Genomic DNA, 59,539 nt, shown 5'->3' with positions numbered 1-59,539 from the left:
TCAAAGCACGTTTTTTCTCCTGTGATGATGATGCACCATGTGATCAGGGCTCATAGAGAGTCTGCTCAGACCTGCTCAGGTAGACTATTGATACACAGATGTAAGACGTAGAGCAGTGCAACAGGACCCTACTGGACCTGATAAGACTGAAGAGAATTTGGATCTTGGGTGTCAGTTACCTGTAAAGACTACCGATGTAATTGGCATTCCACATGAGTTTTAGCATGGCTGGTGCTCATGGCCTCACTAGGCCTTTTATACAGCCTGTTCAAGATGGAACGTTGAGCTGTTTTTCCATCTCGTCATTCTGTACAAAAGGTAGGGACATGGAATGGCAGTGTATTGCAGTACTGCTCTTAAGCCAGCAGTGGTGGTGGTCAGCGTTGAATCCTCGTCTCTCAGACACAGTAAGGGATGGTGTGTGTGTGTATGTGTGTGTGTGGCAGAGAGGGGATGATTATCTGATGTGTAGATTAATCCTCTGATCTGTCCTTTGATTCCTTTGATCTTTCCTTCACCTTGCCAATATTCAACTTGCAGGCTGGTTCCTGTGAATATATAATATAATAATCCATATATTTAGGTCTTTTTAGTGACAGCTGGCTTCAGACTTTAGACATTTTCCCTTCAGCATTTCAAATGTTCAGTTGCTCTTGCAGCTGTTGTCAGATTTCTGTCTGATCACTGCCACTGAGCTGAGGCTCCTGTAATCATCATGTACAGTGGGGTCCAAAAGTCTGAGACCACTTTACTATTCAAGCACCCCCACCCCACCCCCAGACATGTGTGGTGTGTTTGTTTTCACTGTCATGGAAGCGGAGGAAATGAACACTAGGGCCACGGTGGGAACGTTGCAGCTATCTCAGTGTTAACATGTACACGCAGGGGACCAATGATTTTAACATCAACTACCCATAATTACCTTCAGCACCATCATAACACACTGTGTAATTAGACTCTGTGTGTGTGTGCGTGCATAAGAGAGAGAGAGGAGGGAGAATGAGTGTAAAATATTAATGTCTGTTTTGCCATTTTCTTTCCACAAAAACAGGAAAGCTGGTCAGCATGTACGTAACTACACACAAACACACACACTACACACACACACAGAGGGAGAGAGAGAGAGAATGTTCCATTCCAAAACAGCTGAGTTGGACAGCACCTTCATCACATGTAGCTTCACCGCTCTCAGTTGTGATGAGTTCCACAGCAGTCCTGTTGGTTTTTCCAGTCAATGTGAACTGTGGAATAAAATACACAGAGAGCTGACTGCATTATAAGTGAAGTCAAATTGGTGCCTTTAGCAGATGTTGGATATGATAGAACCTCTGACACTCTGCCAGCATGGTTCAGAGCACATTTCAGCATGCCTGGGCACTGCACTAGAGATTGTCATCATAAAAGGAAAGGACAAGAGGATTGTGAAATACACATTTTAGAGAAGATTAGGCATAAAGAGATGAAAACTCTCTTTATGCCTAATCTTCTCTGCAGGATTCAGGGAGCCAAATTTAAGAGGTTTTAAGAGCTAATTTAAGGGTACACTGGGTAGCCTTCTGCAGCTTGAGGCTTATAAAGTTCACCAACACACAAAACGCATGGTCCTGAACACAACTTCATCAGACATCCTCAACCTCTGGCAGAAAATTAGGAGGGCAGAACTCAAGTTTGCCTTATTACAATACTCAGTACAATGCTGTCACATTCAGTCATTCATTATCTAAAGTGCTTATCTGTTAAGGGTCGCGGGGGGGCTGGGGCCTATCCCAGCTGACATTGGGCGAGAGCAGGAGAACACTGTGTACAGATCACCAGTTCATCTCAGGGCTGACATATATAGACAAACAACCATTCACTCACATTCACACCTATGGGTAATTCAGAGTCACCAGTTAACCTGCATGTGTTTGGACTGTGGGAGGAAGCTGGAGAACCCACACAGGTACAGGGAGAACATACAAACTCCACTGGGGTTTGAACCCAGAACCTTTTTGTTATGAAGCCACAGTGCTAACCACTGCATCACCAGCCACTACGCTCTCATATGTACATTGGAATAATTAATGGTTACTGCAGTTACTTTTAGTTTTACTTACTTCCCCATCTGGTTTATTACATTATTAGCTTAGACTGTGGATTTTATCGCCTGTCATCATGCTAGGGAGCTATTTTTTCTCTGCCAGTATAGAGAAGGGGGAGAAGGGATGATTACTGCAACTGATAACTCTTTCATTGTACATCATACATGCATCTGAATCTATCCTTTAACTGTGATCCTGTTGATGTTCACCTGTGTCAGAAGTTACAAATAGTGGCACTGTGGAGCCACTGCAGGCTCGAATGTCAAATATCAACTCAAGACAGGATGAACATTAAGAAATACTAATACAACCACAAGAAGGAGGAGGTATGATCTCTGGTTGAATAACCCTGGAACAGCATAAAACACATCACCACACAGTCAGACAGAATGGGAGAGAAGGATGTGACTGCTTGTGCTCTGATTACAGACTGAGAGAACAGAGGAGGAACTGAGGCTTTCACATCAACCACTAACCTGCTCTCTCCTCACACACACACACACACACACACACACACAGTCTCTGTAAAGCTTAAATATACTGTAGCTGTTCATGCATGCATTCCAGTGAGGACAGTGGAATGAAAGTTTTTAGTTCTAGCAGCTGTAGAGACGATTCTGTCAGCTAGTCACAAAATAACAGTAAATGTTACTAGACTGTACCAATGTACAGAACAATTTCTCACACCATGAGCTTGAATACAGCATGACCTTTTGATCTAAGCCATGCCTGGTTACATCTTTACATGCTTGTTGGGCTGGACTGCACTCACTGATTTTCCATAATGTTGTTGGATGGTACCAAAACTACTAATTGACAAAGCCTGTCTCAATAGTCGGAAGGGACAGCCTGTGGTGCATTTACTGTTATGTTTCCACAAAAAAGACAAAGCCGTCCTGCAGCTCTGGTAATTATGACTCTTGTCTGTCAGGAACAAAGGACAAAGTGGGCAGGTGGTTCAAAATTTCAGACTTTAACACAGAGATTATTTCCAACCCGCAGTCAACACTGCTTTCTTTTAACCACAATCTTTCCCTAACCTTAACCATGTGGTTATTATTGTATATTTTTTCATTTCCAACAGTTATTTGTAACAGATCTTTGCCATTGTCCTGCTGATATGACCAACAATATATTAGGAAAAAAACATATTCAATAATGGAGTGGATTTAACACATTTTAGTCTGCACAATCTGAACCTTGAAATATTTCTGCCTTTTTCTCAATAGAGTGTAATCACTGTGTGAAGCTTTCATTTTGAGGTTTTACAACCTTATTTCGTGTCCCAGTTTTTCAGGTTATTATCATAGATTCATCAGTCTATAGATCAATCCACTGATATGCAGAATAGACTGTCTAAACCTGAAAAGTCATCATTTAGATGCTGCTATCTCACACTGACTGACTGGATTCAGAGTCATGTTAAATAATAACTCTGTCTGAGTTACTTCACTTTTCTGATGCTGCTGGAAGTTTATTTCCATAAAGTAAAATGTGATTAAAACATTACAGTAAACTAATCATGTTTCAGAAATTATTACTTGACATTTATGTTGTCTATTGCAAACATTTCCAAGCTGTTATGATTTAGATAATGCTGCACAATACTTTTCAGTGTTTAGCTGTTAATTAGCATGTGAATTCTAGGGTTCTGGACAAACACGTGTTTTGTACAGTCACAGTGACTGATCAGTTCATCTGTGAGTCCCAGTTAACATCTGTGCCAAATTTGAAGGGATTTCTCAAGCTTTTAATGAGATATCACATTCATAAGAATGGGACGGACGAATAGACAGAATGAAGCTGAGTTCCTCTGTCAGATACTCCCCCTGCTTGGATCTGTTATCTTGTTCAGATGCTGGCCGACTGTTTGGGAGGAGTATTGTTCCAGCTGTGTATTCTTACCAATGTGGGTGTGTGTTGGTGTAAGAGAGAGAGGGAGAGAGAGTGTTAATTGTATTAAAGGAAAATTTGGCTTCCTATCAATCAGTAACTAAATGTAACACACACATATTGTGATAAGGTGTCTGCTAAGAGTGCGGTTGACATCTGTTACAGTCTCAGGCTCTGATCAGACCTGATGTCTGTATTCAGTGAAATCTACCTAACACCTGCTGAAGTTAAAAAACATCAGTGATTAAATGGAAATGCTTCGGAACTGAAAAATCTCTAACTATCAAGTCAAAAAAGTGATAATTGATGAAGTGAATTGAATCGACCATGTCCTGATATGCAAATATGATTTAAGCAAAGCCAGTTTCATCATCTGTCACTACTTGATACACTGATATTATGTATTGTGACACTTGGTGGGGAGACCCAGGTATTTAACCTCGGTGGTGTTATTATCAGTGGAACTGATTTCACTTGGTTTATCAGTTGTTGTAATCGACAGTTGTTAATAGTTGTTGGAGTCACATGAGACTGTGGTTGTTGAATCTCCTGGGAGGGGATAAAAAGACAGCCTTGTATGTGGGGATAAGTGGTGTTGTACAGCTCTTCCTCTGCTGATGGATGGTTTCCCTACTTTAACATAATAACTCTTTCTTGCTATATTGGCATTAAGAAGATGCCTTATTACGGTGCCTTTGCTTGTTCACACTGAACAAAACAAAGGCAGCATATTGCTGCTTTTGTGCGTGGTTTTAAATAGCATGTTGATGTGGTGAAATCAGATGGGACATGTTCCCATCTTACATATGGACATTGTTGTCCTCAAAGGACATGTCCTCTCTTGACCTGAGGAGTTGGCCCTCCTGTGTTGACCATTTGTTTGTTTAATGGCTGTTTAATTTCATTGTTAAGTCTGTGACTTTTGGACCCACTGTACACCATCTGTTGTGCAGCATCACTAATAGTTCTGCAGGCACTACAAGAGTTTTATGCAAGAGACTCACTTTTGCAAGAGTGTGTGCCCTACAATGCCACAACTTAAGCTTATGTATTATATATAGCAGTATCTGATGAGATAAAAGAATTCCTTGTTCTGTTTGCCACCGTGGGCCCAAAGAGTACTGTACATCAGCCTGATGTACAGCCCTGAAGCTCAAACAGCAAACTTTATTTTGTCAGTAATAGTCTGGGAAACGTTAGCATTACCATGCTAACTGAGGATGCAGAATGCCATGAGACTCTCAATAAATAAACAGAGCAGTCAGAGTCAAAAGGAGCCCAGCTTTTGCAAGAAATACAGCCATTATTTTTAAAAACAAAACATTAAAGTCAGTATGACACCTCCACTTCAATTTGTTGTCACTGTAAATCCCAAGATATTTGTTTTCTCCAACAGCCTGAATTTGCTGACCATTCACAATTGTTATTTGTAATGGTGTTTTTTTCTAACATCATTCATTTCATTTCTTTTCAGTTGCAGCCTATTGAACAGAAGGATTTTTGATCCTCCCTGCCAACATTCCTTTGTCAGTTTTCTGTCCTGACAAGACTTCTCCTCTAACTGTTTATTCTTCCTAGAAACTAAATAGAAGCAAACATGTCATCAGACAGTGATGTTAGCATCACCTTGTATGACTCTGCTGTCCATGTGTTAGAACTAAGAGGAAACTTGTTTCATGTGTAACAGGGAGGAATAGAGGCCTAACTCACCAAGAAAATCAGCAGAGGAGAGTGAGCCACATTTATGTCATAGGTATTACAATCTGTGCAATAAAGGCTCACTGCTCTATGTCACACTAATGATCAGACTAATGTATGTTTTTCTTTTGGGTTTTTATTGGTGACAGTTTCTGTCATTGAGTATGATTTTATTCCTGGGATTTGGTGAGTGCAGCCTGTAAATTTCATCTAGATATGAGGTGTCCCTGAACAGTTTGCATGTTGGGTCGCTCTGATGTAACAGACCTACTTGTAATCATGTTGTACTGGTATTTGTCCTTTAGTGGTTGGGATTTGAACCTGACCTCCCAGTTGCTAAGCTGTAAATTCACCTTCCAGTTCATGTGCAGCTGAACCTCCCTGCAGATTCTTTTTGTGGTGAGAGAGCGTAGCTTTGCATTCCTTACCTCTCTACCAGCAGCAACAACAACAGGAAGTCCGCAAGTTGATGCCAACTTCACTATCATCATCCAGGAACCATTGGACTATCTTGCTACATCCTCAGCTGGTTACTGAACAAATTAGTGTTTGTAGGAAGTGCAAACTCTCGGCTGCTGGGAGGCCAACGTTCCTGTATGACTCTGACTTGATAGAAGAGGCAAAGATCATTTCAATTTACAGCAGTGAAAAATGCAGTGAGCTCTGAAAGTGTTCTGGCCTGGCTAGCAAGTCATGCAAGTTGATAAGGTCAGAGGCCTTAAAAAACTTTTTAAAAAAGTTGTCTACAGATGCTACTTTTAGTAATTTAGCTTTTATCTGGAAATCAAGAATAATTGTGCATTGAAATTTGCAGAAAAATGTCATGTTCAGGTCTGTTCAGAGCATGATGAGAGCTCAGGAGATTGAATCAAACACTTCCTGATTTGAGCATTTCAAGATTCAAGATTCAAGATTCAAGATTCAAGAAACTTTATTTTTCCCGAGGGAAATTTGCTGTGCACCAGTTGCAATACAGAGGTGGAAAAGCAATACAGTGTGAAGAGAGAGTAGGAATAAAGCTATTATAAGGAATTATAAATAGAATTTATAAATAGAATTTAAATAGAATTTGAGTTGCTCAGAATGACCCAGTGAAGAGAAATGTGAAGAAACAAACCAAACCCTAACAGCTGTTGCATCAAACTCTGAACAAAAATAAACACTAAGCACCTGAATATTACACATGCAGAGGAAACATGACAGGCCAGAGTGCAGAGTGCTGTAGAGAGATAGATGCTGTGAACAGTGTTATCATGTCTGTCCATAGACATAATTTTGGGTGTGTTTGATGATTAACTGAGCAGTAGGGTGGAGCTCCTGAAGACTCAGCTTGTTCTGTATGTGGGGACTGACACTGTAGTGAAGGACAATATTGTGCTGCTCTGCCCAGTACCAAAATGTTGAAACCATTTTTAACTCAACATAAGTTGAGTGGCAGTGTGCATCAGTGTGTGATATGAGTAGAACTACACTGATGTATTTATTGCATTTCATTTTTTTTTTCAAACATTTGCTTTTTTTTCCAAATAAAACTCATTTAACGCTCATGGCCACACTAAAACCACAATGTGTGATCAGGATGGAAACCACTGCTTTCTAGTGTTGTCATGTGCTGGAAAATTTATCTGCCTCCAAAATCCAATATCAGCCTGACTCTGCACTGAACAGCATTATACATTACATTTACAATATCTGTGCTCTTTAGAGAATCCCTAATCATTTTGTTGGGTAGAAAGAAAGGCTTGAAATCTTCAGGGAATTACTTGACACAAACAGCCTCCAATATTTACTCCCAATATAGCATACTGCAACAACCCTATACTGTGTGAGCAGAACAGAACTCTGTCTTTGTTTTAGTAAATTTAGTCATTTGTGAAGGCACTGAGAGCTGAGGGATGACGTCACTATACAGCAATCTGTTATAGTCTCAGCAATAGTCTGGAATAGTGAATCACTCCCCACCTGTTGGAGAACAATGGGCTGTGTGAGTTTCTTAACTGTGACTGGTCATGAAGGAGCTCACAGGCTACAACATATACACACACACAGCATACATAGCCAACGTGACTTGGCATTTTACCACCATGTCAGATTACCAACCACATGAGTCATATATGGATGACAGGAAGTGCTTTCTTCCTCTCAAGGCCAACACTGTTCACTGTTACAACTGAAAGGGTTTATAGGAGTTTACAGGGTTTCCCTGAATTATCTAATGACTAATAAAGCCTCTGTGTGCAGCACCAGAATGAGAAACTGAGAAATAAACCTGAAAAACAAAACAAACAACAAGAGACAAGTCAGTTTTTAATAATTAATATAGCACCAAATCACAACAGCACTTTTCATATAGAGTAGGTCTAGACCATACTCCTCTTATTATAATATTTACAAAGAGAGACCCAACAATTCCAAAGCCCCGTTTTCTCTCCTCTCACTAGCGGTATCACCACATACAGTTTGCTATGCAGGTTTTATTTGTCCTGGTTAAGGAAACATCTGTCTCTGAGACTTCTATTTCCACCCCAATTGAGTGTCCCTAACCCTAATCCTCTCTGTACTCTAAAGCTGAATTAAAGATGTAATTGAAAACTGCTTTAATACTGTATTAAACTCCTCCAAAGTTGTCGACTTGTGCCAGTGATAGATCACTCCAGCGGAATGCTCCCTGGAAGATCTGTTTTGTAAGCACATAAAGCACTACCTGCGACTAACATTGGATCTCCTACAAAATAACGACCCCTCAGCTTGAATTTCATTTGGGGAAGAGGAAGAAGTTGCATGAAGCCAAATTTGGTGATTAGGGCATGTTGGGAATGATAATTGTGTTGCTGTACTCCTGACCTGACATGCCTTCTTCAGTTTTGGAGACGGTGGGGCTCTTACAACTGTGAAGGCTGCTGTTTGGTCTCTGGGTCATAGCTGTAGACCCAACTCTCATAGTTGACCTGAATGTTGGCTGATCCTGAGCCGATTGTCTGAGATCCTCATGGACTTCAACACAGTGCTGCTTCTGCTCCATGCTGAAATTTGAATGAGCACTTGGAATGGTCACAAAAGCATGGGTAACACAGGTCCCAATGTTGACCATGTGATGGAATAGTAATTCAAAAAGGTTATTGCTCTCACCCGCTGCATGTGCATTATCCTGTCGCGCAATGTTCGCAATAGGAACAGTCCTGTGACTTTTTGATTGCGCCTCATAGATTATGGCTTAAAGATCCACTCCACTGAACATATGAAGATCATTTCACTTGTCATGTAGAGTCCTACTCAGCCTGTAAAAATAGCTGTATGTCTTTAACAGCTCAGGAAGAGCTTTGCCAAGTAAAAAAATTCAATTACAGATAAGATCAATTCCATTCTCCAGTGACATTTCATCAAGTTTGGGCTTGGAGAAATTTATAACAGAAAGCCCAGCTTACAAACTGGATATGTTATTTGTAATAGATTTCTGTAATTTTAGAAATGAATAAACTTGCTGCATTAAGAAAATCAAATAAAAAAGAGCTTTAATTTGGTAGGTAAATGTGAGCAGTCTTGATTTACTGACTCCACACTCCACAGTCTGAAGCTGCTGTGTATATACCACAGATTTCTCAGGGAGCTGGCAGAATAAATCAGATGTTACGTTTTAGGGGAAGTTTAGGCTGAGAGGAAGAAATGTTGAGGGAAAGCAGTTGGAGAGAAAGGCCCTCAGCCTATGAGTAGATTTGACAGGAATCTGGGTGTTGAAGTCAGGATTGGTTGAATTGTTGAATGTGTGTGATTTGTTGCATTTGCATTAAATCTTGGCTTGAAAGAACCAGGAAACACAGGCAAAGAGAAATTGATGTGTCAGTGACATCAGTCCCAGACAGCCACAGTGGATTTGAGTCAAGCTGCAGTAGTTGGAGGTTTGGCTGTGGTTTTTATGCCTCTGTGACCGGCATGGCGGGAGGACTTCAAGTTGTCCCTCTGTCTGTCTATATGTCCGTCCCATTCTTGTGAATGTGATATCTCTTAGGTATACCCAATCCACAATCACAATCATTCACTTGGACTCAATGATGACCGGATTAGAATTTGGTGGTCAGAAAGAATAAAATGATTGAATGATGAAGTGATGACATTTTTATATCAAAACGGTAAAAGATCAACTTTACTGTGACATCATAATGTTCTGCAACAGCACTTTTCTGGCCATTATTCAATGTCATAAGTGAGGAACAGACGGGAAGACTGTGACCATATTTCCTGCAACTTGACTGGTTGGTGGAGGCATACAACCACAAGGCAGCAATTATAGTTCAGGGCTGGGTTTGTTTAGTCAGGGTTGTTTTACAGATTACTCCCAATCAACCTTTGGCCTTGATTAAGGACTTCATAAAAAGACAGTTAGGTGGATACTCAACAATACTCCCTTTGTGTCTTTTGTGTTTGAATGTTCCTGATCATTTTATTGTTCTCAGCACTTAACAAAACATGCCTTTTCCTTAACCTTTGTCATTTTGTGTTTTTGGTGAAAAAAAAAGAGAGACAAAGCTAAAGAGGTGTAGACCACACTAAGAAGACTGCCAGGTAGGGTGTTTATAGACTGCCTCTGGTTTGAATTCCTGTGGACAGGCAGGAAGACAGTGTGTTTTATGCTTTAACAACTGGAGGAAATAACAAAGTGCTTATGTGTTTGATTCTTTGTCTGTGCCTCAGTTATTGTGCAAGTCATATAATGGCTCTATTATAAAGAGAGTCAGAGAAAGACGGAGAGAGAGGGAGATTAAAAAGAAGAGAGAACAAGCTTGTAATTGATGTTTTTTTTTTAAAACCTGAGCTGAATGATTCAATAGAATAAGTGAAACAAATGTAAAAGTAGAAAGATTACAGCCCTGCTACAGCTGCTATAACCTGCAATGCCCACAAACCCACAGTGCTGGCTTTTGCAGTAATGGAGCTACAGATATAACATTTGTCCTGAGGAAAGATTCAGCATGGAAATAATTTAACCTCTGAGGAACATAAATGGGTTCAATAGATTTTTTGTGTGGTGTTAGATTTTGATATTTTTTGTGTTCAAATGAAAATAATGTTAACATCAGGTGGGATCCAGGAAAAAATCTAAATCTCAAAAAATCCTGAAATGTTGCTGTGGGCCAAAGTGCTAGTGAAAGTATGTCAGAAGGTCAGGGAGATCACCCAGATCAGCATGAATCACTGTTAAAGGTCATCTCTAAAATGTTTAAAGTGCTTACCATACATTGTTACTCTAGGCCCTGTAATGTCAAACAATCTAGTAATTTTACTGCTGCAACTGTCCCAGACTGTATAAATGACATAAATAGGACTTCACTATACAATAATAAAACAACAGTGATACTGATCAATTTGAGGATGTTTGTTGTGGGACACATAAAACAACTGTTTCACACCACATATGCAGTATTTTATCACCCCAAATTCATCTGCATCACCTACTAGAAATACTTGGAGAATGGTGTATTACTGTAAACACTTCCTGGCCTGCTCTGTGTTAAGGACACTTGTTCTTCTTCTTTCTTTTCTTTTTTTTCCTTTTCACTTAAGTTCCCACTATTAGACCCACAGCTATAAAATGATGATGTGATTCATATAGTAAATTAAAGGAAATAATGTATACATATACATACATACATACATGACTAAAACAACCCATTCAGTTTCAGACTCATCAGATGACTATTGATATGTCTGCACTATTTTGTACAAATTCTGATCATAGTTTAGGCAAATGATGAGAACCTAACTTTTCCCCCTGTGCTGTGCCTCCTCCTAATTTACCAGACTGGGCAACTGATTCTACTGTGATGCATGTATTTGTACATATGAAATCTCCTAGGTGTGTGTCCAGTATTACATTTTAACCTGTAAGGTGTATAGAGACTCTTTGTGTGATGTGAACTTTCCACTAAACTGAAGCTGAAGTTGAATGAAGGAGCTCACAGCAGCCTGTGTAATAAACCTCTCACCTCCATGCTCAAACTGAGATCTCAGCAGGCTGAGACTAATCTAGACCTTAACCCTACGTGAGCTAATAATTATCACTGTATGTGTTTAAGGGGAGGAAATAAGCCGTCACATTTTCTTTATTTCCAGGTCTTAATGTTTTCAGATCGTCTTAATTCCTTCAAGCCAGCAGCACCTCATAAAATCCCTCTTGCTGTATTGTGTGTACAGGAGAAAGACAGCTGTGGAACTTTCTCTTCTTGGAGGAGAACTCTGCATAAGTTAGTCGAAATTAGTCAGTTGCATCTGTATAACTAAACTGCAACAGCAAATACTTTTTGTAGGAAATATAGCAACTATATTGATACTTAGTCTGTAAAATAAGTTCACAGACAACTAGGATGATTATTTCATGAATTTATTTGCTGATAGACAGAAAATTAATTATGAGGATCAATTACTTGTATATGAAGGAATATCTGAAAGGATAATAAATGACAGTTTTTGACACTGTCTGCATGGCATGTTAGTTTGTTGAAAACATAAATACAAGTGGAAAGATGGGGAGAACATAAATGGGGATGTGTAATTTTAAGGAAGTTTATATGTGTGTGATTTCACCAAATAAAACAACCAAAATACTATGGAACAGAAGTGCACTGAGCAGTTGACCTGATCCAGCAGGTGGGAGACTGCACAAAATGAGCTTGGCACCAAGACTGTAGTGTACAGTCACTACCTCCACACCCTCTATCATGACTTTCCTCCCACTGGGGCCAGGGCAAGTCAATGTATGACATTAAGTATGCGTATATAGGGAAAGCCCGTCAGCCGACACATCATACATGCCAGAATCTCTGAATGTATATCTCTAATTAATTACTGTTGATTTGATTGTTTCTGTCTTTACAGCTTGTCTGTTTCGCTACAACATCCTGTCACTGGTTTATTTCCTCTACCTGCTGCTGCTGCCATGTTTCCTGTGTCCAAACAAACACACAATCAGAGGTAAGACAATTACCACCTTTGCATATTAGATCTCTCTTACTCAGACTGGATGTTTGTCAAATAAAGACCAGGAAGCAGTTTTTTGTTATCTGCCCTGTAATCAACCCAACACATATAAGGTGATATGATTTTTGAGAAGGTTGTAGGGAGAAGTTGCTGCCTGATTGATTTTACCTTGGGCAGGAAGTGCTTGCTGCTGGAGTAGGAAATGGAACAATCCAAGCAGTGTTTTGGTCTCTGGTCTAGGTGGATATGTGGCACTCTGCAATTAATTTACTACATACATTGAAATATTTGTTGTACACAGCCTCAGAGAGGTATAGTATGTGGTCAGATGGTCCTCTGCTGCTGATAGACAGATGGTGGGATCCTTGGCTTTGACGCTAATGAGAGGCACTGACCTGAATCTACATTTAAGGAGAGATTAATGATGCTCTTACATTAGACTGGATCTTTTTTGACTCGATCTTCCTTGTTTGATTAACTTAGAGTATAAAGAAAAGACAAAATAAACAAAGAGAGAAAAGTTCTTTGGTTCAGTGAGATAAGTTAGTATGTAGTTATAAGAGGAAAAGTGTCATGTTGTAACTGATAAGTTGACTGTGTAATAACAGTAATACTTCTCATGATATGACAAGATTAAATGTACGTTGTCATAAATGTATTAATTAAAGTAAAAATATGTTGTCATTAAGAGAAAGCCTGGTGATCAGTCCCCATACCAAAAGATGTAAAAACTGAATCATAAAGGTGTTTAGGGGACACTGTTGTGTGCACACCTCTCACTTATGTTGATATGAATTCAGGTTCACCCCACACAATTAGCCCATTAACAAATCCAGATGCTGTCTCTCAAGGAATGTTGGACGTTAACTATTATGAAATACAAAAATCAGCATGTATATAAAACTCACTCAGCAGTCAGTATATCTAAAGGCTAGCAGGGCCTTTCTGCAGGGGAGCTGTTAGGGGCTGTGACTGTAGGACCTACAGCCATGTCATTAGACATTATGCTCCCACAAGTCAGACAACAATGGCTGCTTTGTTCCTCCCTTACAGTGAAGTGAAAGTAACTTCAAACACAGAGAGCAAGATATATTTTGAAGTACTGACATGAGTCTAAGTTTATATTGAAGCTGTATGCTGGAGCTGAGTGCTCCGTCTCATACTGCTTATAGTATATTTTGTCTGTTAGCTACACAAATTGGAATGTTTTTAGTCTGTGTCTTTTGACCACAAACAGCTAGTGAAAGGCTTCCTCAGCTGTGTGTGTGTGTGTGTGTACTAAGTGGACTACAATAATTCAAAACTTTGCAGACAGACACTCTTATTCATACTTTTGCCTCTGTATGTTAATGGAGTAAAACAATACAGGATCATTTCCAGGCTAATTTATGGGATCACTTTCACAGCTGAAACATTCTCTGTTAATACAGACACATTAGTTTGTCCCAACTAGAGAAGAAGCTGTGTGTTCACACTGCTTTTTCTGCTTTACTTTACTCTGTATCACAATATGTTGTGTAATCATTAATTGTCTCAATCTGTGTTTAATAAATTATAAATAGTTTAACCTAAAAATAGCTAATCAATTTCAAAAATAGGCAATTGTTATATAATATTTATATTTTTTGTTGTACTGGTATACTGAACTCATGCATGATACCCATTGAAAGCACAAGCTGTTCTTGTGTCTGTATGGGTTTAAGTAGTTTCCACTGATATTTTCCACACCAACTGAAGTTAAAATTGCCACATGGCCAAATGAAATTGCGATCCTCAGTCCCATTTGCTAGTAGGACAAAAGTAATTGATTTCATGGTGTTTTTTCCAGTCCTGCCTTCTTTCTCTGTCACTGACACTGTCTCTGATCTGGTAATCAAAATGTGCAGAGAGGCTGTTATTTTGGTGGGAGACCAGTTAAAATGAGAGAGAGGGGGAAACAGAGAGCAGGGGGAAGTTCCCCTTATGGAAAACCCACTGGCCTGCCAAGATAGACACGTGCACACACACATGATCTTACACACACACACACACACACACACACACACACACACAGCAGAGGGCTGTGTAAGCCAAGCAGGGAAAACACTTAGGTGACTAAAAGGAAGCAGCATTATTGGGCTCTGAGGAGAATTAAGAGACAGTTTAAGTCAGAGCTGGAGATTACTCATCAACTGGCATGTTTTCAAATATTCAATTATACGTGTATACATCATGTACAAGACTCCTATACTCCTTTTTTAGTCTGAGGATGACGATGTCTCTCCATCACTTTGGTCCAGAGAAACATATCTCTCCAGCAACTGGTCAGATTGTTCTGAGAGTCTGGATTTTTTATGAACCCCAGAGGATTTTGTATAAAGTGATGCAGTTTAAAAAGGTGTCCAATATTCTAATGACAACATTTCTAATATTTTATATTTTTGTAGACCCCCTGACGCTTTCTTTCCCTCCTCTGATACCATATAGATATGAGGCTATTTAAAAAGCAGCAGCGCTGATTAAAAAAAACACCTGAAAATTAGGAGCTCATGCTGATGTTCACAGGCAAGCTACTCCAAAATTCTGACTCCACTGCCAAAGCCTGCAGTACTGCCTGCACAGATTTGTATACATACTTATTAATTTATTCTTATAACACAGTATTATATAGTGGACATCAAACTGAGTTTGAAGTTTACTGTGTGTGCAGTCAGCTAGAAGTCAGTCCAAACAGGTCAGCAGAGCAGAGGGGCAAGGCCAGCAACTAACGGCATCCAAAAATCTACATGTCCCTACCCTCTGATACAACCCAGAGGAGTGTTTCCTGAATTATGAAGGCAGGAGATATTCCACAGAGAAATGTTTTCATGGGCAGACAGGCAAATTGTCTCAACAGATGCATATACATATACTGAAGTAGGCCATATAGTAGGAAGGTGAGGTGCAGGTGTGTAGGCAGATGAAGATCAGATGACTGGGAAATGGCAGGAAGAGCTGAGGACAACTGCTGATAGAATCACAGAGTCTGGAAGGACCTGGCAGTTTGACATGAAGTGGTGTCATGATATCATGACATATCTCTGGCTGCTGGGAGGTCTTGGAGCAAGGAGCAAAGAGCGAAGAGCAAGCAACATGTCGGTGCCATGTCTGAATGAGTCACTTTTATTAGTCACAAAGGCAATCTGACCAGGTCAGACCAGATTTCTGTAATGGCTCAAGTCTGAACTAAATGCACTCAAATGAATACAAGGTTTGCAGCAGCACAAGGTTCAGGATACACCAAAATCAAATGCATAGTTTCTTCTGCCTTATCAAGATCAAACCCTCTCTCCTCTACCCTCTACTGTCACAGCTCAGACACACTCACAGGTTTGTACTGGCCTGAAAATATCTCTATGTAACTGTGAGGTTGGTCAAGCAGTGAAGGTAAAAGTAAGGGGCCTTTAATCCAGGTTCCCCCTTTAGAGCAGCATATACAGTGCAGATCAGCTTGGCCACCCCCCCACCCCCCCCAAAAAAAAAAAAAAAAAACCTGTGGAAAAATGTAAACTCTCCTATTGAAAATGAAAAAAGAATGAAAGGAAACCAGGTTATACCCCATTCTCCATCTCCAACTATTCATATTGTCAGTTGCTCCTCCTACTTCAGGAAATAACTAGACCATTAATTCACTTAACCCCCCCCCCCCACCCCACATACACACACACACACACACACCAATCTCTACCACACATTCCTGCTGGCTTTGATCATAAAAAGGGGACATCAACATTTTGTCAGGTTCGCTTCAAGCTCATATGTATCTGTGTGATTTTAGCACCAATGCTCATCAACCTAATACAACTACAGTTAACAGGTTTTTATTATTGCCAATGCTGCTCTGAAAGCTATTGGAAGATATTATGAGTGTCATGGCCAAACAGTATAAGACTATAACTATACTATAATCTCAAAATTTGTTATTTAAGTCTCTGCAGACGCTGAGATAAATGACAACATCAGACATAAAACACACAGTGCTGAGATGAAGGGGGGTCTGCCAGGGTGGGGAATAAATTAAACATGAACTCAGTTTGTATTTCATATGTTAACAAGTCTAAATAAGATTCAATGCCAGCTGGAACACAACTACGTAAGAGCTTCAAGGCTCAGTCATTTTTATACAAGATCACAGTGCAGAGGGGTCTGCTCTGTGTCTGCTGGGTGTTGAAGGCATTCAATTGCCAACACATTATTTATGAGCATTTTATATGTTGATATAAAAGGCTATTGCTGTTTGTTTCTGAGAACATTCATTGAGGTGTTTGTACGAATGAAGAGTCAGTCAACAATAGAATCAGTTTTGTGATCTCATTACTGAGGATTAAGGGAGTATGTGTGAATATGCAAAGTCTTTGGTCACACAGATGCTGCCCTCTCCTTTATGAAAGGAAAAAAGACAGCTGTATGGCCAGTTTGCAAATGTAGAGACATTTTTAGATTGAGATTGACATTTTTAGAGGCCATAGGCCTACAATATATGTCACCTCCGCCTTCTTTTAGTGGACACACACACACACACACACACATACTGGTTTTCATCTTGTATGGGGACCACATTTCTGATCATCACTTGTGGGGACCACCATTTCTAGAGGTTGTAGAGGGCTGAAAAAAATCAGGTAAACCAATCACAGCCTTGTTAGCTCATACACGCGTTAAAACACCTGAAATGATGAAATAATGGTTGGATCATGTTCAATGGGGACCTCTGAAAAATCCAGTGAACATTATTGATGGGGACCTCATTAACATATTATTTGCATAATTCACACAAATTCCCATGTGTTTAGTGGGGACCTCATAATAACAATATGCCTATTACTAATGACAAAATGACACATGATGTGCATCTCTTATTAAATAATAAATAATTAATAATATTGCATTTGTTGAAAGAAAAGTTTAATCTACAAATATGTAGAATTAAAAGATACAGTAGTAGTAAATCAATATCAAATTTTGAAATTTAGCTCAGCTTACTTCATCATAGTTTATGTAAAGACATAGAGTGAGGCCAGAAAATGGTGCTACTGATACAAAGCATAGTGCTGTGTGCTGTGCATGTAGTCAAATGCACAACACAGAAGAAATGGGATAACACATATTAAAAAAATTAAAATGGAAGAGCACTTATACATATGCCTGTAAGCGGTGGTTATAAATGAAGAATTTCAGTTTCTGCTGCTCCCAGTTCAGCCCACAAATACTTCTCACAGTCAGTTCATGCTGGTACAATACAAGATGTGATGAATCAATTCACACGGCTTTCCATCGTCTGCACATCTGTTTGCTGCCAGGCCTAACCTTAAAGATAAAAAATAAAAACTCAACATTTTCATGAAGATATATAATTTACATTTACTACAGAATGTTGACAATACAGATTCTATGTATCATTTGTTGAATTAATGGCTCTTAATTTTAATTGCTTCAAAACAATATTTTAAACCAATAGTATAGAATTGCATTTAGCCTTGTAAGTATATTTGAACTACATCATTTAACTAACAAATTATTTTCACTAGTGAATTAGCATTTTTTGGACTTTTTTTTTTTTTTACTGTTGACTACTGATACTCCATGTTATTGACAAAAATCTGTCATGAAGTTAGAGCAGATTTGATTTAAGTACACTGTGAATTATGTTCTATTTATCTATATCAATGTATCTTAATTGTACTTAATATGACACTTTTAGTCTGTCTCAGTGGGATGACACGCTATGTTTTGCTTTGAAATTCTGTCACAATCTGTTCACATGAGCAACAGTATAAACAACATTTTACATTATTATAGTTTGCTATTTAGAAATAAGATGAAAAGCTCAAAGATGTGATAGATACCATCTTAAATAAAGCAGATTTTATGGGGACATTTCACGCAGTTTTCCAAGAAAAAAAATCTTTGACAAGGTAAAATTCTGCCCTAAATATGCCACTACCACTAACCTTCTATATGCAGTTCATTAAACTGTTAAATGTAATTGAAAAAAACAGGCTTTGCGGGGACCTTTCACACACAGTGTTACAGTTACTTGTGGGGACCAGTTTTAGCTATGTTTCTACTTGGACACTGACTGAATGTGTGTTGTGGGGACACTGTAAGTGTCCAAAACAAAGTAATAATTAGCCAAAAAAAAAAATTCCTGTGAAGGTAAAATTCTGCCCTAAACATGCCACTACCACTAAGCTTCTATAAACTGTTTGGTATATTGATTCACGCTAGATTATCATCACAATATACTTAATTCCCTGAATATACCTGTTGAGGAGAGTTATTTGGACCTGTAGCATCATCCATCTGAGTCTTGGCAGTAGTGAAGGATGGGAATCAACCACTGCCATGGAATCAGCTGCAATGCTGGTTTTCTGTAAATACATATTTTATGACTTTATTTTAGAATATGAAAACATAAAGCATAAATGGTCACTTCAATGTACATACTGCAGATGTGACCCAAAAGGAAAACAATATGGGAATACAATATGGGAAACAAATTGTTTGTGGTCTACTAACATAAAAAGGGTTTTGTGTAACTCTTAGGATGGAAACATAGGAAACTCTCTCTGTTTTTCTGCACTTTATGACCTTTCCTGTCTGTATAGTCCAGCTCCTGCCATACTTTTTTGTTTTTACAATATAGTGAAATAAAGGACACCAATAAACTGGGAAGACAAGTAGAATCAACTTGATAGCTATAGTAAATGGGGACAAAAACAAAACAAACAAACAAAAAAAGAACTCTGAGGTATCCGACCAAATGCCTTGAGACTTTGAAACTTAATGGGCTTTAATGTCAGAGAAATAGCATTTAATATTTTTGTGTAAAAGCGCTTTGGTCAAAGTTTGTTGTTTTTCTAGCTACCTTATAAATTCACTTTTACCTAACATCAGTACAAATATTGATCCTAAATTCATAGGGAAACAAAAATCACATTTGCATTTTTAAAAGCTAGAACATTATGAACAGAGTTGATTTCACTATATAAGCCTATCATCCGAGAGTAAACAATTTAGCTAAAGATTTAGCTGTATCTTTTTAGTGTGCATTAATTTATTCACACTAAAATGGATGCAACTAATTGGAAAAACATAGTAAAACATTTCAGAATCACAATCACAATCAGATAAAGTAACATTTAAAGTCTACACACAGCCTCTGCTAACCAATGAAAGCTAATCAACTTAATTTGATAGTTGAATAGTGGTCATTCTGGTTTGTCATACAAATGTGCTTACCTTGTGTTTCACTTTTGCTCCTTTGCAAAAATTCCTAGGTCATTAGCTGGTATATCTTCTGCAAATAATCCTCCTCTTCATCCACCGTATGGATTGCAGCCTGTAACATGCTGCTAAAATCCATCATTATAGGGACGAGGAAGTGGGCAGTGCCCAACCATATTTGGAATAAGTGTGTGTGTGGAAAGATGTCATGATACCACAGTGTAACCCAGTCACATCCATGTTTTTGAAATATTTTAGCCAGTCAACCATCCATCATCAGCTAAATAATATTCAGTCACCTGTCACCTAGTGCCACTAAAATAAAACTACTACTAACTACTAATTGAGCTCCAAGACATTAAACTCACATTTAAATTGCAGAATTTAACTTTTAATGAGTTCAACTGCACAAATGAACTCAAACGATGAAGTCAGATGGACTTTCTAACAATTAAACTCCTGATAAATGAGTTTTAAAAGGGCATTCCTCATACAAAAAAATAAAATAAAATAAAAATAATAAAAAATGAAAGAAGTTTCACATATGCTCCCTTTCAAAAAATATTTCTGGCTATTATTGGCATACCATACCACTCTATTAATGGAACCTCAGAACAAAACAATATATATATATATATATATATATATATATATGTAACATTTTCAAAAGCTTTTTAAATGTAGCAATTGAGTTTAACATGTTTAGTAAAACTTAGCTTATACAGTGTGTTTTGCTAAATGTGAATGTAAACAAAAACTGCCCTACCAGAGAGTGGGTAATTTTCACATTATTTACGTTGCAATTTCCTTTTGTAGGCTGTGATGCGGTTATAAACATAGAATTTCAGATTTTGCCAGTCACGGTTCTTAAGAGCTTCTGGTTCAGCCCGTAAACACTTATCGCAGTCGCTCTTTGCAGGTACAATACATGATTTTATGAAGTGACTCATGTGTCTCTCCACCGCCTGCACTTCGGTCTGCTGCCAGGGCATTTTCTTCTTTTGGGTAGCTTTACCTTAAAGTGGTCAGAAAAACATCAACAACAACATCACTATACTGTATGTGCCAACATCTACAGTACAAGTAAAATTATTTGCACTTTACTTATGAATAGAATTACATTATCAATCAATAGCATTCTGCCACTTGGATTGCAGTGATCACTAGGGAAAAGGCAAGGATGATTAGGATATATTTTCTCCTATAAGCCAAAAGCATTGTATTCTTTTAAAGATACTTCTAAATATGATCACTTTTGTAGTCTCACTTTTTAAACATTCATTAAAATAATATTTATCGAGAATTTTTAAACCAAATTTTCAGGAAGAAACAACATTAATTATGTTTGTATCAACATTTTGGTTCCATTGGATAAATCCATCTAGTTACTAAATACTACTACTGGTGATTATAGCTTTACCAACTTATGCATTGTTAACTATTATTTTGATTTATCTTAACTTTGGACAGGCTATATGTTATTACTAATCTGATCCAACCTTTGTAAACATTTAGGATAGGTTGTCGATATGGGGCTAGTCACTCTTAATGTTTCAATTACATGTTTCAGTTGACAACTGTCAACTGTTGAGGTCAGCAACAGTAATTTCATAAAATATTGAAATTACAAGTTATTGGTAGTAAAATTTCAAAAGGTTAACAACAAAAACAAAACTAGCATTTAGTGATCTGGTCCACAACCTGGATTTTAACTAGATGGATGCTTTTGCCCAGAAAGTGGTGTGCCAAGAAATATTTGGTTTAAGAGTTCACTCTTAGGTTTGACAGGGGAGGGTAACTTATAGCATTGAGAGGGGAAAAAAAGCACAAATTCATAATTTTGCAAAAAATGACAATGAGTGGTAAGGTGGTCAGTGATTCCTAAGTGTGCTTCTTATATTCCCAAGTGGCTGCTGTTATTGTTATGACAATATTTGGCCATTTTTAGCCCAATTTGTAAAACTGAAAGTACATCTCCAAAAAGGAGCAGATAAGTTCATTACATATATTCAAGACATAATTGTGTTAAGAGTTCACCTTTGGAGGAAGGCCTCAAAGCACTGACTCCTGAAGGTATCTCATCATCTGATGATGAGAGTCTCCTGGGTGGTGGTGGTAGCATTTCATTTCTCTCAGGTAGAGGAAGTGACTTCTCTGTTGAGGGTTCTATAGAAAATAATCAAAATTCAACATTTAAACAAGATATATACTTTACACGTACTACAGGATGTTGACTGCACACAATTGATGTGTCATGGTTTTTAATTATAATTAGTGAATAAAAATGTATTAAATCATTGCAGTGTGTTTGAATCGCTATTTAACTGATAAATTAAGAATTTTTGGTGTACATTTTCTATTGACTCCTGATACTAATATTGATTAATCATTGTACAACAGGAAGTGTCATCACAAAGAACCAAGTGAACAACCAACTCATTAGGCTTATTTTACCTGAGAAGGTACACAAATTAAAGTGATTTTACTTGACGAGAAACAGTCCAACTTTGAAAGCAAGACTGTTACGGAGTTAAGAGTATGTTTAAGTACACCATGAATTATGTTAGATTTTTAACATCACTGTAGCTTTCAAGTCCCAATCAGTAGGTCCATATGCTTCCCTAATGATATGCACATTCTACTAAAATACACTGCAATGACATAAATTCATGCCCCCACCTGTCCATTACAGTCTGTTAAAAACCTAGGCATCAGTTAGCTTACTAACTAACCAACCAGAGTGCTGAGACCCTTTTATGCATTTGAACTTAAACAGAAGTGAGAAAGTAAGTCTATTACAGTAGAGACAAACTATTATATTTCAACAATAACTTACTGACAGTACATACCATCAACAGTAGATGAACAATGTTCCTCCTGTGTGTCCTCATCACTCTCGAGAACTTTTTCTGTGAAAGTCATACAAAGTACAGTTTACAAATGTGATCAAACACAAATGAATAACAAGTAAATACAGAAAAAGTAAAATAAAATAACAAACCATCTGGATCTATCCCAATTTCATCCAAGTTCTTCCCATGAAACTCAGCTAGTCTTCCTTGTTCAAGTGCAATTAAGACTTTGCTGATTTTAGCGAGTTGCAGGGTTTTCTCTGGAAGTCGATAGAACTCACGATGGATCCTAATGTCATGTCCGAGAAAGTTAGCCAGCTGGTCCATTTCTGTTTCTGTCATATTCAAGACTGTCGAAAGGGTTGCAGCATGCTTTCGCAGTCTGGTAGATGTCAGTGCTTTGGGGCACTTGGCTCCACACACTTTTGCAATACCACGGATGCAATCTGAGCCTCGAAAATGTGTCATAGCTTCTGGTCTTGCAAACATGTAACCATTGTCCTTTAGAATTCCACAAGCCTCTCTCTGCTTTACAAGTAGTTCTAATGCATGCAGCATTTTTTCAGTCAGAAGGATTGGGACTGGGCGACCACGTTTTCCTCTGATGACAATCCTTGTAAAGTGTCTGCAGAGCTTTTTTTCCAGTTCAGAGAGTGCCCAGTCCACATCTTCATGTGGATCAGAAGTATCTCTTGATGAAAATGCAGAGAGGGGCATGCTTGCAACCTCTCCTTCCCTGCGCCGGTTGAACAGAATGATTTGGACCAGACACACTTTTGCCAGCTCCATCCAGCTTTTTGTTGAGGGACTTTCAGTTAGTGACTTGCACCACTCATTTTGCATTTGACTCAGATATGCATGCATTTTTTGGACATCTTCGGTAAAGGGCATGAGAGTGGGCACATTCCACTTTGCTTCCCTGATGTTTCTCAAAGCTGTGGCTGAAATCATTTCGTTCCACTTTTCCTGATGTACAGCTTGGAACTCTGTAGCATTCTTTACAAGCTCTTCGTTGTTTGAGATTAAACCCTGAGCTTTTAGGAGCCTGCTTACTTTTACCAGGGTATTCCCAAGTTTGATTGCTAGTGATGGAATCAGGAACTTGTCTGTTTCACTGTCATATCCACAGGTAATCCTTACAGATTTGACAGTCTCCATGTACTTTTTTGGATTTATGAGATCCTCCATTTTTTTTAAGGTGGTGACTCTCCTGGCACTTTGAATCAACCGTCCCATTTCTCGCATCTTCTCTCGAACACACTGCTGATTCTTGGCAGATATCCCACCTTTGTGTAACAAGTGCTGCGCAACATCAATAATGACTTGGTCATTTTTTATTATATCTGTGATTGGGTCAGGATTCATAGCACAGATTACTCCCCACAGTTGTTTACTTACATTTGAAGGCACAGGCCCTGTGAATGAACACATCGACTGAACACGGTTCTTGCCTGGTTTAGGGGCAACTGATCCTGGTTTAAGTTGACAAGTACGCATATGCCGCCACAGGACCCTTTTTGTAAAAAGTCCTTGACAGTATGCACAGTGCATGAAGTCCTTTCCCTGTGTTTCTTTAGGTGGGCGTTTGAATGGCACTAGTTCGCCCTTTCCTGATTGCATAACAGAGGCATTGTGAGCATAGTTTCCTCTGTTGCGAATATAATCAAGCTGATTTTTTCTTTCCTTGGAACACTTTGGAAAGCTTAGAGCTCTTGCCACATCTGATTTATTTTCGTGTGCTTTTTCAAGATGCCTCGCCATCTTAGCATATGGTTTAGAGCAATACAGGCAATAGTGTTTCTTGTCGTACACTCTTTTCCCACCTCTTTTTTTACTTGCACCAACAATTATGGTGTCATTTGTGCTCTGACTTGAACAGGGTTCCTCCTCTGCTCCAGTGGCTTCAGATGTAAGGATGTGCATGTCCGAGATCATGTTGTCCGCTGTTGTGGTGTCGCAGAGAGGGGAATCTTCGGAGTCAGAAACATTGAGCATATCATAAAGACGCTGACATCTTTTCTTTGGGTAGGGCTTAAAGCAACCATCACTGTCACTGTCGCTTTCAGAGGTGGTATCTGGAATGTATTCCTCTGCACTTCCTGATGCAGAATCATATAGTTCAGCAGGGTCTTCAGGAACCATGTCTTTCATCTAAAAAATAAAAACAGAAATATGTAGAGCTTTAAAATGGTTGATCAGTACATAGATGGACATATATGGAAAAAAAACGACAACTACTTTGACAATCATTTAAACCTCCAAGTAACTTTTCTATTGTACAAAAAGTTCTGTGGGTTTAAGAATTTGCTTATGTTCGTTGTTTTCATTATAGTATTTTTGGGTGTTGATCAGTTGATTGGACAAAAAAAGTGATGCTGTGTTGTACACAGTGATGGTATTTTATATATCAAAAGATTTACAATTTTAGAATGTAATCCAGCCAATAACTGATAATAAAAGTAACAGTTGATTTTAATGCAATTATCTTTTTTCCAAAGAACTTACAATTATACTTTTAGTGCGTCTTAGTTTTGGCACAAAACTCTTATTTTCGCTCTGGAACTCTGTCATGATCTGTAAAGAAAAGCAAAACTATAACATCATTTTAAATCTTTGTATTATTTGCTGTTTTAACCAAAAGCAGAAGCATGGGAATAGTATAGTTTGTTCAAACATTGTACTACCACTAATCTTCTAAATGCATTACTTTGAACTGGTTGGCACATTGATTCACACTAGATTACCACCACAATACACGTCTTTCCCCATCTTAGCTTCTTAAATATAATCAAAAATACAAAAACATGACAAAGAGCGACTACATAATGAAATCTGAAGTGATGAACATGAATGTACCTCTTGGGGAGAGCTGTTTAGACCTGAGGTATTATGCATCTGAGTGTTGAGCTGGAGTGAAGCATTGCAGTCATTCACTGCCATGGCATCAGCTTCGTTGCTGGTCATCTGTAAACACATATTTCACAATGACAGTATTTTAGAATGTGAAAATATAAGGAACAAATGGTCAGTTTAATGTAAATCATGGGCAAGATGCTAATAGATTGACATCTTGTTCAAATAAAATCTGAGATGAGAAGAATGTCATCGTAAAACAGACTTCAGAGAAAAAAATATCAAATTCATACTAACATATTTCTGTCTGTCCAACCAAACTCTGCCTACAGTCACACATCTTAAAGAAAACAGGCTTTGTGGGGACCTTTCACACACACTATTTCAAGGTTCCTTGTGAGGACCAGTTTTATCCAAACTGTCACACACAGTTTCTACTCAGACACCGACTGAAGGTGTGTTGTGGGGACGTCGTGAGTGTCCACAACAGAGTAATAATTAATAAAGAAAAAAATGCCTCTGAAGTATGAAATCTGCCCTAAACATTGTACTACCACTAATCTTCTAAATGCATTACTTTGAACTGGTTAGCACATTGATTCACACTAGATTACCACCACAATACATGTCTTTCCCCATCTTAGCTTCTTAAATATAATCAAAAATACAAAAACATGACAAAGAGAGACTACATAATGAAATCTGAAGTGATGAACATGAATGTACCTCTTGGGGAGAGCTGTTTAGACCTGAGGTATTATGCATCTGAGTGTTGAGCTGGAGTGTAGCACTGCAGTCATTCACTGCCATGGCATCAGCTTCGTTGCTGGTCATCTGTAAACACATATTTCACAATGACAGTATTTTAGAATGTGAAAATATAAGGAACAAATGGTCAGTTTAATGTAAATCATGGGCAAGATGCTAATAGATTGACATCTTGTTCAAATAAAATCTGAGATGAGAAGAATGTCATCGTAAAACAGACTTCAGAGAAAAAAATATCAAATTCATACTAACATATTTCTGTCTGCCCAACCAAACTCTGCCTACAGTCACACATCTTAAAGAAAACAGGCTTTGTGGGGACCTTTCACACACACTATTTCAAGGTTCCTTGTGAGGACCAGTTTTGTCCAAACTGTCACACACAGTTTCTACTCAGACACCGACTGAAGGTGTGTTGTGGGGACGTCGTGAGTGTCCACAACAGAGTAATAATTAATAAAGAAAAAAATGCCTCTGAAGTATGAAATCTGCCCTAAACATTGTACTACCACTAATCTTCTAAATGCATTACTTTGAACTGGTTAGCACATTGATTCACACTAGATTACCACCACAATACATGTCTTTCCCCATCTTAGCTTCTTAAATATAATCAAAAATACAAAAACATGACAAAGAGAGACTACATAATGAAATCTGAAGTGATGAACATGAATGTACCTCTTGGGGAGAGCTGTTTAGACCTGAGGTATTATGCATCTGAGTGTTGAGCTGGAGTGTAGCACTGCAGTCATTCACTGCCATGGCATCAGCTTCGTTGCTGGTCATCTGTAAACACATATTTCACAATGACAGTATTTTAGAATGTGAAAATATAAGGAACAAATGGTCAGTTTAATGTAAATCATGGGCAAGATGCTATTAGATTGACATCTTGTTCAAATAAAATCTGAGATGAGAAGAATGTCATCGTAAAACAGACTTCAGAGAAAAAAATATCAAATTCATACTAACATATTTCTGTCTGCCCAACCAAACTCTGCCTACAGTCACACATCTTAAAGAAAACAGGCTTTGTGGGGACCTTTCACACACACTATTTCAAGGTTCCTTGTGGGGACCAGTTTTGTCCAAACTGTCACACACAGTTTCTACTCAGACACCGACTGAAGGTGTGTTGTGGGGACGTCGTGAGTGTCTACAACAGAGTAATAATTAATAAAGAAAAAAATGCCTCTGAAGTATGAAATCTGCCCTAAACATTGTACTACCACTAATCTTCTAATGCATTACTTTGAACTGGTTAGCACTTTGATTCACACTAGATTACCACCACAATACACGTCTTTCCCCATCTTAGCTTCTTAAATATAATCAAAAATACAAAAACATGACAAAGAGAGACTACATAATGAAATCTGAAGTGATGAACATGAATTGTACCTCTTGGGGAGAGCTGTTTAGACCTGAGGTATTATGCATCTGAGTGTTGAGCTGGAGTGTAGCACTGCAGTCATTCACTGCCATGGCATCAGCTTCGTTGCTGGTCATCTGTAAACACATATTTCACAATGACAGTATTTTAGAATGTGAAAATATAAGGAACAAATGGTCAGTTTAATGTAAATCATGGGCAAGATGCTAATAGATTGACATCTTGTTCAAATAAAATCTGAGATGAGAAGAATGTCATCGTAAAACAGACTTCAGAGAAAAAAATATCAAATTCATACTAACATATTTCTGTCTGCCCAACCAAACTCTGCCTACAGTCACACATCTTAAAGAAAACAGGCTTTGTGGGGACCTTTCACACACACTATTTCAAGGTTCCTTGTGAGGACCAGTTTTGTCCAAACTGTCACACACAGTTTCTACTCAGACACCGACTGAAGGTGTGTTGTGGGGACGTCGTGAGTGTCCACAACAGAGTAATAATTAATAAAGAAAAAAATGCCTCTGAAGTATGAAATCTGCCCTAAACATTGTACTACCACTAATCTTCTAAATGCATTACTTTGAACTGGTTAGCACATTGATTCACACTAGATTACCACCACAATACATGTCTTTCCCCATCTTAGCTTCTTAAATATAATCAAAAATACAAAAACATGACAAAGAGAGACTACATAATGAAATCTGAAGTGATGAACATGAATGTACCTCTTGGGGAGAGCTGTTTAGACCTGAGGTATTATGCATCTGAGTGTTGAGCTGGAGTGTAGCACTGCAGTCATTCACTGCCATGGCATCAGCTTCGTTGCTGGTCATCTGTAAACACATATTTCACAATGACAGTATTTTAGAATGTGAAAATATAAGGAACAAATGGTCAGTTTAATGTAAATCATGGGCAAGATGCTAATAGATTGACATCTTGTTCAAATAAAATCTGAGATGAGAAGAATGTCATCGTAAAACAGACTTCAGAGAAAAAAATATCAAATTCATACTAACATATTTCTGTCTGCCCAACCAAACTCTGCCTACAGTCACACATCTTAAAGAAAACAGGCTTTGTGGGGACCTTTCACACACACTATTTCAAGGTTCCTTGTGGGGACCAGTTTTGTCCAAACTGTCACACACAGTTTCTACTCAGACACCGACTGAAGGTGTGTTGTGGGGACGTCGTGAGTGTCCACAACAGAGTAATAATTAATAAAGAAAAAAATGCCTCTGAAGTATGAAATCTGCCCTAAACATTGTACTACCACTAATCTTCTAATGCATTACTTTGAACTGGTTAGCACTTTGATTCACACTAGATTACCACCACAATACACGTCTTTCCCCATCTTAGCTTCTTAAATATAATCAAAAATACAAAAACATGACAAAGAGAGACTACATAATGAAATCTGAAGTGATGAACATGAATTGTACCTCTTGGGGAGAGCTGTTTAGACCTGAGGTATTATGCATCTGAGTGTTGAGCTGGAGTGAAGCACTGCAGTCATTCACTGCCATGGCATCAGCTTCGTTGCTGGTCATCTGTAAACACATATTTCACAATGACAGTATTTTAGAATGTGAAAATATAAGGAACAAATGGTCAGTTTAATGTAAATACTGGGTAAGATGCTAATAGATTGACATCTTGTTCAAATAAAATCTGAGATGAGAAGAATGTCATCGTAAAACAGACTTCAGAGAAAAAATATCAAATTCATAATAACATATTTCTGTCTGCCCAGCCAAACTCTGCCTACAGTCACACATCTTAAAGAAAACAGGCTTTGTGGGGACCTTTCACACACACTATTTCAAGGTTCCTTGTGGGGACCAGTTTTGTCCAAACTGTCACACACAGTTTCTACTCAGACACCGACTGAAGGTGTGTTGTGGGGACGTCGTGAGTGTCCACAACAGAGTAATAATTAATAAAGAAAAAATGCCTCTGAAGTATGAAATCTGCCCTAAACATTGTACTACCACTAATCTTCTAAATGCATTACTTTGAACTGGTTAGCACTTTGATTCACACTAGATTACCACCACAATACACGTCTTTCCCCATCTTAGCTTCTTAAATATAATCAAAAATACAAAAACATGACAAAGAGAGACTACATAATGAAATCTGAAGTGATGAACATGAATGTACCTCTTGGGGAGAGCTGTTTAGACCTGAGGTATTATGCATCTGAGTGTTGAGCTGGAGTGAAGCACTGCAGTCATTCACTGCCATGGCATCAGCTTCGTTGCTGGTCATCTGTAAACACATATTTCACAATGACAGTATTTTAGAATGTGAAAATATAAGGAACAAATGGTCAGTTTAATGTAAATCATGGGTAAGATGCTAATAGATTGACATCTTGTTCAAATAAAATCTGAGATGAGAAGTATGTCATCGTAAAACAGACTTCAGAGAAAAAAATATCAAATTAATACTAACATATTTCTGTCTGCCCAGCCAAACTCTGCCTACAGTCACACATCTTAAAGAAAACAGGCTTTGTGGGGACCTTTCACACACACTATTTCAAGGTTCCTTGTGGGGACCAGTTTTGTCCAAACTGTCACACACAGTTTCTACTCAGACACCGACTGAAGGTGTGTTGTGGGGAGAGTCGTGAGTGTCCACAACAGAGTAATAATTAATAAAGAAAAAATTGCCTCTGAAGTATGAAATCTGCCCTAAACATTGTACTACCACTAATCTTCTAATGCATTACTTTGAACTGGTTAGCACTTTGATTCACACTAGATTACCACCACAATACACGTCTTTCCCCATCTTAGCTTCTTAAATATAATTAAAAATACAAAAACATGACAAAGAGAGACTACATAATGAAATCTGAAGTGATGAACATGAATGTACCTCTTGGGGAGAGCTGTTTAGACCTGAGGTATTATGCATCTGAGTGTTGAGCTGGAGTGAAGCACTGCAGTCATTCACTGCCATGGCATCAGCTTCATTGCTGGTCATCTGTAAACACATATTTCACAATGACAAATTTCAAATATTTTTTTATTGATTTCTGTATTTCCAATAAACATTTGATTACAATTTTCCTGGGAGTTTGGTAGGACACTATGTACCTTCTGGTGAGTCTTTGCACTGAGCTTATCCATCTGAGCCTTAACATGGAGCGGTTGGATAAAGTGCTCTACATTTATATCATTGGCTGTTTCTTCAGTTACCTGTCAACATGTTTTTCACAATTAGACTTTGGATTTTTTTAGTGACTGCATTTTTATCATTAGTCACAATGACACCTGTAAAATTTAGGTAAATTCTCATAAATGAATTAAACATAGGCTTAGGTGTCAAAATAGGTTTATCCTGGTGTGTTCTCAAACAGCACTGAACTAAACAAAGCTTCAATGGCTTCTGAAAATATCAGTGTTTTTGATTTCCTGTTTCTGCAATACTATGGGTTATTCTGTTTTCTGTGTACTGTGCAACCTACTTGTGTTCTCCATGGGCAGTCTTCACCTCCATAGTCATAGGTAATTTCTTCTCCTTCTTTAATGTCATTCAAGGCGAACAAACAAAGGTGTGGGTTTCCATCCACGTCAATTCTTTTCATCCTACAGTTTGGATGTCTGTGGTCATCATTGACGAGCCGCCCAAGTGATTCATCCTCTCTGGAGGCATCAATACTTAATAAGATGAAAACATGAGGGAAGAGGAAATACAAATATCACAATATATCACCATAAAATCAGAACCACTTAGTATCGTATAGTATAGTGTAAGAAGTACAGTTCACATACAACATGACAGTCTTACCACCATGTTTTCCCTCTCCACTTGAACGCAAACATAAATGCAGCACATGATGAGTGGTAGACATTTCTTCTTCTCTTGGATTCTGCATCATCTATCATATCACCTCTGTATTCCACAACAAATTCTCCTTTGCAAATTGAACCTCTTGCAAATACACCACGTCCTGTAAAAGACAACAAAAATATTTTCAACAAAACAGGAAAACCTATTCATTTTACCATTATCAGTCTAGAATAATATGCAGCACAAAAAACACACACTTAGATAAAGATAGCAATGGATGGAAGCTGATTTGAGACAAGTCGCATTCTATTGTCTATTTTTTACCCTGACGTTTTGCATTAGATGCTCATCGGATAATGACTGCATATGCTAGGAATTGTTTACTAATAATTCACATCAGACACCACCTTACCTTTTACTGTATTGATGTACTTCACCTCTAATTTACATGTTTTGTCCGTCTTTGAAATGACATGATGAATGGCATCCTTGAGAGGGCTGATCCGTGGTGGCATTTCAAACTGCAGGGAAAATTTTAAAAACTGGTTTGCATTGGATTCAGTTACAATTTGAGGTCTTTAAAGTTACAGGATCTATAATATTTTTAAAAACTCTTATGCCCAAATACTTCAGATACATACTCATACTTTCAAGATTTCTCATTCTATCAGGCTATCACATGTGAAAACAGCAGATGTGTCAAAAAAACAAAATGTGGAATCTGATGTTGAGTGGTTGTTTACCTTGCAGGATGGAGATGCACGCTCTGAGGAAGAGACACTTACTGTCTTTTCCTGCACCCTATGACCTTTCCTGTCTGCATAATCAAGCTTCTGCTTTATCATGGCCAGCCTTAACACTCACAATTTATCCAACATATTGTTGTGCAATAAACAGGAACAGAAATAGAGACTTAAAAAAAAAACTTTTAAACAACCTAGTGAAAATTGGGGAGACGAGGTTAATCAACCCAATCTACTTGGTGAATATGGACAAATGTAAACAACAAAATTCCGAATTCGTGCTCAGATAAGTATCTGTTCTCATCCTTACCGTAAGTTGTGCTTTGAGTTGCAAATCGCTGTTATTTATGTTAAGGTTTAGGGTCCTTCCTCAATACCTCCAAAATAATAGTCTCATAAAGGAAGTTGCAGATAAAAAGTGTTTCGTACCACTATTTTAGTCTGTTAGCTGCAAGTTCGTCATTTAAAATTACTTAATTTAATTAATTAATTGTATTTCAAATTTCTCTGTGAAGCACTTTGATTAAAATCTTTTTTATATGCTACTTATTCTACAGATTCACTTAGGAAAATGTAAAATCACTACAAATACTGAACCCAAATTCATCATAACAAAATAAAAATCACAGTTACAGCTGGAATGTTTAAAGCTAAAATAATATGATCAGACTCAATGTTGCTACATAAGCCAACTGTCCAAGAGCAATCAATTAAGTTACGATTTAGCTGTATCCTCAGTTTGCATAAACTCATTCACACTGAAACGCAGGCAACTAGTTGTCACATTCAGAATCAGATAAAGTAAAACACTTGAAGCCTACACTCAGTCTGTCAGAGTTAGCAGGATAGCCAATTAGCTAGCTTAACTAGCTATCCTGCTAACTACTAAAACGAATTAATTTAAGGGCTGAACGGTGGTTAAACTGGCTTGTCATATAAATGTGCTTACCTTGTGTTTAACTTTTTTTCCTCTTCAAAAATTCTTATGGCATTAGTTGGCATCTTCTGCAAATAATCCTCCCTGTGGATTGTAACCTGTAACACTAAAAATGTCTTTGCTGTTAAAATCCTTCCTAATGAGGACCAGGAAGTGGGTGGTACTCAACCATATTTGGAATAAGTGTGTGTGTGGAGCAGCTAGTGCATTACCAGCCCCAAACAAAAAGGGGGCGCAACTGAGCACTCCACACACACACACACTGACCAAAAAACGTGTGTATTGGGCCAATGCTAAAAATCACATAGGCACCTTCAGAATAGCTCCTGCACTCATTTAATAGGGTTTCCCGTATGGGGACCTGATTTTTTGTCCCCACACCGTCAGAGGTCCCCATGAGGTGACTGTGTAAACAGATTTTTGTCCCCATAACGTGATGATTACCAGAACACACACACACACACACACACACACACACACACACACACACACACATTTAATTGCATTTGGTGGGACAAAAATAAAGAATGCTTGTAGCTATGTGTGAGGGTGATTTCCATCCAGAGAAGCCTGGGGCTGGAAATACCAACAGTGGCAGGGGAAGCTGCTGTGACTGCACCACTGTAACCCCACATGCTCTGTCCTCAGCCAGCATCAACTCTGAGTCAAGTGGTGCCTTATATGTTAATACAGGATGTAACATTGGACTCTAGGAAATTGTGAAATTTGCAGACATTTTACTGGGCAAATGGTTAAGTAAATGAATCAGCAGTGAAATGTTGCAACCCTCCCATTTGATTTTGTAGTCAGTGATAGGTATTTATCCTCCTTGCACATGTGTATTCTAAAAGTGTTTACCAAGTGACAGCTTGTGGAACAGGTTAATCTTTGAGGCTGCTATACTTCCATCCATGCAACAGTGGAGTCAACATTCAACTACTTACAGCCTGTCACAGATTTCATCACTTTATTTTGGATCACACTACTCATGTACAGTTCAGTTCACCCTAATAAGCCTAACACTCCACACCATGCAATGATCACAAGAATAGCATGCATGTTGATATATTTATTAAAGTGAATTAGTAATGAATGCATAAGTCAATAATAGCTTCATTTTCTGCATGACTCATGATGAAGATGCAAAAATAGCATATTGTCAATATTTAAGAGACTCCTCAAAATTCAGTGGAGCTCATGTGTTATTAAGGAGAACCAAGTTCCCCATGGCTTCCCTGTAGTTTGCACCCTGTAAGCTAGTGCTGGGAGGTTTCAGTGTTAAATTACCTCAGTGTGTACCAGGTGCAGACCTGTAAATGTTTGGAGTATTTGCTGTATTTGGAGTATTTTTTCTGTGTTGCTCATCTTTAAGGCCACAAGAGTGCACGTCACACTAACATGGTATGTCAGTATCGAGTTGAAGTAAAACAACTTTGATATCCTCCCACAATATGAAACTGCGTGCAAATGGCTCACATATAGTGTATATAGTTTCATTAAACAAGGCTCAGTAATTTCCTAAAACAGCTGCTCATTGTAGTTTTTGTCAAACACTACACAGACAGGAGGAAATAGTGCATGTGTTAGGGACTATTTTCAGCAGCAAATGAATCCACATTTGACTCGTACTCTGTTGAGTATTTGGGAAAGCAGGATGGATGTGTGGGATTTAAACTACAGATTTAATAGTTTTTGAACAACTCTATGGCACAGAGGAATAAGATACATACATCCATACAAAATACTCACTTTTGATGGAGCTATGCAATCAGTTTGTGCTAGGACACATTCCATTATCTCATCTGATTCTGGCTAAGATGGTTAACAAGAGGATTTATCAACATGTCACAGTGTTCCTTTAAAAAAAAGTCATTTTGTGACTGTTACTCAAACTAATTAACTATCAATATATAGATTTTCTCTGTGTCACTCTCTGTGTTTCCACAGGTTTGATCTACATCCTTTATCTCTTTTGTCTCTTTGTCTTCCAGGACACACAGGTCGCTTTATCAGAGCCGTTTTCTGCACCAGTCTTCTATTTCTACTGGCTCACATCTGCTTCCAGGCAGTACTATATACGTATCCTCCTCTTGACTCCGCCATCGGTGGTAACTGTTCACAATGGGACACCATAACCAGACATATAGGAATATCCAGGTATGTAATTATTGTTTGATGTCTGTGTAGCACTTATGTGTTATGTTGTGTAGCCACAGTCACTGATGGTTGGAGTAGCGACTGGGGGAAACAGTGCTGGTATACTGTATTTCAAGTAATATGAGTAGATCAATATTTTTGCCACAAGGCACATGTATACACAGAATAAACTGAAGAAATAAAACAGAAGACATACAAATATAATACAAAATATGAATATGATTTCAAAACAGTCAACAATTTTATCACGCACTTGGAAAAAAAGGAATTAGAGCTTTACTGTGTGGAGAATCTGTGTAGAATATTTGAGGTAACAACAGAATACCTGTTTTTAAGCTGCATTCTCTCCAGGAGAAATGTTTAACCTTACTTGAACTTTCAACATATGGATGTGTGTATCTTGTAGGCTTCCCTTGGATGATCCTTGGAGTGTCTTACGCCTCCTGTGTCCTGACCTGGGTGTGTGTACAGTTGCCTTGATAACAGTCATCCTCTGCAGCAGATTGGTCAGGAACAGAGAAATGGTGGCTGCTGCCAATATTACATCGGTGAGTCACTGCATCTGTGCTGGTGAGAATGAGGAATTTGAAGGGGTCGTTATTTTGTCTAGATGATCAGGTTTATGGTCAGTGAGCCCTTACTCACTCAAATCAGGTTTTATACGCAGGTTTGCATTTACAGTGTGGGTTTTGTTGCCATAGAAAAAAACAAGTCCACGGCAGGCCTAAATGATGTCCACTTAACACTTTATTTATTTTGTTGCCTCCAATGAGTACAATGAGTTCCAAGGCAATTCCCTCATCTTTTATTTCTGTATGTCAGATTGATTGCTGCCAAAGCTGGAAGGCTGAAGTCTGGAAGATTTTGATACAAGATTAAGCAGTGGCCACTGTGTTATGATATTTTGGTCATTCCTCACATCATGTCCATCATGAAGTGCTATATTTATAAATGGTAGCAGAGTCAACAGCAGGCAGATGGCACAAGTGCACAACTGTTACGCCAGAGACAGGTATTTCACAATCATTTATTAAAATTCCCTGGAATCATATTGTGATGATATGATCATATTGTGCTATTAATTTAGAAAACTCTGCAGTACACAAACCGGAGCAGCCAGTAAGGTCCACCACTGTGTGTGTGTGTGCCCTGTGTCGTGTATGTTGCTTCATGTGCTTGCCTCTATGTAGGCTGTGAGTTACTACATACATATGTGGCTGATGCTGCGTGTGACCTCGGCGCAGCAGAGCCAGGGGCTAGCAAAGATAACAGCAGTTTGAACCCATTTACAGAGATGAAAGTAGATTGCTTAGGGAACAAGTGTGTGTTGCAAACAGGCCTAGACAGCCATACACACTGCACCTCTCTCTCTCTCTCTCTCTTTTTACCTTCTTTCCTGTCTCCAGGGCAACCATCCAAACAAACAATACAAACATGTAAGCTAAGAAAGGAGGATACAGTGGAATCTGAGCAAAAGCCATTTTCCAGTACAAGTTCTGGGAGTTTTTCATGTTGATATGATAAATAGTCAAATGTGAGAAATGCATTTTCCTGTTAGCTGCAGGGAAAAAACTGTTTCTCTAATAATGGCAATGTCAGTCTATTTGTTGCTTAGTATGTCCAACACTTCCATTGCAAGATATCTCAAGGCTAGATTTCTATGGTATTATTTGTGGATATTAGTTTTCCCGGGAGGATCAGTCCTTGTTATTTCTGTGACCCCCTGATGTTTCATCACTGTTGTCAGGTCAATTTTTCCCTTGACTGTGGTGCATGACAAAGTATTGCAGAACAATTGATTGGATTTGCATGAAATGTGTGGTGGATATTCATGATCAGCTGAGGATGAATCTTCATGTGAGGTGACCCCCACAATCTTTCCTCTAGCGCCTCCATGCTTGTGACTCTGCATTACAAAAGAATAAAGATACAGCAAATATGAACTTCAAATGTGAATCACTGTACCTCCAGCTGGACAAAGTTTCCACATGGGGAAATACTACACAGTTCCAATGAAATGTTCTGACTGCAGTCATGCTCCCCAGAGAATGAACCTTTTTTAGTCACTTTATAAGCCATGAAGTGCCACCTTCAAGGGGAATCTTAAGACCATGTGGTGTCTCGTAATCCAATAGTCAGATTGCTATAAAATTTGACACGTTTTTAGCCATAATTTAAGAATTCACACAGTAATTAACTGCAACTGGACTGGCTGGCAGAAGCATACAGCCTTGAGACAATGATTCTAGTTTGGATAACAGTAGTGCAGATAGACAGGAAAGGCAGGGGGGAAAGGGAGGGAACGACCTGTAGCCCAGGGCCCAGGTCGGATTCAAATCCAGGTTGCAGCGGTAAATACTCAGCCTTAATAGTATGCGCCTAACCAGGTGAGCCACTGGCTTGCTCCAGTTGATGCTGCTTTAAAGTTACTGACTAACCAGCATGTTAGCATAATAATAAACTGCAGCACATTGCCAAGGTTCATCACCTCTACTAGTATCACAGAACCTGAAAATGAAGCTATATGAATTGGTTTGTGGCCACAAGGGGGCAGAAGTCCAAACTGACACAAAGCCCTGACACGCTGACATCTATAAACATAATAACATTATCATTCAATCATCATCTGATGAATCCAAGTCCAATATTCTCCTTTTATCCCCTATTTGGTCTCCACTAACTCCACAAACAGAAAAAAATATTGATGTTGAGCTGATGAAAGTTCACCAAATATTTAAGCCTGAAAATAGCTGCTTACCAACATTTCTGTAGTGAACAATTTTTCTGAAGATCATTTTATGTAACAGGGATGATAAGGTCTTGGGTGGACTGGCATTGTCTCTTGAATGATTTATCTGAATTTCCATCCAGTTATTCATTAGCTATACCACTTACCCTTTTGAGGGTCATAGGGAGTCTGGAGCTAATCCCAGCTGACACAGGGTGAGAGGAGGGGTACACTCTGGACAGATTGCCAGTCTATCATAGGGCTGACTGAATGATGGAGGGTGAGTTAGTGTGATATTCCTGTCTCTGTAATTAGAAACATCAGATCTTTGCCACCTGTTACTGCATGTCATGAGTGTTTTGATGAGTCAGGGCATCAGCAGGGAGCTGTCAACTGGAGATCAGGAGCAGACTCGACACTGGTCGACTCAGGAACAAACTCAGGAACAGGCTTATTATCACCTGGCTCTTGAACAGACAAGACATCAGCTGGCACATCAACACAGGAACAGAATCAGGAACAGGCTTGGCATTGGCTGGGAAAGCTGACTCAGCACCATACTCAGGAATGGGCAAGATGTTGGCAGGATGTAGGAACAGGCTAGACATCAGCAGGGGCAGCAGACTTGGGGTCTGGCCAGGTGTTGATTGTGGTGCTGGGTGGTGGAGGCTGTGGGTTGTAGGGCAGCACTCTGGGACGCTGGGTGAAGCTTGGGGTTGCTGAGCAGCTGAGTCTCTGTGGCACTGGACAGCTTATGGGACTGATGTCTCCAACCCTCAAGGCCCTCCAAGCAAAAGCTAGATCAAAAATTTCACTCTTGATGGATGAGTCTGTTGGGTCCATGGAAGGAAGGATGGACCCAAACACAGATTCTGTGGCAGGCTGATGCAGTGAAGTAGCTTTTAGTTGAAATAGAGCTTACAGGCAGATGAGAAGTTAAGGCAGACAGGTACAAAGGAAAGTGTGGGAACATTGGCAGATGATCTGACGCTGACTGGGGACAAAGGGCTGTTATACTTTTGGCTGGAATAATGATAAAGTGGGAACAGTTGTGTGTGTGGGAAGCTTAGATGACTGAGAAAATGGAAACAGGTGAACACATGGATATAGAGACAGGGACATTTGACAGGTGACTATAATGAAAGAAACAAGGTAGGAGGGGATGGCAGGTCCAGACAAGAGAACAAGAGAGCACAAGAACGAGAGGCAGGAATGAATCATGATAGTAATCTTCTAAACATGCAGTAATGAAAAATGGCACTCTCAGTGTCTGCCCTGTCCTGTAAATGCCATTAACATATAATGCACAATAAACATTTACATATGCAATAAAGAACAATCCTGAAGAGATCCATGCATCCATCCATTTTCTATACTGCTTATCCTCACAGGTCACGGTGGGGCTGGATTACTACTTCTGTCATAAATTTTTAGATTTTTTTCAGGCATCCAGTCTTTTTGGGAAGAAGTGGAATTTCAGTTTCGAGGAATGTGAGCAAATATACTGCTGTAACAATCCTGTGTGTGTCGCTAAAAGTTTATAGAAAAGTTATATGTTTAAAGAGCTTCATGGGTGCAATCAAAATACGTTTATTTTTATTTTACTTTACTTTTTTATGTGTGACTGTTAAGAAATGACTGAATTGTTTTTGATCACATTCATGATTATCCTGTATAAATGATCCATTCATCACTTGCTCTCAACATCCCCACCTGGTCATTGCAGTCCTGTAGTCCAGATCACTGTCCACTGGCTTAGAGGCCTTGATCAAAGTAAATTAGCAAAAGATTTTAGTTCAGCTTTTGATTTAATTCAATTAATGTGCCATATTGGTTTCTCTTGGACCAAAAGTTATTTATCTGACAGTATTCAAGAGTTTATTACAATGGCTGCTCTTCCGATTTTGCAGCTGCATCAGGCCTCTTTACTTACTTTTTTCCCTTCTTTTTTAACAAATAGCCTTCTGTATACCCAGCATCAAGGATGCATGATGATTGTACATTTCTAAAAAAAAAAAAATGTCTCTTTGCACTATGAAAGCTGCAAATTAATCTGTGTGCAACAGTTCCTTTAGTCCTGTACTTGAGAAGCACCTGATTCAGATTCATTTTTATATATTTATATTTCTATATGAATTTGGTGATAGAAATAGGTTTGGAGTGGACAAGGTCTTTCCATTATCATCGAGTATGACATCATGACTACATCAGTAGTAACTGTTGATGTGATGAAGTTTAAGAGATGACTACAGTTATTTGTCTCTTCTCCAGCTGCAGCCACATGTATCACAAAAAAATCTGATTTTCATTCATTGACTGACTCAGAACTTCCAGATAGGAGCTACCGTTAGCTCTAAGGTGCTTTAGCTGTAGAAAACCTACACAATTGTAATCCAATGGTTAACTATAATGCAAATTAGTAACTATAACTTTCATTTTTTTCCCCCTTCTCACCTTAGTTAGAAGATGATCCATCAGATAAAACCACAGATGAGGATGATGATGATGATGATGATGATGAGGAGGAGGAGGAGGAGGAGGAGGCATCAGGAGATGAAGATGAAGATGACAGGTCATTACCTGGTGACCCTGATGAGGAGGTTTCCACAGCAACCAAAGCCAAGCAGTTGGCTGAGCATCTGAAGGCCAAGGCTCGGAAAGTTCTGCGGGACCTGGGAAGAGTTTTAGCCATCAGCCTGCTGGCTTTGGCTGGTAGGATCTATGTAACAACAATACCTTATCAGGTTTCCACAGCATTTCATAACTCATGAAGAAGAAGCTAACAGATGTGTGAGCACAGTCCAGACAGTGGTATTTGGTTCACACTGATCTAAACTTTAAATGTGTGTTGTCAGGCTGTTTTTTCTTTTTCTGATTCATATCCAAGGACATTGCTCACTGACAACCATTCTGAAGTGTTGAATACATGTAGATAAACACCCATCAGTCTGTGGCCAGTCTGTAAGGGGAGCCTCTGTTGTCTATACTCTCATACTGAAGGCGATGTGTATGATTTCCATCATCATCACAGCCTGGTGCAGCTGTAGCTCTCACAGTCATTTCAAATACTTTTTGCTGATGCTGTGGCATGTGTGGAGTTGAGGCATTTAGAACTGCACCATCATGTCCACTAAAGCTGCACTACAGAATCATGAAAAAACTGCATGAATGGTGTAAGATTATATGGTTATATGACAAATTAAGTGTATTTTTTTCTTCTCTGTTCTCACTGTCAAAAAACTACAAAGCCTGTCTGATGTAGTGCAGTAAATTTACTAGAACACAAATGACTAACTTGTGCTCTCAAATTAATAATATGATAAATTAAATGTTGACATTTAAACATTTAATGAATTAAAATAACACATCGCTATTTAAAGAGAAAACCCTTGTGGATTTGTATCCACAATGAATCTAAACTAAAAATCCACAGTCAGATGTTCTCATGATTCAGATGTCAGATGATTTCAAATCATAAAAAAGACAAAACATTAAAATCGCTTGTACCTGCACCATAATGGCTTACATAGTATATTCATTATGTTGTATACATTTTCACAGCATTAATTCCAGTCATGTCATACTCACTGCTCTGCTGTTCCCACTTCAGTTCTCACACACTGGTTGAGTCCCATCAAGCCCACTTTCCCATGCTTTCCTGGGGTTGAACTACTTTCAGTGAAATTCAGCACTTCCTGCAAGAAATAGAATATGAATAAGACTGCTTTGGAGGTGTTAGAGGATTTGTATCCCCCCTTCCTCCTCTCTTTGTTCTAAGCTAGGCTAAATGAACTACAAAACACAGAATGACTGTATTGGATGCACAAAGATGAAGTTGACAGACAAAAGACATTTTTCTCAAAATGTTGGAGCATTGCTGTGTTATTGTGTCTCTCTGTGTACAGTATATTGAATGTGTGTCTCTCCTCTTTCCTCCCAGGCATCACACTGCCCTCAGCCTTCTCAGCTATCTACTTCCTGCTTTTTATTGGTGTGTGCACTTGGTGGGCGTACCACCTTCCCATCAGTCACCTGGGCTTCAATGCGCTGTGTGTGATGGTGGGCTTCTTCACTGCTGGTCACATGGTTTGTCTGTATTTGTACCAGAGTCTGCTTGCCCAGGCCCTGTTCCCCCCACACAGTCTGTGGGCCAGGTAAGACTGTAGCACACTGTGCATGAAACCATGAAATCTTTTTGTTCAAATGATTTCATTAATATTTCAGTTTTTGCCATTTGTCTCTGTCAGTATCACTTAACTAGCTGTTTGTCAGTCAGCCAGGTTTGACCTTTACGTACCCAGGATAACTGTCAGCACACTGCCTGTTTCTGTCTTTATCCTGAGAGCTTGCTGTCATATATATTATATATTCAGTAATTGTTGGGATCCATTAAGGTTGTCTCTAATCCTGCAACCCCTCTAACTCCCAGGACACCTGCATTCCATCGTAAGAAGACAGGTAATATACCCTAGAAAAGGCTAAATTTATGGTTTGTACGTGTTTGTACAAACCCAGTGCAGCCTGGCACAACATTATTAGTGAGAGGAATATAGAATTACCCGGTGGAGTTAGGGTGGGTATAATGACCAATCACACGAGCTCCTGTCATCCCCTTTAAAAGTAGCAACAGGTGAAATGTGGATGAGAGATACTGAGGTCAAATGTTTATCTCTGTGAAGCACCTGAAGTTCCATATATATATATATATATATATATATATATATATATATATATATATATATATATATATATTGATTGCATTGATGTTGATGGGGAGGACCCAAGGTGAAAGCAATCACTTCATTAGAAAAAAGGAGGCTGTCAGAGAAAAAATCTATCATGAAGAAAGCAGCTGAGACAAAGTTCTTGTGAACGCAGCTTGGTGGCAGTGTTTCAGAATGGTTTAACGTGGCAATGTGGCTAGCCAGCTAATATTATATTATATTATAATAGTTAGTTTGCTAATAATGAAACAGGATTGTCTTTATTTTGAGAAAAAGTCACTAAGAGTGACTTAGCTGCAGGTCCTACATCAGCACAGTGAGCTCATGAAGTGGCTACATAAACATATTTCATTTTCAGCAGTTTACACTGAAAGGAGATTTGAAACAGTAACAACAAGCAGTCTTTTCTATTGTTCATGATTAGGTATTTTACAACATTATACAATTTTGATATGCTTGTAGCAGAGGTTTCTCAATTGGTAATTTTTGAAACATAATGAGTTTGGTGTAATGTTTGATGATCAGTTTTACTGAAGGAAAGTATCAGAAAGCTTAAATAAAACAAACAAACAAAAGTTATTATTTAAAATGGCTGTGAAACCAGTCAGTGATGGCAGAGTCTAATCCTGAGTTTTCAGGTTTAATACTTGGTCTGTCTGCTCTGTATATCTAAAGATCGTTGCTTCTGAAATTTTACTATGTTACTTCTAGATTGCCATTGTCTGGCTTGCACTTTTTGGAAACTAATTTATACTATGTAATATTGCAAATAAAACATGATGCCAGTGAGGTCTTATTTGGTTTTTTTAAAATCATGAATTACAGTAATCGTTTCTCAGTACAGGGACCAGAGTTATCAAGGTTTCCACCTAATAATCACCTGAAAAAACTGTGACAGAAATATGATTTCAAAGGGGAAGGGGGTCCACTGAGACTGCATGTTTATAGTCTATATACCACTGCATGCCAACATGTATTCCCCAGTCCTCCTCTCTGGAGGAACATCATCACCTCCATATCTCTGAAATCACTCCGTACTTGCTTCACCATGTGTTCTTCTCTGTCACCTAGAAATTGCTCTTCTCTTCACCATATTGCTTTCGGTCTTCATTGCGTATAGTGGAGGATATTCCTCAGGCACAGGGGTCAAAGCTCATGTTCCTCCCTCTCAGGAAACCTTCAGTATCTATTAATAGTGCGCTTGCAATGTGTGGAATCTCTGTAGAACTGGACTGAAAAAAACAGTCGAGGGAGCATGAGAGATTGTGTGAGTTTAGAGACACAGAGAGGAAATCAGGAAGTGATTGTGTGAATTAGAACAGAGGAATGTGAGGCGAGTGTGATTTCTGGACTGGAATGTGTGGAATGACTGGCTAGCAGCAAACAGAAAGATGATCAAGTAGTGCAGCATTCCACTGTGACATATGATCTCTCTCCATCTCATCTATCATCACCAGAGTTTTTGCCATGTGTCAGTATCACTTAACCAGCTGTTCATCAATCAGCCGGGTTTGACCTTTTCATACCCAAGATGCCCAACTGTCAGCACACAGTTTACGTGGATCTGCTTGTTATACTGTGAACTTGCCACCATATTTACTGTATATACAGTATATGCATGAGTACGCACATGGCTCAATACATGAGCGGGGCCCAGAAAGGAATTGGAAAATAATACCTGGGGGGCCAAGCACCAGTTACTGGTTGATAGAGCTGTCACTCGAGACTGCGTGATCAGGTAGACCAACCTGTGCACCGCCTGGATTGACTACAAGAGAGCTTACGACTCAGTGTCGCACACAGTGATACTGGAGAGCTTGGAAATGTACAGCATCAATAGGACACTAAGAAACTCCATCAAGAACCCAATGGGGCTGTGGAAAACAACTCTAGAAGCCAACTCTAAGCCAATTGTACAAGTTACCATCGAATGTGGCATATAGGGTGATCTGAACTGGGAGGACTGAACTACCAGAAAGTAACATTGCAGATCTTCAGGATAGCTACAAATACCTCAGGATCTCACAGGCAAATGGAAACCATGAAGGGGCTGCAAGGAAGTCAGCCACAGTCACAGAAGAACAAGGTCCAGGCCATAGCACATACACCCTGCCAGTCATCAGGTACCACTCTGCTATAATAAGCTGGCCAAAGGAGGAGACAGAGCCCACTGACATCAAGACAAGGCAGATCCTCACAATGCTTGCAGAGACTGAGACTGTACAATAAGCGGAATGTGGGAAGCCTTTTCCAGTCCCTGGTAGGAGTTCTAGATATCAGTCACTTCTTCCATCTGCCGGTGATACATTCCATGCATGGGCTTGTCCCTCCTGATGGTTCATCCTCCTCCTCCTCATATCATCGGGTTTCTGTATACTATGCTGTACACTAAGTGGAATGAGGGAAGCCGAGGACCAGTGAGTGTCAAAACCACTGTTCAGGATGAAATAATGAAGAGATGAAGTGGCCCCCAAAGATGATCTGCACCTCAGGGAAGCAGAAACCTAATGATGACTTAGATGAGAATGCTCTTGAAACTCACCTCAGTAATAAACAATCCCACCCACCCACTTCATGCCCTGGAGGTGAAGAGCACTTTCAGTCACAGGCTGATGCCACCAAGGTGCAGGGCTGAATGCTGCAGAAAGTCTTTCCTCTCAGCGGCCATAAGACTGTTTAATCAGCAAAAATAATAACAAATAATGCATGCTATGCATGCATATACTTCTTATGCATACATGTACAGTACAGTTGATTTTTCAAGACACCTTTATATTTATCTATTTATTATTTGATTATTTTTTATCTATCTATCTATCTATCTATCTATCTATCTATCTATCTATCTATCTATCTATCTATCTATCTCTCTCTCTCTCTCTCTCTCTATCTCTCTATCTATCTATCTATCTATCTATCTATCTATCTCTCTCTCTCTCTCTCTCTCTCTCTATCTATCTATCTATCTATCTATCTCTCTACCTATCTATCTATCTGTCTACAAGTGGATATTGTGCTGCAAGATCAGGGAATTTAGTGGAAAATGAGTCTGATTACATTTTTTTCTACAAAATGTATTTGCTGCTTCAGTTTATTCAGAAACTATTTTTAGAGATACTATGTTGCATTATTATTGTTGTTTGTATTTGATTAATCAAGGTGCAATGTTTTCATTGATTTGTAACATTACACTATTTAATGCATACTTGATCATATCATCTACTGTGGTCCTCCAACAGAGGTAATGTCCTTCATTACCTCAGTTGACCTGTTCATGCCCTGTATTTGAGCTTCTTAGTATTTTATGAGTATCAGCTCTCTATTCCAATCCATTTATAGATGTCATGTCCTGTCATGTTACAGTGTTGACTACAAGCCTTTTCAAACCTTGGCTTGAATTCTGAGGTTTCTTATTAGTGAATTAATTAATTATGAAACGAGTGAAGATAATTGTGAATTGAACTATACATTTTGTGGTTTTGAGGTGCAAAGAGGTCACATTTGAAGCAGTACAGCTGTCATTAGTTGGTTTTCCCTCCAATTCATAAGTGATAAAAGATGAAATAGGAGGTGAAAGGCCACAGCATTCTGAACCATGTGAAGTACTAGCATGTGGCAGGTCTGAAAACAAAGCGTTCTAATAATCAAGTTTCTGTGAGACAAAAGTGTGAATTAGGATTGCTGCTCCTGCCATGGAAAGAGAGACAGAATCTTAACTGTATTGTGTAGGTGAAAAAGGGGGATCTTGGGGATGTGCCAATTGAAGGAGAGAGCAGGATCAAATGTGACACTCAGATTCTCGGCTGTCACACAGCTGTCAAAGATTATTGTTACTCGATCAAACAGGTTTCTATATCGGGCCAGGCTAGTGACCAGCATTTCAATCTGAATTTTATCTGAATTTAGGAGCAGGAAGTTTTGAGACAACCAGCTTTTCACAGCAGACGAACAGACCTCTAATTTCATGATTTGAGAAGAGTCATCAGTCTTTATGGGCATATACAGCGGGGTATCGTCAACATAACAGTGAAGATTTAACCAGCTGAGGACCAGGCCAGAGATGCCAATATTTGTTTTCCAGTTTGAACTATAAGTGAAGGCTGCACTGAGATCTAGTAAGAGGAGCACAGAGGTGGAATATGAATACAAAGAAAGCAGAAGATCATTTATCACTTAAGCAAGCGTGGTTTCAGTAGAGTGACAGGCCCTGAAGACAGACTGAAAAGATTCAAAAAGATTATCAGCTAAATGGGATGAAAGCTGCTGAGACACAGCTCCTACTTATATTTTCAAAAAGAATGGAAGGCATGATACAGATCAATAATCACTCAGAGACCCAGCATCAAGGTGTGCTTCATTAAGTAAAGGTTTAACCACAGCAGTTTTAAAGCTAGTGGGAACAGTGCTAGATAGTAGCACTTCTTTTTCATTTTTTGTTCTTCTGACCCTCTCCTCTGGCAATTTTGACATTGCCATCATATTGTGGGGTATACACTGCTGTCACTCCGCCCCTCAGTAGACGTTCCTTCCATGTACTCGCTGTAATGTCACTCTCATCTGGATTCCTAGTTGATCCCATTCAAAACTCGACATGGTCAGGCAATGATGGAAGGGTAGACTGCTTCCCTTGCTAATCCTCATCTCTTGCTCCCACTGCCCACTGCCCCCTATCTGCCCTCTTCTCTTCTTCATTCCCTTGTCCTGTGCACCAGTGATCCCCCATTGCTGACTAGCTGGCAAAGGGTTGTGTGTGGGTGTCTGAGCCAGGGCTGCGCTGAAACACCTGACTTTTTTTCAGTACACACACACAGAATGGACAGCTAGCCGAGGATGGGATATTACAACATAAGGTTTTCCCTGAAAATTCTGAATTCCTACTATTGTCATTAAAGGTACTAGTTTTGTTCTTTTCCAATAACCTGGCAGTGCATAATACTCTGTTTTGGTATGTGGACCATATTAATGAGAATTTGTACCACATGCTTTTAATTAACTGCACCCTGTTGTATTCATATCTCTCTTGTTTTGTGTTTATGTGTTTGCCTCTGCTCCTGTCTAGACTTTTTGGACTGAAGGACATCATCATACCAGGAAATTGCTCCTCACCCTATGACCTAAATCTCAATGACAGTCACGATTGGCCAATTTATGTCAACCCAGGAATACTGTTCCTCCTCTATATAACCATAGCAACGGTTCTCAAGACAGGATGTCATGGAACTCCTAACCAGGTATCTGCTACTTCTTCTTGAATATGTTGTGTTGACAGCAGTGTCAAAAAACGGGCAGGTCGACCCTCATGCTACAGGCTACTCTCTTCAGCTGTATTTTCTTGAAAATAGCAATGCAGCGCTTGCCCAGTACTTTGGGAGCATACCCTCAGTCCTGCTGTTTTATCAACCCATCCATCCACCCTGATCTCCTCTCCAAGTCAGCTGATGCTGTTCAATATGGCCACTACTAACTGTGTCTTAAAAAGCTGCTTGCACACATGCAACACTGTGGGGTAATTATTTTATGGGAGGACATTTACAATGGAGCAGATACCTGCTGTTTTCAAATAGATGTAAAGAGAGGCACAAGGGTAAAGGAAAGGCAGTCAATAGAATAGTAACTGGATTACAGAGCTAGTAAGAGGCAAGAATAAAATGGCAGAATAAATTCTGAATTGTAAATAAAATCCTGTGCGCTCAGCTGAAAAACATGGAGTAAGTAAAGAGTGGAGTGAAGTTTTTTTCTGTGATTTATGTGGGTGTACCTCTGAGCAAGCAGATGAGGGGCTCTTTGGCACCAAGATTGCTGTACGCCGCTGGATTGGCATTGCCACACCCTCTACTGCACCTCTCCTCCCACTGGGGGGCACAGGGGATCATCAAGAGACTGACCTGTGTTCAGTCCAGGAAATAACCTCAGTGCACCCCAGGAAAATGCTAGTTCACTGATGCAACACTTTGTCTCATGCTTTGTGCTGACATCAAAATACAGCCCTGCATGTTCAGCACTATATAACCACCAACACTTTGTCTTGTTTATTTGTTCTTTGATCACAATTCCTGATCTAAATTTTCAAGTACACATGTGGCTGCTTGTGTTTAAACAACTTCCACATATGAGGACTTTGGTAAAAATTTGGTAAAAGTGAGTAAAGGATTTTGAGGGAGACATTTTCAAATTTTTCAAAGTAATATATTTAAAACAGTGCCGTTTTGGTCTCTGTTCCCTAACTCAGATATCATAACAGCCCTATTATTGAGAAAATGTAAACAATACTTTGTTATTTGAAATTGACACCCAATGAATTTCTACAGATCAGTGCCAGAGCTGGATCTGATGAGGTGTTGTAAAATAATAAACTATGTTTATTTTCAGTGAATATCTAACAGAGCCTGTGACTCTGCACAGTTCTGTGCCAACTGAAACTTTTGCATAATAAATGGAACCTTTTTTGTTACATTTAGAAAAAGCTGTACATTTGCATATGTGTTTCTTAGATGTTGTATTTGTGCTCAGCAGGTTGAGGAGGAAAAGCAGCAAGAGAAAAGGGAGGAGTTAGAGGAGGAGATGGTGGAGTTAAGATCATGGAATCAACAGAAAGATAACTGTGAAGATGACACACAGGTAAATACACAGTCAAGTGTTCCACACAGACAGGGATGGGAAGTGAGGGCCCTTGATGTGACAGGGCCTTATTTTCCTAGGTTTTAGGGTGTAAATGATTGATAGGGACAAAATCTTTGGAACTGGTATAGTATTGATTGAGACAGTGTACCCAGCAGTGTACCTCAGCTGCTGTAATGTAATAAAATGGGCAATTGTCCATGTCGAAGTAAGTTCAATGTGCTTGTTTTTGCCACAGGCTCAGATTGTTATTCTAAGTGTCTGACAACATTATGGATGGGATTCCTACAGAGACAGAGCTTTTTATTAAGAGCAAGATCCCTCCCTGTTTAACCAGAACTATATATCACTACCAGACTGGTAATTTTACCTCACAGAACAAGGGAGGTAATAGAATACTGCTGCCTCAGTTGGTTAGTTTGTTTATATTGTTGTGTGCAACTTTTTTGGTGGTGGAAGACGTATTCAGATCCTTAACATATATGAAAGTAATCACACAATAACATAATAGTTTTAATAATACATTTAATAATACAGCCAGTAGAGGTACTGAAATAAATAAGAATTTTAAGAAATGTTGTGTTTAAAGCTGGAACACTGGTAGTATTTATCGATAAATTCATATGAGTCATTCTTACTGTGCTGTTGTTCAGTTTTTTATACTATGTGTAAAGCTTCTCCTTTAGTTCATTAAAGTCTGTCCGACAGCAGCAGGACAGATTTGTTGATAACTCTGTGACCTCTGATATGTGAAGTGCTGAGCCAGAGCACAGAGACATTATGCACAGCTGTCTACTGTGTTTACTTTTATTAAATTACTTGCATATGACACCAGGCTGGTACAAAGCTAAGTAACCCCATACAATATTACTGAGTTCTCTTGTTAGAGTGGAACTAATTCAATTTTTTTCAATTTTTTTATATAGCGCCATATCACAACAAGGCACTCAAGGCACTTGACAGGTTGGGGGGGGGCTATAGCAGCATAACTAAGGGATGGTTCAAGCCTGAGCCAACCCTAACTATAAGCTTTATCAAAGAGGAAAGTTTTAAGCCTACTCTTAAAGGTACAGAGGGTGTCTGCCTCCTGGACCCAAACTGGGAGAAGGTTCCACAGTAGAGGAGCCTGATAACTGAAGGCTCTGCCTCTCATTCTACTCCTGGAAACTCTGGGAACCACCAGTAAACCAGCATTCTGGGAGCGCAGAGTGCTAGTGGGATTGTAGGGGACTATGAGATCTTTAGGGTAAGATGGAGCCTGACCATTAAGGGCTTTGTAAGTGAGGAGGAGGATTTTGGAACATGTTGGATTATAGCAGTTCATCTACCCTGTGTGTCCCAGCCCCTTTCCAATGTTCTTTTTGGCAAAAGTAGCATTTCATGTTTTATTCTTGAAAGCATTATGGTTGTGTCACACTTTATGATATGATATGACCATTTATGATGTTAGATACAGTAGAAGTAAAACTGAAATAGCATCAGTTTGATGTGACCATATACACTTACCAAGTACTGTATTAGGAACACCTGTACACCTTCTTATTAATGTGGCAGCAGTGTAACATATACAATTATGCAGATACAGGTCAGGAGCTTCAGTTTCAGTATTAGTATGGGGTTCCTAAAAAATGCTTGGTGAGTGAAATTATATGGTACCTACATTTAAAGCATCATTCTGTTACTGCTGTGCATTTATTCAAAGTATTTGGTTTGCTGTTGTGGACAAAATCCACAAAGAGGCAGCTGAAACCAGAACCAGATGCGGTTCTGGCATAACCAGTGTAACATCTGCAGCACATTTTCCACTAAGATACCAACAACACACTTAATGTTGCTTCGTTTGAATGAACCACTCCTGTTTGCGCCTCTCCTTCCACATGTGCACCGTGTGCTCTGCACAGGGCAGCAAAACACCACAAAGACAAGCAGAAGGAATTTCACAGTCAGAGAAATACCAAACTTTACTGCTTGCACTGGCCATTGTGTGACCACAAAAATAGGGCTCCTAGTCCCATTCAGAAATAAAACTGTAATTCACAATACAGTCTAATGTCTGTATCTGTAAGTGTTTTTGTGTATGTGTGCTCTTCTCTTTCAGCTCATGCTCCTGTCAGTTGGAACAGGAAGCAGCAGAGGAGGAACTGTGGCTGAAGAGAGTCAGCCAGACCTGGGTATCTAATCCTCAGTTTTTCTCAGAAATCACTGATGAGAATGTGAATAAGTCATTTTGAAAAAACATTGAAAAAAAAAAAAACATTACAACAGTGAAAAATCTGTTCAGGATTCAGTTGATTACACATATTTTGGAAATCCTTTCTGACACTGGGTCACTTCTAGTAACTATAGTCATTCTGACATTCTGTGTCAGAGAGCATTTCACTGGAGATTAAAGCTTAATTATCATTATATAAAAAATAACAAATTGTTCACTGCAATATCTATAACAATATTGCTTGTTATTTTTGGCAGGTGTTAGTGGTGTGGCCAGTGGCCAACAGAGTGAAAGTCCGTTTTATCTGCTGGGAAAGGTGGTCATGCAGCAGAGCTATGTCTGTGCACTCATAGCCATGATGGTAACTATTAGAATAAGCTTGATTTTGTACAATTAAGAACAACAACAGAACTTAAAATAATGAGTCATGTAGTCAATCTACATCACAATAAGAAATGAAATTGTTCCTGCTCTTATGTGCGGTTTCCATATTGTTCAGGTTTGGAGCATCACATACCACAGCTGGCTGACCTTTGTGTTGCTGCTGTGGGCCTGTCTCATCTGGATCCTGCGTGCCAGGTACTGTTAACACCTGTAGCTCCGACAGAACAAGAATATGAGAAACTGATTATCTTTAAATGTGACTGTTGTAATTGATGCTATGTGAATATCTTATTTCTGCTGACATTACCTTTGATGTGTGTTTTTTGTCTCATAAACTAAACAAATACACATCTTAAAGTGCAAAGTGATTTCAGTGCAGCTGTGCAGTTTTCACGGGTTACTGTCTCTTTTTGCAGACGGCATGCAGCTACACTGTGCTCTCCATTCATCCTGCTCTATGGCCTGGCTTTGTGCTGTCTGCAGTATGTCTGGGCCATGGATCTTCAGCCTGAGCTACCCACCACTGTGGGAACCATGAGCCTCAGACAACTGGGACTGGACAGGGCCAAGTACCCCTGTTTAAGACTTGGAGCTTTGGTAAGATAAGAGCATAGGTAATGGGTGATTTTATAATGATGGGACTGTATAATATTTATAATTAAATATAAGCCTTCATTTCTGACTCCTGGCTTTGGAAAGGAGCTGGAGCTTGGTCATAAAATTGAGTGGTACAAACCAGAACTAAGGGCTCATTTCTCCACACAGAACTTTGTGACATGAGCTTATTTAGTACAACCAGTTTGTCTTGTTGATAAAATCTAATGAGGCCAGATAATATGGTTTATTGCTATCCAGTATAATATCCTGGACATCCTAGGATCCCCCTAGTTAAAAATCCCATTCTGTGAGCATGCTTTTGGAGTGAGACAAAACCAAAGTTAATCTTTTTAAATCAGATCACTGGTCTTCTTCTTGTGCTGACACTGGCCCACATATATCCTCTCATGTCATATGTGATCTACTTACTACTGATACTTTAGATTGTGGCAGTTCATTTAAATAAAGAACTATGACTGGGCTTTTAATTAAAAAAGGGGCTAAAATTGAAAACATTCAGTAATCCAAAGTTTTATTCCCTCTGACAGTGAAATAGGTGTAATAAAGATGCCCAAAAAAGTCTTGCTGATTAGAACAGCAGTGACCTGAATTCTTGCTCACCCTGATTTTCTGTGTGTTTTTTCACCCCTCTCCCTTTATATTATCTCTCTCTCTCTCTCTCTCTCTCCAGCTTCTGTTCACTTTAACTTTCTGGCTGTTGGTACGTCAGTCAGTGAAGGAAAACTTCAGCAGGCAGAGGAAAATGGCCACACCACTACAGGAAGTCACTACAGGAGGTCAGACACAGACACACACACACACACACACCTTTTGACACTGATTCACACTGGCAGTACAAACCTTAAACATCTGCTGGAGCCCTGCTCTATTATGACAGAATACACTTGCACAACATGTACATACACTTAGGTGATTATACTGTTGTCAAATTACTCCAATTATTTGGTAATTTCATTCATTATCTATACTGCTCATCCATTTAGGGTATGGGGGGCTGGAGCCTATGCCAGCTGACATTGGCAGGGTACACCCTGGACAGATCTCCAGTCCATCACAGGGCTATTCAGTAATTTACAAAAAAAACAACAAAAAAAACAAACAAACAAACAGTCATGATTTATCATATTATATCTATCATATATCATATGTCAACTGTACTTTCTATCAAAGAAATTGTATGAAAACTACTGATGGTGTGTTCTCTGGATGACGTTTCTGAACACTGTGTTGATTAATTTTATGGATATAAAAAGTGAAATGGGTGTAGTTAAATTGCCAACTTTGTACATAATCACAAACTTTCTGCAAAAGTGTTAGATGGAATGTGTTGGATACTGGTCTGCAGAGGTTGACATTTGTTAGTCCTTTAAGCCATGAACATTGTCTTCCTGATGACTTTTCTTTCTGAACTTTATCCTCCTCCCTCTCTAACCTCTTACCCTTGTCAGCAGAGGGGGCCAGTAATGATTCAGTGCTGAAGGTTTTAGGAGGCATGGTGATGAGCTGTTATGCCAAATACTGGATCTATGTGTGTGGAGGGATGTTCATCATGGTCTCCTTTGCTGGAAAACTTGTTGGATACAAGATCATCTACATGTTGCTGTTCCTGTTGTGCCTCTGTCTCTATCAGGTAGGAACAGGCCTGAAGACCACTGTATTCAGGTTCTCAGCCCTAATATCTAAAGAAAGTTCATGTCCATTTAGTGTGTTATCATCCATAAACATAATTTTGACTTGATAATGTTTAAGCAGAACTCTTGTAATGAGTAACTTGTTCATATTTCTCAGGTGTACTATTCTCTGTGGAGGCGTCTGTTGAAGCTTTTCTGGTGGCTTGTTGTGGCCTACACCATGCTGGTGCTGATCTCCATCTACACTTACCAGTTTGAAGACTTCCCTCGATACTGGCGGAACTTCACTGGTTTCACAGAAGAACAGTAGGCTCTTTCACCAAAGTTTGAGATTGTCTAGTGTCTTACTCTACCCTTCTGATACTTTTGTGTCTGTGTTTCTCTTTTTCAGTTGTAAGCTGGTTTCACTATCAGGGTCCAGATTTGCCATGTGGCAATTAAACTTGTTAATTTGGTAATAAGAAACATAAGTATGCCAGTATGAAACTAATGAAGGTGCATCCCTGTCTTCCTCAGGCTGGCAGCCATTGGTTTGGAGACGTTTGCTCTGTCCGAACTCTTCACCAGTATTCTGATCCCTGGCTTCTTCCTGCTGGCTTGTATTCTGCAGCTACACTACTTCCACAAACCCTTCATGAGAATCACTAACCTGGAACATGTTACCCCTATAAACAAGTAATACAATCTACACACGTCACATCAAAAGTTCTTTTTTTGTTTCATATTGCAAGGGGGACTGTGTTGTTTAAAGTTACAGTGAAGTGGAAAGATGAGCATCTTTACTGTATCCTCTGTCATGTGACATGTTTCTGAGCGAAACTCATGAAATGGAGGGTTTAGTTAGTGCCCACTGAAATCCAAACACACACCTCCTTCTATGATATCATACTACAACCCACTGCAACCAACAAGCTAATGTTTAAGTGGAGTTGTATATCGTGCAGGATTAGCTAGGCACCCCAAATCTGTTGTGCTAGTTTGTGCTACTGCAGCTCAGTCACAGTCTCCCCAAGTCATAAGAATATATGGAACTGGTGATGGACCCACAAAAACCCAATGACGTGTCTCTCTACAAACATGTTTAAAGCTATTTTTCATTTGAGGAGTGGACGTAAGTTGACATGATCTAAGCACAACAGAATGCAGGGAATACTGAAATGACCACTACATTAGTATTAGTGCTGTTTAAATCCAGGGGAAAATCATTTTAGGTTCTTAAGTTATTTGCCCTAGACAGATTTTTGCAAATGTAGTACATTTTTATACACACTTTATTTATTTATATATTTGGAATTTTTGATTTGTTTCACTTTAAATCTACCAGTCTCATTCAAAATGCTGACTCAAACTTTTTTTCATTTCATGAGTAATATGTAAGACTAGAATGTGGTCACAATATTTCTGCTTACAGCCACAAGAAAATATTTATATTCAAGCATCAGTGAATTCAATTCATTCATTCATTAACAGAAGCCATTACTCCTTGACCCAGCTGAACTCCAATCTCTGCTCACAATGAGTGGGTTAAAGTTTCATAACAGTCTATTAACACAAGCTAAACCAAATGTTAACTAGTATAGTAACTAACTTGTATAGTGGGCAACAGTGGGAGAGAATATGTTTAGTGTACGTATTGTATCAATATATTACTAACAGATCCTGAGATGTCCATGAATGAAATTTATGGATTAAAAGCTCTTTTCCTGACATCAACCCAGTCGTGACCAGAAAATAAAATAGCTTGAGTCTGCTTTCAGCTGGCAGGCTGCAGACTCTCAGCCAGGACCATACACCGTATATAAAAAATGCATATATATTGTTATACATTATATTTCCTATACAGTTTATGGCTGCCACTCTAAGCAGTCAGTAACCTTTCACCACAGGCTCTGGGTGGATCCTCCCTGAGGGATCCTGTGGTTGCCAGATGACAGGTTCTGCCAATATTATCCACAGTTTCAGTGTCTGGAATCCTGCCAGCGGACTCTTCTCCTTTGGCACTGCTGTTGATTTCTCAGTAGGTTTGGGGCAGACGGGTTTTCCGCCTGTGTCTCATGCATGTTGATGCAGAATAAAAACAACAAGAGCAGCACTGAAAACTAGACAAAAAAAAACATCAAACAGAAGAGAGCGATCACAGGGGTCCCGCTGTTTTGCAGAGAATGCCGGGTGCATCGTGTGTAAAGAATTAAACAGTATATGAACTAAAAATGCTATTGGTAACAGTAAAGGAACCATACAAATGTGGATTCATATCAGTACCTCATTCACAATTCCTCAACATGATTCAAGTTTTTAATTGACTTAACAAGAGAATCAACAATTTCTAATTCTGTTAATAAATGAACAGGATTACACAAGTCAATACAAATAAAAACACAATTGGGAATATCTGATGTGTCAACATAGTCACTAGATGGCAGTATGATTACATGGTAGATATTGCCTCAGCCCTATACATACGTAGGCTTCCCTACGGCCTAGAAACCTGAAAGTTGCAGTAAATTATTGATCATTTGCTGAATAATAATAAATGGGTTGCAGAATAGTTGGGCAGTAATTTTCACATTATTTCAGACATTGTTAAAAATAAGAAAATGCTAATTCCCACACAAGATTGGAATGTGGTATAATATATGGCAGAGGTCTGTAATTACCATTTGCAACCCTATTTCAGTGGGTCCATAGCATGGAAAGACCACACCTTAGTGATAATTTCAGTCCTTCATGCTATTTTCTCTGAGGGAAGTAACAGTCAAATAATCAGAGTTGTGTCTTTGAGTGAAAAAGTGTTACTCTGTGGAGGTTTTGCTGGTTTACTTCCATTCGCCTTGTCTCTTTGACTCATGCTGGTCATATAGCTCTTTGATATGCTAAAAGCTCATCTGGTATTTGGAGAGAGATACGTTGTCTGTCCATGGGATAGTTAAATTGTGGGGAGGTCATGGAGGGCAAGGTTTTTGTTCCACAAATGCTGACTGTCTTTTTTTTTTTTTTGCATATGTGTGCTATACCTCTGCTTTTTGTGGTATTGTTTTTCATCATCAAGTATAACCTAGGAAATCTATATTTTTCCTTTTGCTAATGAGATAATCTGCATCCAGGAAGAAGAACAGTGAGAGAACTGAGCAGACTGGCTCTGATAATGTGGAAGTGAACTCTGAAGAAGAAGACCTGGTGACTAACATGGATGAGGAATCTGAAGATGAAGGTAAAAAATAAATAGAATAGAAAAAAAAACAGTGGCAGACACATTTTCACAGTTAAATTGCTTATTGTAAATCAATAAAGACTTTCCATTATGTATGATTACAAACTACTTACTGACACAAAGAATTATGGGAAAAGTGTGCATTGTATTGCAACTGTAAACAGTGCTTGAAGTCATAAGTCTCATCAGTCTACACACAATGCCATGTAATCAAAATGCACACACAAAATTTTATACATTTTTGCTAATTTGCTAAAAAGGAAAAATGCAACTATCACACTGACATAAGTATTCAGACCCTTCACTATGACACATGAAATTTAGTTCAGGTTCCCATTTCTGCAGTCTATCTGTGGTAAATTAAACTGAATTCAACTGACAGGCACTCACCTGTCTATATAAGGTCTCACAGCTGACAATGCATGTCAGAGCAAAAACCAAGCCATGAGGTTTAAAGGACTGTCTGCAGAGCTCAGAGACAGGATTGTGTTGAGGCACAGATCTGTGGGAAGACAGTCAGTGGGCAGTCAACGGGCAGTCCTTCAATCTAACCCATCTACTTTCTCCTGTATATTGTATCTACATCTACTATATCTATATCTACTTGATGATGTCTCACAGTTCCCCTGTGAGGCCTCTAGTCATTCTATGGTAATATAAAGAAAAAAGAGACCCCCCCCTAGCGTTTTTCACATTTTGTCATATTACAGCCTAAAATCATTTAAACTGATTTTTTCTGTCATCAGACTACACTCAATACCCCATGATGACAAGTGAAAACCAAATTTGAGAAATTTGGACATTTTTTAGAAAGGAGAAACTAAAACAACAAAAACTTTGACATAAGAATTCAGACCCCTTGCTATTACACTGTGGTAAATTCAATTAATTAGACATTATTTGGAAAGGCCACGTATACAAGATCTCACAGACAACATTTATGCATATCATAACATTCATCAACATAAGCCAAGACATGATGTTGAACGAACTGTCTGCAGAGCTCAGAGACAGGATTGTGTGGAGGCACAGATCTGGGGAAGGCTAAAAAAAAATCTGATGCATTGAAAGTTTCCAAGAGCACAGTGGCCTCCACACATAAAATAGGAGAGGTTTAGAACAACCAGGACTCCAGAGGATCCTTGGTAAGAGAAGTGACCAAGAACCTATTGGTCACTCTGGCTGAGCTTCAGTTTGCCAAAAAGCTCCTGAGGCACTCTCAGACACAAGAAACAAGATTCTCTGGTATAATGAATCCAAGATGTTTTCCCTCAATTCTAAGTGCCAGCTCATCACCCAGCATGGCGCAGCGAGAGCTCTGACTTGAACCGTATTGAAAATCTCTGGAGGGACCTAAAAATGATGGTTCCCATCTAGCCTGACAGAGCTTGAGAGGATCTGCAGAGGAATGTCAGAAAATCCCCAAATCCAGGTCTGCAGAGCTTGTTGTCTCATATCCTAGAAGACTCAACGTTGTAATTCCTTTGTCATTATGGGTATTGAGTGAGTATTATTGAGGGAAAAAATGTCAACGTTTTTAGTACAAGGTTGCAAGATAACAAAATATGAAAATTGTGAAGGGTCTGAATACTAAATGAATACATTGTAAATAAAAATAACAGCTGGTTCTTAGCCATAGTGATGGCTGTAATGGTTGGTGTGAATTGGTTTTGCATCTGATGTGACTTTTGAGTAAGAAGGGAAGCTTGCATGAGTTTTCTATTTATCAGATTTTTTGTGGTCTTTTGCCTTGGATGTGAGGACACTCAAGACAGATCTTAGGACTGATGTCAGTTCATTTCTGCTTTTCTGTTTCTCCTGTCTATCCCTCATCCTCTCACTGTCTTTGTTCCCCCAACACTCTTTTTCCTTGTTAAGTGGAGTTGATGCCCAGTAAGTGGGGTCTGGTGATGGACAGACTCCTGGTTCTGTCAAGAAGATTCTCTGACATTCTCACCAAAGTTCAAGTGTTTCTCTGGAGGCTTCTGGAGATCCACATCCT

The 59,539-nt window shown here is 39.0% G+C and overlaps 1 protein-coding gene across 1 annotated transcript; it reads left to right on the top strand.

Moving 5' to 3' along the window:
* Nucleotides 1-12,538: 12,538 nt before the first annotated feature.
* Nucleotides 12,539-59,518, top strand: LOC127139345 (piezo-type mechanosensitive ion channel component 1; the record flags this gene model as incomplete). Its single annotated transcript, XM_051067311.1, has 17 exons — nucleotides 12,539-12,638; nucleotides 35,246-35,411; nucleotides 35,818-35,959; nucleotides 40,599-40,851; nucleotides 42,080-42,293; nucleotides 47,923-48,094; nucleotides 49,377-49,481; nucleotides 51,580-51,652; nucleotides 51,951-52,054; nucleotides 52,193-52,272; nucleotides 52,494-52,674; nucleotides 53,366-53,471; nucleotides 54,144-54,325; nucleotides 54,484-54,632; nucleotides 54,843-55,001; nucleotides 57,431-57,537; nucleotides 59,416-59,518. Coding segments are annotated over exons 3-17 (2,015 nt in total), but the record flags the coding sequence as incomplete, so codon positions are not given.
* Nucleotides 59,519-59,539: the final 21 nt, after the last annotated feature.

This window comes from Lates calcarifer, unplaced genomic scaffold, assembly GCF_001640805.2.
Source record: "Lates calcarifer isolate ASB-BC8 unplaced genomic scaffold, TLL_Latcal_v3 _unitig_1394_quiver_879, whole genome shotgun sequence".
Lineage (NCBI taxonomy): Eukaryota > Metazoa > Chordata > Actinopteri > Centropomidae > Lates > Lates calcarifer.
Note: the sequence above shows the minus strand (reverse complement) of the source record. Positions and strands in the feature narration are given on the sequence as shown.